This window comes from Ceratotherium simum, chromosome 33 (genome assembly GCF_057802395.1).
Source record: "Ceratotherium simum simum isolate JZ-2026a chromosome 33, ASM5780239v1, whole genome shotgun sequence".
NCBI lineage: Eukaryota > Metazoa > Chordata > Mammalia > Perissodactyla > Rhinocerotidae > Ceratotherium > Ceratotherium simum.
Window position 1 is genome coordinate 17088217 of NC_141932.1, and position 64228 is coordinate 17152444.

The following is a 64228-nucleotide window of genomic DNA, read 5'->3' on the forward strand; positions in this document are numbered from 1 at the left end:
AGGGACCTTATGCAAATGTCTGCCCTCCTGGGATGCGGGCCAGGACCCTCCCCTCATTAACTCCGGGACCAGGTGCTGGGCAGAGTACCCCTTCCACCCCAGAGTCTCCTTCCTCCCCTCCCCCCAGACATCTGTTCCCTCCCCATCCAGCTCCGCAGATCCCCCTCACCCATGTCTGCCCTTAGAATGGGATCTCCCTCCACCTGGTCCCTTCCCTGGACCAAGGGCCCCTATTTTGCTTTTGTCTCTCTCCCTCCATTTCCCTTGGATAATAATAATAGTAATCAGCACGTACTGAGCACATCCTCTGTGCCAGTCTTTGTACTAAACACTTTCCACTGTTATCTCATCAAATTCTCCCAAACACCCCATGATCCTCTATGTGCATTTGCTGTATTTTTTTTTAAAGAATACTCAGTTCTGCCATATAGAAAACAAGAAAGCTACACAAATATGGAGACAGATAGATGAAACAAAGGGTGGATATTAAGGCACAACTCATGAGGCCTGTTAGCCGGTTAAGAACGTGAGCTGAACATAGATGGGAAGGATGGAAGGATCGAGTAGCTCCAAGTATCCATGAGTCCTTAAGATGCTCCCCGTGGGTGACTCCCGCTGTGTTCCACAAGTCCAGTGCCCAAGTCACGCAGGTAAGAGCCGCAGCCGTCAAGCCAGCTACAGTCGTGGCCGGGCGCGCGGCCCTGGGTGCCTTCCGGGTGCAGAATCCCCTGGCCCACCCTCCATTCTGGGGGTGGAAACCACACCATGGTGACAGATGGGACGGGGAGCCACGCGTAGCCCAGAACTCAGGTGGCGGGGACCTTTGATCTCCCGTGCCCGATCCGTTCTAACCTGCCCCATCTCTTTCGCTTCTTGTGCTTGTTTTTAACGGATTCAATAAACTACGGGATTTTTGCACTTTAATTAGGCAGGTGAGCTCTTCTGCTCCGGGGTCCCTGGGCGTGCTGCTCTGTCACCTGCTAGGAGGCTCCCACAGCATCTCACCAATTTCCCACGGCGACAGATCCCACTTTGTCCATTGTGTGGCTGAGCAAACTGAGGACAGAGGCAGGGTCACGTGCCCGAGATCAGAGGCGTCTGAGTGCAGAGACCTCTGCACGCGCCTGCATCGCACGGGGATGGTGGTGCCCACTCCTCACAGCAGCCCTCCACGTGCCAAGTATGACTTCTCTCCATTTGATGGGCTTGGGGAGGTGACGTCACTTGGCCAAGGTCTCACATCCCCACCTCCCACTGCTCCTGAGCTGCCTGTAACATTTTTTCCTCTCCCCCTTTTTCTTTGTGAGGAAGATCAGCCCTGAGCTAACATCCATGCCAATCCTTTTTTTTTTTTTTTTTTTTTGCTGAGGAAGACTGGTCCTGAGCTAACATCCGTGCCCATCTTCCTCCACTTTATGTGGGACGCCGCCACAGCATGGCCTGACAAGCGGTGCATTAGTGTGTGCCCGGGATCCGAACCCGAGCCGCCAGCAGCGGAGCGCGTGCACTTAACCGCTATGCCACGGGGCCAGCCCCTTTTCCCTCCCTTTCTAACTGTAATTCTCTCTGAATCTCAGTTCTTTCTCTGGGTTTCTGTCTTTGTCTGTCTGTCTCTGCCTCTCTCTCCCCAAATCTGTCTCTCTCTGTCTCTGTCTGTCTCCTAGAGGGCTCTCTCTCATCTCTGAGCTTCCCCAGTCCATCCCTCCTTCCTCCCCCTAAGTCTTTCCATCCCTCTCTCCAATCCCTCTTCCTCTGCCTCAGTAAGTCTTCTAGCTGCCCTCACGGTCTCTGCTGTCTCCTCTCTGCCCCAGGCCCCTTCATCTGGGGTCCGCCAAGCCACCCCTCCTTCCCCAGGGAGTCCTCAGCTGCAGGAGCCGTGCGTCCATCCCCAGAGGTGGCTCCATCCCTAATTCCATGCACACTAGGGATCCAGAGAACTTGTCCTCTGGCAGCTCCAATTCCCTGGGGGCTCTGGCAAGAGAGACTGGGAACTTTTACTTAAGGGGACAGCACCCTACCCCCCCAAGCAGGCCCTGGTCCTCAGGGGCCAGGCTCCGTGCCTTCTGGACCCCTGGCATCTCTCTCCTGCCCGCCCTGGCCAGCTGAATCACCCTGTGCTCTCTCTCTCTCTCATTTCTTTCTCCATGACATCAGAGGTCTCCTGGGTCCTGCAAGGGGTGGGAGGGGCAGCTGGAGAAGAGCATCACCTGCGCCCCTTCCCCTCTGATCCCCCGAGGACACTCTGGCCACAGGATGGTGTCCACGTGACAGACAGCATTTATTCCAGACTCCAGTGTCCACAGATGATGGGGTGGGGGCGGGGGCGGGGATCCAGTGTCAGACTACGCAGCAGGACGTCAGGTGGGGGGACCAGCAATGGAGGCAGGAGGTAAAAATAGCCCCGGCCAGCCGACCCTTGGAGCCTCGTCCCGGGCTGGGCCCTGGGCTTCAGTCCAGGGGCTATTCTGGGGCCTGGGAGAGTCACACTCCCTGGAGGAAGGTTCCCCTCCCACCCACCCGACCCCCCTCCCTCTCAGCAGCAGTGGAGCCAGCGCGCGGTAGGTCCCTGCCCAGCCTGCAGAGGAAGGAAGGGAGGGCCCAAGAAGGAAGGCCAGGCAGGCGGGGCAGGCGGGGGCGTGAGCAGGGCTGGTTCTCTGATGCCCGTGGCTAACTCCAGGTCAGGTCCAGGGACTGCCTCACGGAGGTTCTCAGGCTTAGCACTGGGGGAAGACGGAGAGGTCAGCCTGTGCCACCACCAGCAGGTCCCCTCTCCCCAGGTGCCCAGGCCCTCACCCACCTCATCTCCAAAGCCACCACTGCTGCGCCTGGCTCCCCCAGAGGCGCCTCTCATGAGAAGGCCCGTCTGCTCCGGCCGCTCAGACCCTGAGTGGCTCAGCTCTGGCTCCCCAGGCGGCCTGGGGAGAGGACGCAGCCTGTTGGAAGGGGTCCTGGCGGGGAAGGAACTGGGGATGGGGTTGTGTTGGATGGGGACGGACCTCCAGGATGCATGGGAATGGGCTGGGGATGAGGAGGGGTGGTAACGGCATTGGGGTTAGGGATGGGGTGGGGCTAGGGTAGAAGACGCTGTTGGAGTTGGAGGTGGTAACATAGATGGGGTTGGTTTTGAGGATGCGTCTGGGGGTGGCTATGGATTGGAGTTGAGGGTGGTTGGGGCTGGAGATGAGGTTAGATGGGGGCCGGTTTGGAGTTAGGAACAGGAATGAGATGGGGTTGGAGGGGCCTCGGGATGGGGATGTGTTGAAGCTGGGTTTGGTGCTGGTTATGGGTCGGAGTTGGGGATGGGGCTGGGGAGAGGTTGGAGTTCAGGGTGAGGTTAGGGGTGTGGTCGGGGTTGGAGATGGGGATGGTTACGTTGGGGTTGGGGACGGGGATATGGTCGGGTTGGAGAGGAGGTTAGACGGGGACGGGTTTGAGGATGGTTATGGATTGAGGCTGGGGTTGGGGGACGGGATATGGTCGGGTTGGAGAGGAGGTTAGAAGGCGACGGGTTTGAGGATGGTTATGGATTGAGGTTGGGGTTGGGGACAGGGGTAGGGTCGGGTTGGAGAGGAGGTTAGAAGGGGACGGGTTTGAGGATGGTTATGGATTGAGGTTGGGGTTGGGGATGGGGGTAGGGTTGGGGATGAGGATGAGATCGGGGCTGAGTTGGGCTTGGGGGTGGCTTGTGGGATGGTTATGGGCTGGGCGGGGCTGAAGTGGGATGAGGATTGGGGGGGGTCATGGATTAGTCTGAGGTTGGAAACGAGACTGCATTTCCTTTGGTGATGGGGTTGGGTTGGGGAAGTGGTTGGGCTTGGGGTTGACAATAAGGTGCAGCTGAGGTTGGTCACAGGCTGGGTTTGGGGTTGAGGTTGGTCAGAGTCGGACACAGGGATGGGCTTGGTTACAGAGGTCAAGTCCGAGGTCGCAGGCCACTCACGGAGCCCCCTTCTCCCCCCGCTGGCAGCAGCCGGAGCGGCCCTTGCGTCTCATGCAGTAGAAGGCAGCAACGACGAGAAGCAGGAGGCCCACGCTGACGGCCACGGCCATGACGGCCACTCCGGCCTGGGCGGTCTGGGGGGCCACTGCAGGGACAGGACGGAGGAGGAGGAGGAGGTCAGCCAGCGGCGCTCTGTGTGCCCCACGCCCCGCTCCCGACCCCCACCGTGGTTACTCACCAGCACCAAAATGGAAGACGTGCCGAGCGTTCCCGTGGGCGTTGGAGGCCTCACAGGAGACGCCGTCTCGGCTCAGGGCACTGGTCACCTTCAGGGTCAGGGAGCTGCTCACCCAGCCCTGCCCTCCGGGGGCCGGCTCTGCTGGCTGTGGAGGCTCGGGTCAGGCCGGGCCCATGGGATCAAGGGCTGGGGGTGAGGGCAGAGGTGAAGATGTCCAGTCCCCCAGGAAGTGGGGGGACACAGTGCTCAGATCAGTGAGGGAGCACGGTCCCCCGAGGGGTGTGGGTCTCTCCCACAGGGTTCAGGGTGGAGATGGGGGGTCCCTTACACTGCCGCCCAACTGGCTCCAGCTGAGTTTGGGCTCTGGGTAGCCGCGGGCAAAGCAGATCAGCCTGACTTCGTCTCCTTCCCTCCAGCTGCCCTCTCCCTGGGGCTGAGTCTCCTCTGGCCTCACCTCTGGTCGCCCTGTGGGCAGTGGCGTGAAAATAGAGTGAGGGAGACAGAAAGAGGAGAGAGAGAGTGGAGAGGAATAGAGGGGGAGACAGAGGGACCAGCCATGGACCGTCCCCCTGTCCTGGCCACCCCCCATGCCCCTCCAAGCCTGCCCTGCCCCCGAACCTTGGACGAGCAGCTTGAAGCTCCGGGTGCGGCTGAGGAGGGGGACCCTGGGCATGGAGGCCTCACACAAGTAGGTGCCAGCAGAATCAAAGGTGATTTTGCTGAGTGAGAGCGTGGGGCCATCCCCCAGCGGAATGGAGTCCTGGGGGCGGAGAGAAAGTGAAGGCCAGGCTGGCCATGAGAGAAGGGTAGGGGGCGACAGAAGGGAGGGCATCCCAGGGCTGAGGGCTCCTGTCTCCCACCTTGGTCCAGCGTAGGGCAGGGGTGGGCAGGCCTTGGACGGAGCAGTTCACGGCGGCGCTGCTATTCAGGAATACGAGAAGCTCCTCGCCAGTGCTGAGCTCGAGGGGGTCCAGATCTGGAGCGGGGAACAGACTGTCACCTTCCTCGGACCCTCACCCACCCGGTTAGGGGCTCCCCAGGGCTGCTGGGGGTGCAGACGTGAATGGATGATTGCAAGCAGAGGATGCCGAGGTCTCCTCCTCGCTCTCCATCTCCACAGACCCTCCACTCTCCCATCCAGGCCAAATCTGGACCCCAAATCTAAGAGCCTAACCCCGAAACACACGCCCACCTCGACCACTTTTCCCCAGAGCTGGCATCCGGGCCCAAGGTTAATGGATGACCTTGGGGGTGTGAGGTGTTCCTTCTCTGACTTACCACCCAAACCAGGGCCCCCTCCTCCCTGCTCTCCACCCTTTCATCAAGCCTTTATCTGCTCTGCCCCCCAAATGGGTCCTCCCACTGCTCTCCATCTCTGAGCCCGGGGTGTGGCTGCCTTCACCACTGCAGTCACCTCCTCGCTGGTCTCCCTGAGGGGCAGGACTCTGGTCCCCTCCAGTCCAGCCTCTGCTGAGCACCCAGAGGGATGCTTTTAATTTTATTTATTTTTTTCCCCCAAAGCCCAAGTAGATAGTTGTATGTCATAGCTGCACATCCTTCTAGTTGCTGTACGTGGGACGCGGCCTCAGCATGGCCGGAGAAGCGGTGCGTCGGTGCGCGCCCGGGATCGAACCCCAGCCACCAGTAGCGGAGCATGCGCACTTAACTGCTAAGCCACGGGGCCGGCCACGGGGCCGGCCCTGAGAGGGATGCTTTTAAAACACACACTGATCAGCCCTTCCCTCTGCTTAAAATCCTGCAGTGGTTCCCAGGACCCTTGGCATAAAGCCAAACTCTTTGCCAAAGCCAAAATATCCTGCCCGGTCTGGCCCCTGCCTACTTCTTCAACCTCATCTCCCACCCCACCCTCCTTGTCCCCTGAGCTCCAGCTACCCCATTCTCTTGCTGTTTTTCTCTCATGTGCCACGTCGGGTCCTGCCTCAGGGCCTTTGCACTTGCTGCTCCTCTGCCTGGAAAGCCCTTCGCCTGGCTCTTTGTGTTTCTGATTCCATTCTGTGGTTTCCTACTCAAATCTCCCCTTCCCTGAGAGGCCTCTCTGACCCCTAGGGCAGATGCTCAGATTTCCCCTTCAGCACTGAAGGATTTACGCCCCCAGCTGTTGAGAAGGATTTCAGCTGTCAGCCCTCAGCTGTTGGCCCTCTCCGGGAACTGCCTCAGCTGCCAGAGCCCCTCGCTCAAGGTCATGCCCCCTTCCTCAGGCAGCCCAACCTCCAATGACTGGGTGAGGTGGGGAGATCCCAGCTTTCTAGTGCCCTTGGAGCTGACGGAGGCCTTCTGCAGACTGTGGCCCAACTTGTCTCCACCCCATCCTGCTTCCTTCACCTCCCCGCCCCCCAGGGCTGAGGATCCCAAGGCACTCCCCATAAACTTCCTGCCTGCAGACCAAGGAGTCCGAGTCTGCCTCCCCGGTCTAAAATAACCCCCGCTCGCCCGCCCGGCCATCTCCCTATCCTCTGCCTTAGTCCCTGTCGACGCAGGATCGCTCCTCAGAGGGTCTTGTGTAGCATCTGTCTCGCCTACTGGACAGGGAGCTCTGTGAAGGCGGGGACTGGGCTGTCTGGTTCACAGATGTGTCCCCAACATCAGGCACAGGGTCAGCCAGGAAGGGAGGTGTAAGGAGCACTGAGGAGGAACACAGCCTTTACGCAGCGAGGCAGCGTCTTAGCAAACTGGGACCGAAGAGGTTGGTTAGAAACGGATGGGAGAGAGGCTAGGGAGTTATCACAGGAATGAGGAGAGGAGCTTGGGGTGCGACGAGGAGAACGTATAGTGAGGAGAAGGATCAGCCGAAGGTGAGGCGGGCCAGGTGGGCCTTGAAGGCTGTGGTTAGGCTTTCTCTGGAGGGCACTGGGGAGCCATGGAAGGTTCTGAGCAGGGGGAGGTCAGCTTTCTGCGCTGGAAAGAGCTCTCTGGCTGGGAGGGTGGAGGGGGCTGGGGCAGGGACCAGCGGGAGGGGGGCATCTGAAGCACAGACGTGGCTGTGGGGAACGAGGGTGTGGCTGGTGCCCGGGCCCCTCCGTTCTCCCAGGGGTCTCACAGGCCACGCGCAGCTCCAGCGTTTGCGAGAGCTCGGCGTCCTCGGCGGCGTCGTAGTCTTCCACCCTGCAGCCGTAGGTCCCGCTCTGGGCCCGCTGCACCCCCTCCAGGGTCAAGTTGCCCTGGAGATCTGTTTTCAGCACGTCCTCCTGCTCGGCCTGGGTGACCAGGGATGAGGTTCCCACTCAGGAGCCGCTCTGGTCCCGGGGGGTCATGCTAGGTCGGGGGCCACCCAGTTAGCGTCACACGAAGTCACAGCCCACTCCAGGGAGGGGCAGAGGCCCTGCTCGGCCCGGGGTCACCCAAGTCAGGACCCTCTCAAGGCAGGGGTCAGAGGTCACGTGAGCTCCCGGGTCACCAGTCAGCTAAGCCAGGCGCCCCCAGATGAAAGGTTAGAAGCTGGGGCAGGTCAGCACCTCCCAGAGGTCAGGGCCCAGGGCTCCAGAGGAATAATGGCTGGGTCACCTGGAGGCGGAAGAAGGTGTACTCCGGGCTGGGGCTGCCGTCCCCCCGGCAGAACAGCTGGACAGAGTCACCCTCGCGGACCCAGCCCTCCGTGGTGGCTGGACTGCCCACCCAGAACTGCACGTGCTCCGTGGGATCTAAGAGAAAGGGCGGGGGCGGGTCAGGGCAGACTCACCATCAGGGTCCAGGGTAGGTCAGGTCAAGGGTAAAAGGCGGGGCCGGATTAAGGGAGAGAGGCCAGCGCCACCGACCACGGTCGGTCAAAGGGGAGAGGTCACATCTTTCAAGGTTCAGGTTCACTCTTATTCTGAGATCAGGGACCAGAGGGCAGGATTGAGATAAACTGAGAGTACAGGTCAAGGGTCAGAGATCAGTGTGGGTGACAGGCCAGTGTGAGATTTGGGGACCCAATTCAGTGTGAGAGGGTGGGATGTTTCATGATGTTTAGTCATGAAACTCCATGGGGTTCAGGGTGCTACGGGGGTCAGACATAGGATGGGGCTTGTGCTACTATTTGAGGTCAGAGGTCAGAGGTCAGACACATTTCAGCGTGAGGGCCAGAGGGGAGGGCCGGGCCTCAGGGAGGCGTGGAGTGGGGGGCGGGGAGGTCAGGGCCGGCGGGGACTCACAGTGCAGGGTGAGGCGGAAGACAGGGCTGTCCAGGCGGCCCTGCCGGCCGGCGGGCAGGCGGTGGCTCACGGAGCAGTGGAAGCTGGCGTCCCGGTCGGCCTTGCGGAGCCGCAGGTAGAGGGTGCTGGTGAGGGACAGCAGGCCCGAGGCCTCCCGCACGGTACGGGTGGTCATGTAGCCCTCTGGGGGAGACGGAGGAGGCCGTCAGGGGCCGGGCCACCAGCCCACCCCGCCCCCCGTCTGGCCAGGCTCCTGCGCCGCTCACCTGAGTTCACCTCCAGGGGCACCTCCAGGAGCTGCCCGTTCCGATACCACGTGATCTGGGGGGCCGGGTTCCCGTTGGGGCTGTTGCAGGTGGCGATCTGAGGCGAAACGGGCGTGGCCCTGGGCTCTGAGCCAGGACTCTGAAATCTGGGTCCCTGCCTCCCTCAGAAGTTCTCCCCACTCAGATACAGGAGTCTGGGCTCCCAGCCCTCTGCTCCCCAAGGACCCAGATGTCCACACCTCCGGGCCCCTCCTCAGACGGAGAAACCCAGGCCCCCAGCGCCCTCCTCCCCAGGATGCAGGAGTCCAGGCCCCTCCAACCTTAGGCTCCCAGATTCTAGGCCCCCCAGGCCTCTCCTCCCCCAGGATAGAGGAGTCCAGGCCCCCAGCCCCTCCTCCCCCAGGATGCAGCAGTCCAGGCCCCCAGCCCCCTCCAGCCTTAGGATCCAGGATCCTGGGCCCCGCAGCCCCCTCCTCCCCAGGATGCAGGAGTCCAGGCCCCTCCAACCTTAGGATCCAGGCTTATGGGCCCCCCAGCTCCCGCCTTCCCCAAGACCCTGGAATCAAGGCCCATCCCAAGGTACCTCCTGGGCAGAGTCATCCATCACAGATAGAATCCCTTTGTTGGGGGAAACCTCGGTGGCCTCTGGTTTTGCTGTCGGGGAGACGTTACTGTCAGGAGCCCCTTCCCCGGGCTGTCTCCTGCCCGCCCCTTCCAGGGGTGCCCTTGGACACTCACCGAACACTCGGAGCTGGGTGGTGGCCTCGGCGGTGTCCGCTGCCCCCGCCTGCACCACGCACACATAGTCCCGCTCGTCGCCCACCTGGGCGTCGGCCAGCACCAGGCGCCCCTGGGAGTCCAGCTGGTATGGGGGGCTGCGGCCCCGGGAGTCGTGCATCCTGACCTGGAGCTCAGAGCCCTGCAGCTCGGCCGAGGCCAGGCGGTGGCGGGCCCCGGAGCGGTCGGCCTGCCGGCGGGGAGGGCCTCAGCTCGGAGCTGCCCAGCCCACCCTCCTCCGTGTCTCTGTCTCTCTCATGCTCCTTTCTTTCTGCTGCTCTGTGGGTCTGTCTCTTTTCCTCTTGTTACCTGTCTCTGGTCCCTCTGTCCCCCTCTCCACACCCTCCTATCCCTGTGCCCTATCTGTTGTCATCTCCCTCTCTCTCCATCTCACTCTGTCCCCATCTCTCTTCCTCTCTCTCCGCCTCCCTCTCCCACCCTGTCTCTCTCTGCCTCTTATTTTCTCTTCTTCTCTGTCTCTCTCTTTAGTCCCGACCCCTGGGTCTCTTGCTTTCTTGGTGTCTGTCTCTGAATGTTCTCTCTGAAGAGCCAGCCCTCTGAAGAGGGAATTCTTCATTCTAGTCTCAGCTGTGCCCGGACACCAGGGAACCCTGGAGAGTCCCTTCCCTTTGCTGGGCCTCAGTTTCCCCATCTGTCAAATGGAAAGGCAGATTGCAGAGCTCTTAGGGTCCTTCAGGCTCTGACGAGGGAATAGATGTTTGTGGCCCCGCTGCACCCTGCTCCCAGGGCCCCTTCCACCACCCCCGGCCCCAGCCCGCAGCACTCACCAGGAACCATTCCAGCGCAAAATGGTCGTGCATCCCCAACGCGGTGCAGTTCAGGGTGGCTGACTTCCCTCGCATTACCTCCACCAGGGAGGGCACAGACCCATGCACCTCAGCCTCCACACCTGCGGGAGGGCAACTGAGCTCTCACTGCCACCAATAGGGACAGCCCTCCAGATAGAGCCCCGCCTTCCCCAGGACCCGGGGGTCCGGGCCCCCAGCCTCCTCCTCCCTCAGACCCGGGGGTCCGGGCCCCCAGCCTCCTCCTCCCTCAGACCCGGGGGTCCGGGCCCTCAGCCTCCTCCTCCCTCAGACCCGGGGGTCCGGGCCCCCAGCCTCCTCCTCCCTCAGACCCGGGGGTCCGGGCCCCCAGCCCCTCCTCCCTCAGGCTCAGCTCCTGTCTCCCTCCATCTCTCATCTCTGCATCTCTGGCTTCAGCTCCCATCAGCAGTTCTCTCCATTGCTCCCTTCACTTGCAGAACTAAGGGCTCCTCCCTTGGGCCACACAGGGCCTGGTGGCCTCCATTCCATCCTCCTGGGGTAAAATTGCACCTGTCCTTGCTTTCCCCAGTAGACCAAACACCCTTCCAGGGCAGGGCCAGGGCCGGCTCATCCGTTTGCCTCCAGCACCCTGGGCAGGGCCTGGCAGGGTGACGTAGGATAAATGTCTCTCTCGTCCATCCTGGGTGCCATCTCTGTGTGTGTGTCTCTCACCCTGCGTGTGGGTCTCCATCTCTTAGTCCCACACTCTCTGCCTCTCTCTGTGTCTCTCTCAGCCCATCACTCTCAGTCTCCATCTCTCTGGGCCCCTGGGTCTCCCCCTCATGAGTTAGGGGCTGGGCTGGGGTGTGGGCTGCGGCTGGGCCTGGAGCTGAGGTGGGATGAGTGTGTGGGGGTGGTGAGGGGGGACAGGGCTGGGCAGGTTTCAGGAATGTGGGAGGGACAGGCTGGCTCAGACCTGCCCGACCTGGCGCCAGAGCCCCCTACCCGCCCCGTTGGCCCTTCTGCCTCTTTGATAGAGGAGGGAAGGGGGTAAGGTGCGTCACCCCAGAACAGGATAGGGTGGAGGCCCCAGATACTGTGTCCTGAAGGAGAAGGGAGCTGGAAGCCTAGGCTCCTGGGTCCTGGGGGAATTGGCGGCTGGGCCTGACTCGGTCCCAGGATCCTGGCAGATAGAGCTGTTCTCATGGAGAAACCACGCTCTCTCACCCTCTGGGCATCAGCTCTCAGTTCTCAGAAGCTCCCTTCCCTTCCCCGCCCAGCCTGGCCCAGCCCTTCCCCTGGGGAGCCACTATTTGCCATGCTTGTACCAGGGGCCTGGATTCCCAGGCACCCACCTCTGGCCCAGGCTTGTCCCAGGGGAGGGGGCGTGGGGCCAGGCTGGTGCCTGGGGCTGAGTCTGAGCAGCAGGCGGCAAAGACACACGGAGAGATCTCCCCTCTCTTCCCCAGTCTCTCTCATCTCTCCGGCCCCCTGCTGCCAGCCCCTCAGGGCTCCTCCCCTCCCACCACCTCGCAGGTGTGTGGGTTTATCTGGGGCCCCAGGAAGGGCGCACTGTCACTCGGAAACACTTTGTTCCACTGCCACTGCCCAGGGCCAGCGCTCCAGCCCTTTCCTGAGGGAGGCAGGTTCCTCAGAGTCTGGGCTCTGCATCTAGATGGGGTAAACCCTCAAATGCAGGGGACGCTCTGGCTTCTGGCCTGAGGGTCCCTGATCCTCTCAAAATTTGAGAATCTTCCATGGGGGGAGCCCCGAGGTTTCGGTCTCCTGTGTCCTGGGGGAAGCCACTCCAGTCCCTGGAGGCCTGGACCCCTGGGTCTGAGGGAGGAGGGGCCGGGGGCCTGGATTCTGGGGTCTGAGGGAGGAGGGGCTGGGGCTCGCACTCCTGGGTCCCGAGTGGGGAGCGGGCTCTGACTTCTCAGGTGGTCTCTAATCCACTGCTGTGGTATCCCCAGCAACTCTGCCTGGCTGTCCACAGGTCTCTCACGGGGAGGGGTGCCCCGGACGTTCCCATATCCCTCCTCCCTGGGCTCCCCAGGATTGGCTTCCTGGGGGCGGTGAGAACCCCCTCCCCCTTCCCTTCCCGGGGTCCCCAGGGGCCGCCCCCAGTCGCGCCCCGCTCTCCGTACCTGCGTGCGCCCCCAGCAGGAGCACGAGCGCCAGCAGCCGCGGGGCCCCGCGCGCCCCGACCCGCGCGTCCGGGGGCTCCATGTTCCCGGCGGTGGCGGCGGCGGCGGCGGCGACTCAGCCCGGGCTGCGGCTCGGCGGCCCCGGCGGCCCCGGGCGGGGAGAGAGGAGGCCCCGCCCCCGGCAGCCCCGCCCCGCCCCGCCCGCCCGGCCCCCCTCGTCACCCCAAACCCGGGCGCCCGGCCAGGACCTCCCACTGCCCGGAGCCGACCTCCCAGCGCTCCGCCTGGAGCGGGCTCCCTCTGCCCTCGAGCCCTGGACTGGCAGCTCAGGCTGACCAGCGCCCGCGGCGGGTGGCCTGACCAACCAGTCCGGCCAGTGTCCCGAGCTGAGACCTTCTCCCCCTCATTCTGACCAGGGGCCTTGGAGACTCCTTCCCACTATGGCCAGTGGCTTGTCCTTGCCTGGTTGATTTTACCCAGCTGAACCCTGTCTAACCAGTGACCTGCACTGGCCTCTCCCAGTACAACCAGTGGCCCCCAGCCTGATCAGTGGTGTGAATGAGCCTCCTGCAGAATAACCAGTGAACCCCAGTCTAATCAGTGGCTTGGGTTGGGCTTTCCCAGTCCGCCCAGTAACTGTGAGCCTGCCCAGTGGTCTAGAATAGCTTCTCCCAGTTTGCCCTGTGAGGCCCTCCCCTATGGCCAGTGCTCTGGGCTCCTTTCCTGTCTGACCAGTAGCCTGGAACCCACCAGTTCAATCTCTTATATCTAATAGTCTTCAAACCCCAGCTCTGCCCAGGCCTTTGTGATGATGGGGGTGCTGCGGGGTGCTCTTTCCTTGGCTCTGCTCTGTAGGGCCCTCCCTCTCTTCCCCTCAACCAGAGAATCCCAGGAATGCCACCCCCTTCCTCTTTCCCTCCCCCCTTCGCTCCCTCCCAACTTTGGGGGAGGGGAGGAAAATCCGGCTGGCAGAAGCAGGTGAGTGGGGGAGGGGAGAAGGCCTGGGTACCTGAGAGGACGGGGAGGGGCTTGGCCATGGGTCAGAAGAAAAGGTCACAGGTCAGACTGGGAGTCAGAGGTCAGACTGCCTGAGGCTTCTCACAAGCCGGGTCCGACTAGGACAAAATCCCCAGACTGCCGGCCAGGGGCTTGCTGGGGGAGGGAGATGTCACTGGTTACTGGAGAGAAGCTAGCCCTGGACACCGGTCAGAATGAGGGGTAGCTGATCCTGCTGGGAGAGTTTCCCCAGGCCTCTGATCAGACTTGGGGGTCACTGGTAAGACTGGGCCTTGCCCATCAGACACAGAGGGAAGGTTTAGATTATAGGTCAGCCTGGAAGTTATTGGTCAGACTTGTCAAATCAATTTATCCATCGGTGATACAGGAGAGCAACTATTACACTGGGGGAGGTGATCTTTGAGTATTAGCCGCACCATCCCCTCTTCCAGGACGCCCTCCCTGCGTCCCTAGGCTGGGCCAGGCACCCCTCTGGGCTCCACCACCCCAGCCCAACCCAGAGATGACTCTGGGTCATCTCTAACTGGGAACAGATCTCCCTCCCCCTGTCACAGGACACACGATCCCAGCTCACTCTGGGACAACGGCAGTCGCACTCCTACACAGCCCCACACGCTCCCTGGAACAAGCCGCCACACTGCGACCCCAGACACCCACCCCCCAGCTCTTCCGTGCCTACTGATTGGGCCGGACCCTGGCAGGCGCCCTCTTCTCAGCCACCCGCCTTCCACCTTCCTCAAGAACCCAACCAGCTGAGGTTCTAGTTGGGAGAGGACCATACGGAGTGTGGGTGAAGGAGTGAAGTCATAGATATCAGCCACGGTCCCTCACAGACCTGCAGAAACTAGTCCCGTAACATCCTCTGCCCTTGTCCCCTGCAGTTTATTCCTAGGAAACAGGCAGAGGGATCCTGTTCAAATGTGACTCAACTCACATCGCTCTTCTGCTCAGAATCCTCCCACGGCTCCTCTCACTCAGAAATCCTGAGTGAAAAAGCGAAATCCTCTTCACGGCTCACAAGGTCCTCCATGTGGTCCTCGTCACCGCCCTGACCCCATCTTCCTCTCTTCCCCTTCGAGAGCTCTGCTGTTGCCACGTTGGTCTCTTTGCTTCCAGGCTGTTCCTCCCATGCCAGGCCTGTTCCAGCCTCCAGGCCTTTGCACTTCCTCTCCCCTCTGCTGGGAATCTCCCTCCCTCCCTTGCTTCAAACGTCTACCCCAACATCACATCATCAGAGCTTTCCTTGACCATCCCAGCCACGCCTCATTTCCCTTATCTTACTACGTTTTTCCTCTGCAGCACTTAGCACTGCCACAGATCTATTTTTTATTGTTTGTCTGGCACAGAAGCTAAGCTCTGTGGTTTTGTTCACTGTATCTCCAGTGCCTAGAACAGTGCTTGTCATGGGAGGAGCTGAGTAAAAAGGAAATGAATGAACTCTCCAATTCCATCCTTGCTGTCTCCTGTGTATATCCTCGTACGTTTCCATTAACAAGCCTCCTCTTTCCCCCGCTGCATCCCATTGTTTTACGTACAGCGTGTGACGGTTCACTTTAAAGCTAGTTCACAGCGTGTGGGATATGGGGCTCGTGACACATCTCGAGGGGACTGGCTGTTTCCCAATGGTTCCAGACTTGCATCTGGAAAATGTAACCGTTGAGACTTTGTGTTGTCTTGGGGGGCGGTGTGAATGCATTTTTGGTTTTACCAGCTAGTTGTGCAGGGCGAGTTTAGATAAGAACTTTTGGGGGAAAAGAATGTAGTATAGGACAAAGATATGTACTGATGTTGAGCATTCAAAGGGGAGGACAGGAGCGGCCTTTTTTGCGGGGGAGGGTAAGCTAGCATCCACGCGCCTTTCCCACATTTAGAAACATCCCTGGTGTCTGAAAGCCTGCTGCCCTCTGTTGAAGCCAACAAGGACAGATGTTTGCTTTCCTGCCTCTGTTGGAGCTAAGGTGACCTACGCTTGGCCAATTCTGCTATACTTTGGAACTGGGAGCTAATAATCCCAAAGAAGCAAGAACTGGCTAATCTGTTCCCACTATAGCAGCCAGGATGGATTCTATTTTCCCAAGATGGCAGCTACAAGATCTCTCATTCCACAGGCTCTTCTGCAATCTGATTGTGACACTCTTTCCCCCAAGAGGTGGGGTCTATGTCTCCTCCTCTTAAATCTGTGCGGTTTTGTGACTCGCATGTAACCAACGTGGCAGAAGTGACACTGCATGACTCCCCAGATTAGGTAGAAAAATCCATGTAGCTTCTGTCTGGGTCATGGGAATTCTCTCCAAAAAGACTTCAGCCACCATCTAAGCAGTCTGACTACCTTGAGGCAGCCACACCGTGGGGAAGCCCAAACCAGCAAGTGTGGAGACCCTACGGAGAGGTCTGCAGAGGGACACCTGTCCTGCCCCCAGCTGCCCAGCTCCAAGGACCACTTGATCACACCATTTGATTGCACCCTGAGCCAGAACCACCCAACTGAGCCCTTCCCCAAATCCTGGCCCCCAGCAACCACGAGGGATATTAACATGATTGCTGTTGTTCCCCAATAAGTCTTGGTGGGATTTGTTGGAGCAACAGCTAGCAGACACAGCCTATTTCTGGGGTAGCCGAGGCAGCAAGACAACGAGTGTCCAGTGGTCATCGGAGCACCAGCGTATCCTCATCAGACCGGTTCTGTGGCGTGATCGTGGCTGGGCTGTGGTTGGAGGCTGGCTGCCAGCGCTCTTGATCACTTTCCAATCCTGGTTCTCTAATCACTCCTGGGATTTTATGAGCGATCCTAAACCTTCTCAATCAATTTCCTTTTTGCCCCAGGGGCGGCTTCTGTTGCTTGGAACTAAATCTGTGATGCATGCTTCCATGCTCCATTTACCTTTCCTTATCTCTTCAGTCTCAGCCTGCACGTCCCCTCCTCCGGGAAGCCCTCCCTGACCTCTCAGCCTGGGTCAACTGCCCGCTCTGCGCTCCAGCAGCCCCCTGGGGTCCCCCATCCCAGCTCTGCCCACTCTGGATTGTCACTGTCTGGGCACAGGTCTGTCTCCTGCACTGGACTGTGAGCCCCACGAGGGCAGTGATCACTACCAAATGCCTAGCGTTGCCCAGCCCAGGGCACAGGGGGCCTAAGGGATGCCAACTGGTTTAAATCAAGTGGAGGGAGGCTTGGGTCCCTCTGGGATTAGCGAGGAGGTGGGGAGACACTTTCTCGCTTGATTTTGACTGGAAGTCACCATCACTCTGGGAGAAGATCCCAGAGAGGAATGGAGGAGAGAGAGAGGGACGAGAGCAGAGTATGGCAAGACTGGGCACCTAACCCTCAAGGAAATGTGGGGACTCTTTGACCGGGGGACTTAGAACTTGGATACCCGGGTCTGGGTCCAAGAATATTTTTGCCATGATGGGGAGAGGTTGTTGGACGCCTGATTCTCTGAGAGCTTGGGACTCTGGACTCCTAAGCCCAGAAGGTGGGACTTTTGGATCTGAGAGAGGAGGCGTCTGGGGGCCTGGACTCTGGATCCGAAGGAGCTGGGTCCCCACTCTTGGCTCTCTGACCCCCAGGCCTCTGGGTTAATCAGGTCTCCGGGATGCCCATTCCCGATGCCAAGCTGCCCCCTGGTGGCCACTGTCCCCTTTCTCCACACACCAGAGGACAGACCAGGCTTGGCAGTTTATTTCTGCTCCACAAACCCCTTCCAGCCCCTGGGGCTCCCTTTAGCAGCACATCTTGGTGCCCTGCGAGGCGGAAAGAGAGGTGGTTTAGATACTATCACATCCAAGTGGGTGGGGCAGGCAGGGCCAGGCCAAGGGAGGGAACCTGGGCTGGGCGGGGGACTCACCTGGCCTCCGGGCCTGGGCAGCGATCACGGGCCCCACAGGGGCAGCTGAAGGGGTGACTTTCCCTTTAGGAGTCTCTGCAAGGGGGAGAGTTTGAGGGGGACTCTGGATTTCCTAGGACCAGTGTTTCCCTTCCGCCCCTACCCCCTCTTCCCTCAGACCCAGAGTCCTGGACTCGGCTGCCCTCTCTACTTACTCTGTGGCTCCCTCCCCGGCCTGGGGGCTGGAGGTACTTTCCCACAGGGCCGAGGCCACAGTCCTAAATCTTGGCAAGGCAAGAGGAGCCCGGAGTCTGGGGAGGGCCAGAGGTGCCTGGAGAGGAGGAGATTAAGAAATTTCACAGCTGAGCTGCAGCTGTGCTTCACTTCACAGGCTCAGAGAGGGGTAACACAGTGGTGCCTGGGGCGTAGGGGAAAGACGTCCAGTATGATAGGGTCTTGTCCCCAGTCCATGCTGTTTTTTCCCTAACACTTCTGGCTTGAGTAGGAAGAAGTTTTAATTTGTTGGTCCATCCATTCATCCATCCATCTGTCCATTCATGCATTTACCCATCCATCCACCCATCTACTCATCCATCCATCTGTTAATCCATCCACCCACCCACCCATCCATCCATTCATCCATCCATCCATCCACCCCTCCATCCATCCACCCATCCATCCATGCATCCACGCATCCATCCATCCATCCATCCATCCATCCACCCATCCATCCACCCATCCATCCATCCATCCACCCATCCATCCACTCACCCATCCACCCACCCACCCATCCACCCACCCACCCACCCATCCATCCACCCACCCATCCATCCATGCATCCACGCATCCATCCATCCATCCATCCACCCACCCATCCACCCATCCATCCATCCATCCATCCATTCATCCATCCATCCATCCACCCATCCATCCATCCATCCATCCACCCATCCATCCATGCATCCACGCATCCATCCATCCATCCATCCATCCATCCATCCATCCATCCAACCAACCATCTGTTCATCCATCCATCTGTTCATCTATACATCCACCCACCCATCCATCCATCCATCCATCCATCCACCCATCCATCCATGCACCCATTCATTCACTCATTCATTCATCCCACAAACATTTCCTGAGCATCTACAGTGTGTCAGGCACTCTTCTGAGCTGTGAAGAGACAGCCATGAACTAGACAGAAAAAAATCTCTGTCCTCAAGGAGCTGACAGTCTACTGAGCAAGAGGCTTACCATAAGCAATCAGTGCATGAACAAGGAAATCCCCCAGAGAGCGTTAGGTGTCTTCAGAGAACTGAAATAGAGCCTGGGGAGAGTGGAGGGTGACCAGACTTGAGCGGGGCTGGGGAAGGCCTCTTGGAGGAGGGGACAATTGAGCAGAAGCCTGAGTGCTAGAAGGAAGTGGGCAGTGGCCCTGCGGTGGATGGTGGGAAAGTTAAAAAACAGTTAAGCTGTGAAAAGCCACAACCGCTTGCTGGCCTGTTAGAGAACAGCACGGGGCCCATCGCTACTGGAAAGGAGTTGTGGGGTGGAGGAGGACAGAGAGGCAGGAAGGGGTCAGGTCCCCAGGCCCTGTGGAGAGGACATTGGCTCTAATTCTTGGAGTCCTGGGGTTTCAGGGGCTTCTGAGAGGTGAGCGAGGGGATCTGACTCAGGTTACAGACACCCAATCTTGCTGACTTCATCAAAACCCCATGGGGACCCACCAAGTTTGTCCCCATTCTCCGCATAGAGACACTGACGGTGGGAGAGGTCCCCAGTGGCCTCAGCAAGGTGCCAGCATCCTTCTGAAGGACAGTGATGCCCCCCAGAGGTGGGTTTCTCAGTTGGAGAATAGTAGCATGAGGAGCATTCCCAGCTAGGGGAGCACCATATGCAAATCACGCCCACAGTGATATTGACCAGAGACACAGCCCCATTCACCCAGTGCCCACAGCAGCCCCGCATGGCAGGGACTGGCATCACAGAGGGAGTGGAGGATGGAGCCAGGGGCCTGGGTTCCAGTCCTAACTCTGTCACCTTTGAGCCGGGTGACCTTCAACTCTTTGAGCCTCAGTGTACCCCTCTGTATAAGGGTCATAACAGTACCTACTTCATTGGGTTGTCACAACAATTACACAAATATGCTAAAAAGCAGTACCGGGCATAGAGCACATATGGGACAGTCGCTGTGCTGGGAGACCCAGGGCTGCCTCTTCCGCAGCATGTTTTGAAGAATGAAGGAGGGGGAGACGACTGACAGGGTTTGGGGAGAAGAGGAAAGGGTAGGCCAGGCGGGGGGCACAGCCTGGGTAAAGGTGCGGCCATCCTGCCAGAGGTGCCCCATCAGCCTGCCATCTGGCTGTGTCCCCCTCATTGTCCTCACGGAGCCAGCTGAGTGCTTCCTAATGTTTCCATTTGCTTTTGGCTGCAGGTTGGGATCTGTTTTTAGCTTCCCCAGCTGGTGTCACCGCCACCCGCCTCCCACTGGCTCTCTTGTTTGCTGTGGTCGAATAATGTCCCCGGACTTCCTGAGCTGTTTGTTTGAAGGCTGCCCGGTATCGATTGAACCTTGTGTGTACTCAGCCTGGCTTGCTCACAGAGCTCTGCCCCTCCCCAGCAAGCCAGGGGCTCAGAAAATGCTAGAGTGGGGGGTGGGGGGAGAAGAAAGCAGGGCCAGGGCTCACTTAGAAAATAAGCAGATCATTTTGGGGTCTTTAAGGCCCCTCCCAACACGGGCTTCTCCTCTTTCAGGCTGTGTGGGTGTGGGTAGGTACAGTCACCTTTCTGAGCTTCGTTCCTCTGGAAAATGAGGAGAGAAACATTTTCAACATCACGGGACTGTTAGGAAGGCTCAGTTCAATTTATTCATTCAATGTCTATTTCTTGCGCACCTACTATGTGTCAGGCACTGTTCTAGACTCTGGAGATATAACAGAGAATAAGGCAAAGTCCTAACCTTCAGGAGGGTCACAACCTCCTGAGGGTGATAGAAAACAAAGAAGATTGTACACACTGCCAGGTGGTGACAAGGACTAGGAAAATGCAGCGGGGCAGGGCCTTGAAGGCAGGAGGCTCTTTTCAATGGGGTGGTCAGGGAAGGCCTCCCGGAGGAGAGGATGAGACAGCGAGTCTGGAGAAAGGAGATCCAGGCTGAGGGAACAGCTCATGCAAAGGCCGTGGGGTAGGACACGCCTGGGATGCTGGCGGGAGAGGCAGAAAGTCAGTGAGGGGGAATGAGTTAAGGAAGAGAACAAGAGAAGAGGCCACAGAGGTAGTGGATGCCAGATTGCACACCTCGTAAGTGGGTGCAGATGATGAGTGCAGGGCCTGGACCCCCTGAGCGCCCAGCCAGACTAGGGACTCCGGGGCTGAATGAGACCTGAGCCGCCCACCTCAAACCAGCCCCTCACTCACCACCTTCGGCTGGCCTTCATCTCTGGGTCTCCTGGGGGACAGATCTAGCCGAGGGGGCAGCGGGGGAGCTAAGGAGGCCACCTAAGGGAGACAGGGGGTGGGGTAGGGGGCTGTGAGCTGCCGTTTTCTTCTCACCTACTGTCCTCCTGCCTGGAGGCCCAGCATTCAGGCACTGTTCTAGACCCTGGAGATGTGATGGAGAATAAGACAAGTCCCAGCCCTCAGGAGGTTCCACCTGGAGAAAGGCATCCCCCAGACCCTTGGGGAGACAGAAGTGCAGGCCCCCAGGACCCCAGAATCCCGTCACCAGCCCCTCCTCCCTCAGACTCAAGAGTCCAGGCTCCCAACCCCTCCTCCCTCAGACCCAGGAGTCCATCCCCCGGCCCCTCTTCCCTCAGACCCAGGGGTCCCGGCCTCCAGCCCCTCCTCCCTCAGGCCCAGGAATTCCAGGTCCAGCTCCTGCCTGGCCCTGCTTACCTGTTCCAGCTCCTCCTCCCCATCTTCCTGGTCACTGCCGTCCCTCGGGTCCTCAGCAGCGGCCCTGGCTTCCTCCGGCTTCCCTGGGAATTGGTGGATGCTCACAGCCTCCCGGCCCTTGATCTCGCTGCGGCAGAAGGGGCAAGTCTGGCTGTCCGAGTGCTGGGGGAGGTGGGAAGGGAAGGTCAGGGTTTCCCTGTTCTCTACCATGTCCCCTGGGACTACAAGTGATCACAACAGAGTGATCCCCAACAGACAGACAGAGGGAGGGAAATGGAGGGAGAGAGAAGAGGAGTCATGAAGAGAGGGAGATGGGGAGAGAGATGTTGAATGGGAAGCGGGGGTGGACCAGCACCGAGGCCAGGAGGGGCGCACAAATGGGAAGCCCAGGGGAGCCGGGTGTCATGGGGGTCTCAGGCTATCCATAGTGATGCCATGGGCTAGGAACGCCTGAGGCACCCACCTGGGCCCATGTTACTTGTGGCGAGTCTCCCAGACATTCCTCTCCCACCAGGGCCAATGTCGTGGCTGGACCGGTGGATGGATAGATGGATGGACAGATGGTTGGATGGATGGATGGATGAACAGATGGTTGGATGGATGGATGAATGAGTGGATGAATGGGTGGATAGATGGGTGCATGGATGGATGGATGGATGTGTGGATGGATGGGTGGATGGATGGATGGACGGATGGACGGATGGAAGGATGGATGGATGGATGAATGGGCGGATGGATGGGCGGATGGATGGGCGGGTGGATGAGCGGGTGGATGGGCGGGTGGATGGACGGATGGGTGGATGGGTGGATGGATGAATGGGTGGATGAATGGGTGGATGGATGGGTGGATGGATGGGTGGGTGGATGGGTGGGTGGATGGGTGTGGAAGGGTGGATGGATGGGTGGATCGATGGGTGGGTAGGTGGACCAGTTGTTATGACTGCAGGACGCACTGGAGCAAAACCATCAGGGAACTTTGAGGAACAAGATTATTACTCCCGGGTCCTGGAGGGTACATGGCCCGCCTGCCTGGGTCACACAGTGGGGTCTCAGGTAGAGAGCGGGAGGGAAAGCGGACATGGGGCTCTGCCTTTATCAGGGGCCGAGTAGGGTGCTTAGGGTTTTGTGGGTTCACTCTTTATTGGGGGGGAATTTAAAACATAAGAGTGAGAATTAGGGTTCAGGAAGGGAAAAGTGGGTCACTGAAGAGGTCCGTTATCTAGGTCACCCAGGGGGAACTTCACGGGTGTGGGTGGCCTGGTTCCTTATCTGCGTGTTTCGCTAGGAGCCCTGTCAGACAGCTGGCAATATGTTTATTCAAGATGGACATCTTTGAAATCGATGCCTCGCCAATCAAAAACTCAATGTCAAACATTTACTTTACAATTAAACACCTCCATGTCAGGCATCCACACTACACGGGGCAGCAGCCCCCTTTCCCAGGGGCCTTTGCTGAGGGCTTCATGGGCGTGGAGCCTCACTACGCCCTTGGGAGGTTGTCACCATCAGCACCATTCTCCAAGAAGGCGGTGAAGGCTCAGAGAGGTGAAGCCACTGACCCCAGATGGCCCAGCGAGGGGAGGAAGGAGCGCTTGCCACTCGTATGTAGCTGAAGAAGGAGAAGCAGAGGTGACAGATGCAGAGCGAGATGGAGACAGAGGCACAGACACCGGCAGGCGAGCTCCTGGCCCTCACTCTTGAGTGACCCCGAGCAAGTCTCTACTCTCTCTGGGCCTCAGTTTCCCCATCTGATCGATGAGGCATATGGGAGCTCCTTTTGGGCTTTCACTGTCGAGAGAGGGAGCACCGGGCAGGAAGGCAGGGCCAGGTCAGACCCACCTGCCAGGCGGCCAGGCAGCGGCTACATAGCAGATGCCCACATGGCTTGATCTTCACGTCTTTGTTGCTCTCGGCACAGATCTTACAGAGCTCGAACGTGGAGTCCATGGCCCAGTACAGCTGCAGCTGCTCCTGGCCGGCAAGAAGATGGGGAGGATGGGAACGGGGGGTGTCAGCCACAGGGATACCAGTCGGGCCCAGGAAGAAAGTCCCAAACCTTTGCGCCAGCCCCGAACCCTCTCCCAAGTTCAAGGCCTGTGTGTCCAGCTGCCTCCTCCACCAACCCCTTGTTGTGAGACTTGCTCTCTGGGGCGGAATAACTCACGGCTGCCAGATTTAGCCACCGGAAATACAGGATGCTGTTAAATTTGATTTTCGGATAAACAATGAATAAATTTTTAGGTATAAGTATATCCCAAAGACGGTGTGGGATATACTTACACTAAAAAAGTTTATTTGTTGAGTCTCTCTCACCCATGGGGTGGCTGTGGGGACTAACAGCTGGCATGAGGGCCGTCACTGGAGGATGTTCAAGCGCATTAGTTGTTCTGATGATCTCAGCGGTATTGTTTCCTGATTTAATCCCCACGAAAACCGCTGAGTAGGAGGCAAGAGGGGCCGTATTTTCCAGAGGAGGTACAGAGGCTCGGAGAGGACACGTGATGTACCCCAGGCCCCATGGCCACCAAGTGGGCACAGAACCCGAGGCCTCTGAAGTGGGGGGTGGGCAGTGAGCAGGGACGGGGGACACGGCTGGGCCTCACCTCCGACACTTGGATGCGCTGATGGGGTTCCATCTGGCAGAGTTCTGTTAGGTTTGGATTGTGGTTCTTCCCATCAGGGTAGAGGTAGCTGGGGGAGGGAAGAGAGGGTGCCAAGGGGTCATCCAGCACCCCCACCGCAGACTGACGAGGACCCCCCACATCGCCACGGAGCTGAGCTCCTGGGATGATCACCTGTCCCAAATCCACTTCGGGCCTGGGGATATTTTCCCTTCCTTCTCCTCCAACTGGGATTCCCCAGGACAGGGCCACATCCTCTCAGACCCAGGGCATGGCCGTGTCCCCTCAGACCCCACAGAAGGGTGCACTAAACCTAAGTGACTCCAGCTCTGGAAACACAGATCCGATGAATAAGAACCAGGAAACTGATCAAACCTCAGGCTGAGCCTCCCAGAACATCGCCGTCCTGGAGTCTTCCGGCCTGAGCACCGGGCATCTTAGAATCACAGACTGTTGGAGGGACCAAATCCTAGAGTCTTGGACTGGCAGAGCTAGAAGGACCCTCCTAGACAGTACACACTACTTCTCGCTTCACAGATGGTGACCAAGGCTCAATATGGGGAAGGCGACTGCCCAGGGCCACACAGCGAGGCCTGGAGGGACACAGAGCCAGGGCTGTGGGCAAGGTCTGAGCCCCGGGCTCCAGGGCAGCCGAGAAGGCTCTGCAAACCCCGGGTCTCCCATCCAGGTCATAATGGCACCCCCAGACCAATGGCGGGGTCACAAGTCCCTCAAGGCTGGTGGCTCTGCCTGGTCAGCCAGCTCGAGCAGCTCAGGAGCCCTGGCCTGAGCCCCAACACAGCTCTTCCACAGACACGCTGTGTGACATGGGTTGGGCAGCTCTACCTCTCTGGCCTCAATTTTCCCTTCTGTAAAATGGACATAACCGTGTCTGAGGCCAAGATCGGTGGTGAGGATTAAAGAAGACAGTGCTCATAAAATGTGCAGTAGGCGCCCTCCACACACATACGCCCAGTAAGAGGGAATGGCTGAGATCAACTTCAGACGACCTTGGTGTCCCCTCCCCTCTCTCAGGATCTTGATCTTCCCACATATAAAATGGGTGTGTGTGTGTGTGTCTGTGTGTACGTGTGTAGGGCAGGTGGATTAAACCAGACTGATGGTGTTTACACTCGTGTTAACTCTGGAATCCTCTTCTCCAATGACCTCGGACCTGGAACTCAGGACATTTCAGTGGGTAAGGGTCCGTATTCTGAGCCTGACTGCCTGGCTTCGAATTCCAGCTGGTTAGCTCAGAAGCTGTGTGACCTGAGCAGGTGTCTCCGTCTCTCTGTGCCTCAACTATCAAATATGGACAGAATAGTCCCCTCATTCAACAGATCTTCATTTTTTGTGGATTCCCTATTTGCAAATTTGCCTACTCGCTAAAATTTATCTGTAACCCAAAATCAATATTCGTGGCATTTTCTTGGTCACTCACGGATATGCACATAGAGGCAAAAAATGTGAGTCGCCCGCTGGGCACGTTCCAGCTGAGGTCGAACCAGGCAACACTTGGCTTTCTCGTTCCAGTTCCGCACTGGAAACTAGTGCCCTTTCGCAATCTACGTAGTGCCATGTTTTTCACATTCTTATGCTTTTTGTCAGTGATTTAGTTGTTTAAAATGCCCCCCAGCACAGTGCTGCAGGGCTGTCTAGTGTCCTCGGCACAAGGAGGCTGTGTGGCCTCCTGGAGAAAGTGCGTGTGCTACAGAAGCTTTGTTCAGACACGAGTCACAGCACGCCGGCCGTGAGCTCAGTGTGCACGAATCACCAATGTATATTAAATAGGCGTCTTTACACAGAAACACACGTCAAGGTTACTATGTAGTGATCGGCTGGCGAAATGTGACCAGGGGCTTGCAGGAACACCTGGCAGTGACGGCTCAGTGGTCGCTAATTCAGTGTTTACGGTGACTTTATAGGACACAGCTATCAGGAACAATGAGAATCGACTATCTATTTATCTCTCTCTCTCTCTCTCTCTCTCTCTCTATCTATCTATCATCTATCTATCTATCGATCATCTTTCTATCTACCTATCATCTATCTATTATCAGTCTATCCCTCTATCTACCTATCTTTCTATCTATCTACCTATCATCTATCTATCCATCTATCATCTACCTACCTATCTATCATCTATCTATCTATCCATCTACCTGTCTACCTATCTATCATCTATCTATCTATCTATCTATCTATCTATCTATCTATCTATCTATCTATCCATCTATCATCTATCTACCTGACTATCATCTGTCTAGCCATCTATCTACCTATCATCTATCTATCCATCATCTACCTGTCTATCATCTATCTATCAATCTATCTATCTATCTACCTACCTATCATCTATATATCCATCTATCACTTATCTACCTATTTATCATCTATCTATCTATCCATCCATCTCATTTCGTATCATATAGCTATGACTCGTAAGAAGTCTGTAATTAAAGGTCCAGGTGAGAGTGGGGACCCTCACCTGCCTTTTTTCCCCTCCGCTCCTACCCAAGGCTCCTTCTGAAAGAGGGGCCCCGGAGCAGCTGAGGTTACGGTTGGAAACACCAGTCTAGCCGTTTGCCCACTTATCTTTCTGCTTTAACGGTCTAGACTCTAGCACAGGATATGGATATCTAGAAGCAAAAGCTCTTGAGCACAGTTCCAGGGAATGGAGGCATCGGGGTTGTGCCCAGCTCTGCACACACTTCTCCCTGGGGCTGCTGGCCCATGTGGCAGCTTTGTGGGAACTAGAAAAGGCGACACCCTCCCACCCCCGACCCTTGTCTGCCAGCTGCTGGAACACTGTGGTATTGCAAATTTGTGATGTCCGCTCTGTGAGCTGTGCGCCCTCGCGTGGTGATCTTGGGCAGTGCTCAACACGCACGATCCTTGGAGGTGTGTTCTGGTGTCCCCCTCCCCCTGCCAGGATGGGGACTCACAAGCCTTCCTTTCGTCCTTCCAGGAGGGCCTTGAACAGGGGTTGGTTGGGAGGGATGGTCTGCAGGATGCTGCCATCTGAGCTCACGTATCCGATGGCCCACTGCCCCAGGCGAGTGCAGCTGGGCCGGAAGATGTAGCTGGAGGAAGAGGCAGGTAGGACGGGGTGAGGGAGGGGTCACCGCTGTGCATTCTGGGGCCTCTCAGCCCCTCGCCCTCTTGAGGATCCAGGTGTGTAAGTCCTCACCCCCTTATAACCCAGCTTAACCCAGGCTTTAGACCCCTGTCTGCCACTATAAAGGATATCTATTGTTTTTATCTGACTGGCTCCTCTCTTCCTTCTTCACTGGGGTTTAGACAAGGCTGATGCTGGCTTGCATTTCAGGATTCCTGACCACAGTGATGGGAGTCAGCCCTGGGACTTTTGCTGGAAATATCAGGAGCAAGTTATCCCATTTCCACAGAGGTTGCTAAGCTGGTAGAATGTACAGCTAGGGTTTCTAGAAATCATTTGCTACCATGAAGAGAGACCACGTCCGAGAACAAAGCTAACACAGAGAAAAGCAGAGATAGAGGATGCACAGGAACCGATTCCTGACAGTAGCATTGGAGCAGCTGGATCCCGCCATGCCTGAAACCCCTTACCTGGTCTTTTCAATTATAGGAGTTAATTCATCCCTTTTTCTTTCCGTTTAAACCAGTTTGTAGTGTAACTGGAAGCGTGCTAACACACTTGCTGGGGTCCTGCATCTCAGCCCTGCAAAGACTCATGAATCTGACCTTCTATTCCCTTAACCTCTTTGTGTTCCAGGTAGCTCAGCCCCTCAATTCTCAGCCCTCTGGGGAGACCCAACAGCTCAAAAATTCTGGCTTAAAATAAATTAAAGACTCAGGTGTCTCGTTTCCCAGTCTCCTACCCCAGGAGGTATGGGGTCATATTCAAAATATTTAACAGATGGTACAGCATGGGCTCTGACCTATCAGAAATGGACCTTATCCTGGGGCAGGGTCTTCAGGCCCCCTGCCAGACCAGGTATTGTCCCTTTAGCTGCTGGACTGTGGGGGGTCCAGGAGGTCCCAGGAGAAGAGGTGGGACGCAGGGGCACTCAGCATCCTCCCTGAGTTCCTGACTCTCTGGGGTCCCAGGGACCTCAGTCCTTCAGTCTTTACTCTCTGAGGGGTGTCTGGGCTTCCACCCCAGCCCAGGACCCAGACCCCTGAACCCCGGCAGTCTCCCTCTCCTGAGGCCTGGTCCTCTTACCTGCCTGGCTTGTCTCTGCAGGCCTGCAGGCGCGCTCGGACCTCGTCATACGTGAGGAAGGCCATGTAGCCCGGGTGGTTGACAGCCAGGAGCTGCCAGTTCTTGAGGAGTGTCGGCCACGGCTGGGGTGGGGCCGGGCTCAGGTCAAGGAGGGGCCAGGGAGAGCAGCCCATACCCCTCATGCCTCCCCAGGGCCGAGAACCCAGCTACCTGGCTCACACCTATAGTGGGCCTCAGGGGTATCTCCTTTACACAGAAGACTCCAGACCCTTCCTTCCCCAGGACCCAGGAGTCCGGGCCCCCAGTCCCTCCTCCCTCAGACCCAGGGGTCCGGGCCCCAGCCCCTCCTCCCTCAGACCCAGGAGTCCGGGCCCCCAGCCCCTCCTCCCTCAGACCCAGGAGTCCGGGCCCCCAGCCCCTCCTCCCTCAGACCCAGGAGTCCGGGCCCCCAGCCCCTCCTCCCTCAGACCCAGGGGTCTGGGCCCCAGCCCCTCCTCCCTCAGACCCAGGAGTCCAGACCCCCAGCCTCCCCTTCCCCCAGGACGGGAGTCTGGATTTCCAGCCTTGGCCTTCGCTTACCTGAAAGAGCCTGGTGAAGACATCAAACTCGAAGATGGACACGTGGCCACTGCAGGTGAGGTCGATGGTGGAGCGCAAGGCCAGGGCAGTGGCGCCTGACTCCACAGGGTGGCAGGTAGACAAGAGGGACTCAAACTCGGCCCAGGGCAGCACACACCTGGGTGGAGGGGGGTGGGGGGGATGCAGTTGAGGCCTTTGGGAGCCTAGGATGGGAAGACCTCTAGGAAGGAGGCAACAGGGGTGGGACTTTTAGGTCTGAGGGAGGAGGGGCCGGGCCAGGACCCCCGGGTCTGAGGGAGGAGGGACGGGGCCTGGACTCCTGGATCTGAGGTTGGAGGGGCTGGTGGCCTGGACCCCCCGGGTCTGAGGGCAGAAGGGCTGGGGACCTGGGCTCCCGGGTCTGAGGGAGGAGGGGCGGGGCCCGGACTCCCGGGTCTGAGGGAGGAGGGGTTGGGGGCCTGGACCCCGGATCTGACCAGGAGGAGCAGGGCCGGGACTCCCGGCTCCCCGGGCGGGGGCAGGAGGAGGCTCCGGGCGCTGAGGGCCCGGGGACGGGTGCGCACTCACCGGGCCCCGCAGCGCTCCCTCCAGAAGGCGTGGGCCGGCGCCTTGATGAGCTGGTACGTGTGTCCGCAGTACTTTCCCTGGGGGAAGAGCGCGCCCAGCTCCGCGTGCATGTGGCTGAAGATGAGGGCCAGCTTGGCCAGCTGTCGCCTGCGGGGAGGGACTCTGAGGACCTGGCTGGACTTGGGGCTCACAGTGACTCCCCCACCCTGTGGGGAATACCGATAGGGACAGGGCCCCAGACTCTCCCTAACGTCTCAGCGCAGGGTACAAGTCGATTCCAACCCTGCTTGTTGCAATCCTGACGCCTCTCCACTCAGAACCTCAGTTTCTTCATCTGTGAAGGAAGGAGGTGCTGCCCAATAGCCAGGTCGTCCTCCAGGAGACAAAGCCCAGCCTCGGCCTGTAGCCCAGGAGGGCTGGAGGAGAAGCCTTGCCTAGCGGGATGTGGGGACCCCTAGAGCTGAGGGCATCAAGGGTGGTCTGCAGGCAGCTCATGCTCAGAGCCTTCGTCTTGGTTTTTGCAGCGCTGGTGGCGGACCCCTGAACTTTCTCCTGCCGCCTGCCTCCCTGAGGTACCGGATGGGCGAGCAGCAGAGGGCAGCTCTGACACTTTGTGTGATTTTTGGCAAGTTCTTTTTTTTTCCCCCCTAAGTCTCAGTCTCCTTAGCTGTGAAATGGGCCTAAGTACCCCCTGCCTCATAGGGAGAGCGATGAGGATTCTTACACGCCTTACGAGCATGTAAAATGCCTAGCACATGGGCGTACATCAGCGCTCAGTGCATGTCAGTTATTATTACTGTTCTTATTATTTTATAGTAATAGCCTCCTTGGGCCAGGTCCCTTCGAGAGGGCCACCGCGGACAGCTTCTAAGCAGCCTCCCTCCATAGAGTCTAATCTGTAGCCACCATCCACACGTGATGGGCATCCAAACTGAGATGGGCAAATGTGAATACACACCAGCTGTCAGAAACTTGGTGCAAAAGAAAAAAAAAAGTAAACTATCTCATTAATCATTGCTTTATATGGATTACAAGTTGAGATGATATTTTGGATGTAGTGAGTTCAAGAAGATGTTATTAAAACTCATTTCACCTTTTTTTTTTTTTTTTAAAGATTTTATTTATTTATTTTTTTCCCCTTAAAGCCCCAGGAGGTAGTTGTATGTCATAGCTGCACATCCTTCTAGTTGCTGTATGTGGGACGCGGCCTCAGCATGGCCGGAGAAGCAGTGCGTCGGTGCGCGCCCGGGATGCGAACCCGGGCCGCCAGCAGCGGAGCGCGCGCACTTAACCGCTAGGCCACGGGGCCGGCCCTCATTTCACCTTTTTAAAAAAGACTTTTTGGGGGCTGGCCCAGTGGCATAGCGGTTAAGTGTGCGCGCTCCGCTGCGGCGGCCCAGGTTTCGCAGGTTCGGATCCCGGGCGCACACGATGCACCGCTTGTCAGGCCATGCTGTGGCGGCGTCCCACATAAAGTAGAGGAAGGTGGGCACGGATGTTAGCCCAGGGCCAATCTGCCTCAGCAAAAAGAGGAGGATTGGCAACAGATGTTAGCTCAGGGCTGATGTTCCTCACCAGAAAAAATAAAAAACTTTTTGTAATATGTATACTAGAAAATGAAAAACTACCTATGTGGCTTGCAATAGATTTTAGTGGAGGGTGATGGTCTAGAATCTCCTTTGAATAGTTGTGAGGACCCCAGTGACTCTAGAACAGCCACTAACACACTCAGTCCCTAAGCTTCTTAGTTTCTAGAACACACTGAATCTAGAACAGTGGAGTTTTACCAGCTAAGAAGCTTCTGGAAATTTACTTGGCACAGTGATGAGGGCAGGGAGGCTGGATTGTGAGGGACAATCCCCTCTAGCAAGATTTGCCCATATCCCAGTCCACTTTTGAAAGTCTCATCAGACATTCGTGAGGGGGGGAATCCATTTATAATGATCTGAACCTAGAGCCCAATTCCGTTTTAGATAAGCATTTTTCGCACATTGTAAATGTGTCCTGAATTTTACAAAAATTCAATGATCCTATATATCAAGGGAAGACTATTAGATTCAGCAACATCGTGATTCAACCTATAGGTGCAAGCGTCTGACTGCTCAGTTCTGCCTTCCAGAATAATTGTGATTGTGCCTTGCCATTTTCATTCAAAGTATAGATAATTTTATTACGAAGAACATTCTTTTTATCACTCCCTTATAATATGGTTTGGGCAATATAGTGATTTTTTAAAAATTATGAGTAGGTAGGTTATTTACCCTATGCATTTTATTTCAGGATGAATTTAAGGAGATGCTACAAAATATTTGCTATAAAGAAAGCATGTGTGGGGCCGGCCCGGTGGCGCAGCAGTTAAGTGCGTGCGCTCCGGATTGGCGGCCCGGGGTTTGCAGGTTCGGATCCTGGGTGCGCACCGACGCACCGCTTGTCAAGCCATGCTGTGGTGGCGTCCCATATAAAGTAGAGGAAGATGGGCACGGATGTTAGCCCAGGGCCAGTCTTCCTCAGCAAAAAGAGGAGGATTGTCATTGGATGTTAGCTCAGGGCTGATCTTCCTCACAAAAAAAAAAAAAAAAAAGGGGGCATGGGGCGTGGCAGGGTTGGGAGCCGCTGGTCCAGACCTTGTTCTGGGCTCGGGCCTCACCCTCATCTGCCCTGTCACGCGGCAGCCCTTTCCCCTGAGTTCAGAACCAGAGCGCAGTCAGCACACAGCCCTGCGTCCTGAGCCAGCTGCTCGCAGGAGCTAAAGACAGGAGGGGCCTGTGAGTCCCCCAGGAGGGGCAGTGACGGGGATGTCAACCACCCTCCTGCGCAGGAAGCCCCAAGGGGTCCCCTGTTAGCTGGACGTGTGTCTAACCCTCTGGAAGGGCGGGGCAGGGGGAAGCCGGCTGCTGGGTGGCCAGAAAGGGGGTTTGAAATGGGGGCTGAGAGCATAGGTGTCCAAGGAAGGGAAAAACTGGGTGTCTAGTTTTCCAGCTTCCCTCAGGGTCAAAGGGAGGAGGGGTTGGGAGCCTGGACTCTGGGTCTGAGGGAGGAGGGGCTGGGAGTCTGGACTCTGAGTCTGAGGGAGGAGGGGCTGGGAGCCTGGACTCTGGGTCTGAGGGAAGAGGGGGTGGGGTCCTGGACTCCTAGGTCTTGGGGAGGCGGGGGCTGGGCACTGGACCCCTAGGTCTGAGGGAGGAGGGGCTGGGGTCTGGACTCTGAGTCTGAGGGAGGAGGGGCTGGGAGCCTCGACTCTGGGTCTGAGGGAAGAGGGGGTGGGGTCCTGGACTCCTGGGTCTTGGGGAGGAGGGGGCTGGGCACTGGACCCCTAGGTCTGAGGGAGGAGGGGCTGGGGATCAGGACTCTGGGTCTGAGGGAGGAGGGGGTGGAGGATGGACTCCTGAGTCTGTGGGAGGAGGGGCGGGGGGGCCCGGACTCCTGGGTCTGAGGGAGGAGGGGCCGGGGGCCTGGACTCTTTGGTCTCAGGGAGGAGGGGGCTGGGGGCTTGGACTCCTGGGTCTGAGGGAGGAGGGTCTGGGGGCCTGGACTCCTGGGTCTGAGGGAGGAGGGACTGGGGGCCTGGACTCCTTGGTCTCAGGGAGGAGGGGGCTGGGGGCTTGGACTCCTGGGTCTGAGGGAGGAGGCGCTGGAGGCCCGGACCCCTGGGTCTGAAGGAGGAGGGGCTGGGGGCTCGGACTCCTGGGTCTGAGGGAGGAGGGGCCGGGGGCCCGGACCCCTGGGTCTGAGAGGGAGGAGGGTCTGCGGGCTGACTTGCCCTCGCTGGTGGTCCCACCTTGTCCCGGGCAGGGCGTCCGCTCACCTGAGTCTGGAGCCCTCCCGGAAGAGCTCGTCGTTGGCGCTCCTCCCGCCCCGGGGTGGCAGCAGTTCCGCCACCTGCCTGCTCTTGGCCTCCAGGTTGGCCAGGTAGACGACGAGGAAGTCCCCCGCGCCCCCGGGACGCTCGGGGCCGCCTCCGCCGGCCGCCCTCCGGGCCTGGGCCACGTCCCGCAGTAGCTGCGCGGTGCGGGGCAGCAGGTCCCTCAGAGAGGGGGGGCTCGAGGAGAGCCGGGGGTCCCCGCACCGCTCTTCCAGGCGCTGCAGCAGCCTCACCGCCCGGCCGAGCGCGCGGGGCTCTTCCCGCTGCCGACCCCGCAGGGCCGCCGCCGCTGCCATGGTCCCTCGGCGCCCTGGGAGGGAGAGCGGGAGCCGCGGGAAAGGCCCGGACGGCCCCGCCCAGCCCGGGGACGGGGCGGGAGAGGTGAGGGCGGGCCCCGGAGAAAGGGAGGGGACAGCAGGTAGCTGTGTCTCCAAAGGGGGCGGGGGCTGGGGGCTCTGGGACCTGGGTTCCCTCGAAATGGGGTTCAAAAGTCTGATCCCCAAAGGAGAGTCAGATGGAATGGCTTCGGTGGGTGGCGACAGGTGGGGACTCCAGAGTGGGTGGGAATTGCAGGTGGGATGCCTGGGCCCCTTCTGGGTGGGGCTGAGAACTGGGTCCCAAGGTTGCAGTGGAGGAAGTGTTGGGGAGACCTGGGACTTTTATTGGGGGCTGGGGCAGAGCTTGGAGCTTAGCCATCCAGACTCTGCAGGGAGGTGGGGCTGGGGCGCAGCACGGCCGCGTCACGGCTCAAGGTCTGCATCTTTGGTGTGGCGCAGAATTATAGGAGAGCTGAACTTCCAAGCAGCGAAGGTCAGGGAGATAGTGCGGTCCCTTTGTCCCCAAGAAGGAAGGCACAGAGTGACCAGACCCCTGGGTCCCCTAGAAGCAAGAGTTGGGGAGGAGAATGCGTAAGGGAGCAGGAATTTGGCGACAGCATTCTGGGTCCCCACGGCAGGGGCCTGCGGGCAATCAGGCCAGAGTTGAGACACCCAGATTTCCAAAGGGGCTGAGCCCCTGGGTCCCCAGGGGATGAGGCTGCAAGATGGGGTTCAGGAATGCGGGGGTCGAGGCACGGCTCGGGGGCGCAGGGCTGGAGGGCCGTGGTTTTCTCTCCAACCTGCGAAACCTGCAGCGTCAGCCCAGCCCGAGCTGCGCGCTGGGCAGCCACCCGGGGCGCTGTGGCCAGGCGGTCCCTCCGCCCCGCGGCATCCAGGCCCCGCCCCACGACAGCCGGGCCCCGCCCCTGGATGTCCCGGCCACGCCCCCACGACAGCCAGGCCCCGCCCCGGGATGTCCCGGCCACGCCCCACGGCATTCAGGCCCCGCCTCCGGGCGTCCTGGCGGCTCCCCAGGAGACCCGGCCAAGTCCGGTTCACTCATGAGCACATACCTAGAGAATTTTGAATCAGAGAGTAATAGGAATAGCTAACGTTTATTGAACACTCACCCTCTGTCAGGACCTGTGTGTCAGGCTTTACATTTTCTCCCCGAATTCTCAAAAACTCTTTGAGGTGGAGGGAGGGGGAGAGAGTTTAGGATCAGAGCTTTCCTCCCGTTGAACCTCCCTCCCCTTCAGCCCCCAACCTCCATCTCTCAGAACCTAGAATCCTTAACTTGTGGAATCTTCGATATTGCAACCCACACGAAGTGGAGACCACATCTTTGCAGTCCGGATGGCGGGGTCTGCCTCTCAGCTCCTTGCTTTCCTTGCCTCTCAGTTTCCTCCTCTGGAAAATAAGATGAAAACCCATTGGCCTGGCAAAAATTCAAATTTTTGACTAAGTCAAGTGTTGACGAGGAGCTGATGGAAGTGTGAACGGGCAAATTGTGTTGGAGAGCAATTTGGCAGCATCCATCAAATCTTTGACGGGGCAAGCCCACTGCCGCCTCCATCCTTCAGAGCTGTGGCTTGTAGACACTTCCACTCACACGGGGACTTGATACACCCGAAACAGTTTCACGGGGGTGCCCCTTGCCCCGACTATATGCATGCACTCTAATATCTTCTATTCAATACTATTTTATTAAAGGGAAATCGTGTTTGCAACCCACTAAATTGATTTCACAACCCACTAATGGATCTTGGGGCAGTTGGAAAAATACTCCGAGAGACATGTTGAGCCTTGCCGGAAATGGAGAAAACTGGAAACAAGGTAAGTGTCCATTACCAGGAGAAGGGATGAATAAATTGTGGTATGCTCTCACAAAAGAACGCCCACGCTGTGGTTCAAATGAATGAACTGGGCCCTCATACCAACAGCGTGAATCGTAAAAACATCACGATGAGCGCGCTGGGCTGAATGGTGCCCACGTTCACATCCACTGGCACCTGTGAATGTGACCTTATTTAGAAATAGTTTTGTAGGGCTGGCCCCGTGGCTTAGCGGTTAAGTGCGCGCACTCCGCTACCGGCGGCCCGGGTTAGGATCCTGGGCGCGCACCGACGCACCGCTTCTCCGGCCATGCTGAGGCCGCGTCCCACATACAGCAACTAGAGGGATGTGCAGCTATGACATACAACTATCTACTGGGGCTTTGGGGGGGGGGGAAGAAATAGTTTTGTAGGTGTAACCAAGTTAAGATGAGGTCATACTGAGTTAGGGTGGACCCTAAATTCAATATAACTGGAAATTTGGACACAGACGCAGGTACACCCACAGAGAGAAGGCCGTGTGATGGGGGAGGCAGAGATTGGAACGACGCATCTCTAAGCTGAGGATTCCTGGCAAACCCCAGAAGCTGGAAGAGGCGAGAAAGGATCCTCCCCTGGAACATTCCGAGAGAGCATAGCCCTGCCGACACCTTGATTTTGGGCTCCTAGTCTCCAGAATTGTGAGAGAATAAATGTCCGCTGTTTACAGCCACTCAGTTTGCCGTCCTTTGTTACAGCAGCCACAAGAAAGCAACACAATGAGTTACAAAGGCAAGTGCAGAAGATTACTACAGCACAAAGTCATTTATACCAAGTTTGAAAACCTGCAAAACCAATGCTCTCTCTTATTTGGGGGTGCGACTGTATAGGATAATAGTATGCAAACACGGGTGGTCACGCTGAGCATTAAATGCAGGATGTGGAGAAGGAAAAGGATGGACTCTGAGAAGGATACACTGGGACTTCAACAATGTCATTAATGCTGGAATTTTAAAAATCGGGATCAAATATGGCAAACTGGTTAAGAGTTCCTATAGTCGTGTACAAAAGAAGTGGATGATCTGGAAAGATACTCAACCTCATCACCAGGTAGGGAAATGAACATCAAAACCACAACGAGACCCCACTTCACACCTACTAGGATGGCTAGAATCAAAAAGACAGACAATAACAAGTGTCGCAGAGGCTGTGGAGAAACTGGAACCCTCATACACTGCGAGTGGGAATGTGAATGGTGCAGTCGCTTTGGAAAACAGTCTCGCAGTTCCTCAAAATGTTAAACATTGTGTTTACCATGTGACCCAGCAATTCCACTCCTATGTGTATGTATCCCAGAGAATTGAAAACATATCTCCACGCAAAAATTTGTGGAAACAACTTAACCGTCCATCAACTGATGAACGGATAAATTCAACACAGTATACCCAGACAGTGGAATATTATTCAGCTATGAAAAGGAATGAAGAACTGACCCAGGCTACAACGTGGACGAACCTCAAAAACTTGTGCTAAGTGAAAGAAGCCAGTCACAAGAGACCACACGGTATATGATTCAATTCATATAAAATATCCAGAATAGGAAAATCTATAGAGACAGGAAGTATATCAGGGGTTGACTAGCGCTGAAGGGAGTTAGAGGAAAAAGGCAGTGACTGCTAACGGGTACAGGATTTCTTTTTGGGGTGAAGGACTATTTTAAAATTGATTGTGATGATGATTGCACTTTGAATTTACTAAAACTATTGAATTATACACTTTAAATAATTGAATTGTAAGGTATATGCATTATATCTCAATAAAGCAGTTTTTTAAAAAAGAGGAGGCTGGACCCCATGGTGACCACAAGAGGGCGCTCTAAGCACAGGCTTACCTCCTCCCTCGGGAACACAGCTCCTCAGGCCCTGTCCCAGACTCTGGCCACACCTCCGAGGCTCTGACCACGCCCCAAGGGTCTGACCACACCCCAGGATATGGCCTGCCCCTCATCCCAGCCACGCCTCTGAAACTCTGGGTACACCCCCAGGACCCCTGGCCACACTCCGAGGCCTTAACCACACCCTACATCCCTGGTCACACCCCACGGCATCGTCTGCAGCAGCAAATTCTCCCTTCCGACTTCTCAGACTCTGACCGCAGATGCATGCACAGACAGACACCCTTAGAAACACAGAGCCTTAAAACCATAGAATTTTAGACCATGCCTTTTACTTTGTAATCATTTTTTTCTTTTTTGTAATCGTTCTAAACTTACAGAAAAGTTGCAAGAAAAGGATGAAGAATTTGTGGATACCCTTCACACAGATTCACCAGTTGTGAACAATTTGCCTCCTTATGCACGCTCTCTGTCTTCCCACCACCCCCACCACCATTTGACAGTAAGTTTCGGACATGCTCCTTTGCTTCTAAACACTTTGGTGTGTATTTCCACATAAAAGGACATTCTTTACACAGTCACAGGGTAGGTATGAAAATCAGGACGTGTAGCAGTGACAGAACACAAACGGCGCCGTCTGTATTCAAATCACTAGCTGTGCCCAAACTGCCCCGTATAGCAAAACATTTTTCCACTCCAGGATCCAATCTCCTTCAGTCTGGTACCATTGCTCAGCCTTTCTTTGTGTCTCATGAAGCTGACATTTTTAAACATTCCAGGCCGGTCCTTTTGTAAGATGTCCCTCTAGATTTGGGTTTGTCTGAGATTTCCTTGTGCTTGGATTCTGGTGACAGGAATATCATAGAAGCGATGTCGTGTCCTTCTCAGTGCATTGGATCAGGAGGCACACGATGGTGGTGGTCCCATCATTGCTGACGAATTCTGTCACTTGGTTCAGGTCCGTCATGGAATCCCGGACTCAGAGTCTCACCAGGTCAGTTTCTTCCCTTTCTGGGCCTCAGTCTCCCTTTCTGTAAAACGGGTGTGTGGCTTTCATGAGGGTCCATGAGCACTCCTAACCAGGGGATGTGTTCTGTCTAGTTCCCACGCTCTTAAAATCATTTGTTTTTGGAAGGGCACCAGCGTGTAAGATTTGGCTGATTTCACACATGCACCTGGAAGAGACCTTCTCTGACTGAGTGTCTGGGTTTACCCAGCACGGTGATTATAAGTGAAACTTTGCAGCAGGGGCTGGGCCCCCGAGAGAGGCATTGAGAGAATGACTTCTGGCTTCAGAGTGCCAGGACTGTCACAGATGAGGAGGCCAGTCTTGGTGGCGGTGGGGGAAGGACGCATGTTTAATCTGTGAGGGCCAGGGGGATGCAGACCCTGTATTTGGGCCTCCTCCCCCCTCCTCGGAGTCTGCCTCTCTCCAGGGGAAGGGGGATGGGTGGGGAAGTGCACGAGCCCAGTCCTAAGGTCAGGAGACTGAGAGGGGATTTCCACGTGTGGAGAAGCCAGATCCTTTGTTTTAGAGAAGTAACATACCAAGGGCAGGGCTGAGTTCAGTTCTTGAAGCTGGGGGTAGTTTCTCACACACAAAGGGGCATGTCACCCACGCCCTGGACCCACAGGTACAGGGAGACCCCCAACCCACACTCCGGGCTGATAATGGGCCAGGCCCTCTGCTCAGCGCCTGGCACCCACACTCTCATTAAATCCTCATCAACCCGGAGAGGCGGGTATTATTCCCATTTTACAGATGAGGAAACTGAGGCTCTGGGGGGTGATGTCACTTTGCACAAGGATCACATAGCCATTTGGTAGCAGAGCCCTGATGTGACAGATACACTTGTGGTCCCTCAATAATCATCCTCACCTCTTACTTTTGTAGCACAACCTCAGAATTTGAGCTGGGTACGTGCTACCCAGATACAACTACATTTTCCAGCCCCCCTTGTGATAGGTGTGGTCGCCTGACTAAATTCTAGCCAATAGAATGTGATGTGTAGGACATCTGGGTTGTAGCCTTAAAGGGCAGGGGCATACATTTGACTTTCTTTTTGTCTTCTTCCCGATGGTTGGAATGTGGAAGTGATGGTGGGAGCTGGAGCAGCCATTTTGGCCCACATGGTGGAAGTGTGAGGTGAAGGCAGCAGAGCAACAAGGTAGAAGGAGCCTGGGTCTCTGACATTCTCAAGTTACTGTTCTGGCCCTGGGCGTTAACTGGACCTCTACATGAGAGAAAAATAGCCCTCCATCTTATGTAAGCCACTATATTTTTTAGTTTTTGTTGCAACAGCAGAATAAAAAGTCTAGCTAATACATACATCCAGGTTAAGACTTCATTATCCCATTTTTCCATCAGCACAAAGAATAGGTCCCATCATCTCTACTTTTTTTTTTTCTCCTGTCCTCAAAACCAATTCTCAGATGATAAGAACAGCAATTCCCATTTATCGAGTTCTTTCTCGGCACCGTGCCCTGTTATAAGCGCTGTACACCATTCATGTTTAATTCTCACAACCTGGCAAGGTGGGTGCTATCATTGTGCCCTCATTTTTTTTTTGGTGAGGAAGATTAACCCTGAGCTAACATCTGTTGCCAATCCTCCTCTTTCTGCTGAGGAAGATTGGCCCTGGGCTAACATCAGTGCCCATCTTCCTCTACTTTATATGTGGGATGCCGCCACAGCATGGTTTGACAAGCAGTGCGTAGATTGGCGCCTGGGGTCCAAACCTGTGAACGCCGGGCAGACAAAGCAGAGGGCGCGAACTTAACCGCTATGCCACTGGGTCGGCCCCAGGGCCTGTGCTCTTAATGACATACCCGCCTGTTATCTTATACCCTTTCTGGTAGCACACACGTGCGTACATGCACACACTTAACATAATAGACACAACTGCACACAACTTTCCTGCGAGGTAAGAGGGCTCGGCGATTACGAGCATGGCCTCTGGAGGCGGCAGACCTGGGCGTGTACGGACTTGCTGCCTCTGAGGCTCAGTTTTCTCATCTAGAATACGGGCACCGTCACGCTCAATAAAAGGCTGCTAATATTTACATTTCTGTTCACACCCTCAGGTCACACAGACGCAGCCACAAAGAATCGCAGACCCCCTAACGCAAGAGGGAGTAGTGAGGCTCACTCATTCCCCCATCACTTCTCGGGGGTCTGCTCCGTGCCAGGCAGTGTGCTGGCTGCTGTGGGGAGGGCAGCAGCAGCGAGGGGGCCGTGCCCTCCCAGAGCTCACGGTCTGCTGGAGAGACAGCATCGCACGCGGCCTCACACATGTGGCGGGATTTTCACATGGGAAGTTCTCACACACAGCTGCTTGTGGGGCTCAACAGTCACCACCCTCTGTAGAGGGTTGAATGGTGGCCCCCTACAGAGACATGTCCCCACCCCAACCCCCGGAACCTGCGGATGTAGCCTTGTTTGGAAAAAGGGTCTTTGCAGGTGTAGTTAAGGTAAGGATCTCGAGATGAGCTCATCCTGGATTATCGGGGGGGGGGGGCGTCCTAAACCCCATGACAGTTGTCCTTATAAGAGACAGAAGAGGAGAAGAAATGGACACACAAAGGAGAAGGTGTTATAAAGACAGAGGCAGAGATTGGAGTGATACAGCCACAGCCGAGAGCCACCAGAAGCTGGAAGAGGCAGAGAAGGATTGTCCCCTGGAGCCTTCGGAGGGAGTGTGGCCCTGCCCACGCCTTGATTGTGGACTTCTGGCCTCCAGAACTGGAGAGAATAAATTTCTGCTTTAAGCTGCCCAGTTTGTGGCCGTTTGTGATGGCAGCCCTCGGAAACCAGCATACCCTCCAAATCAGGCAGCTACCGGGACGCCCTGGCCCACAGGCAGGGTCGGAAACACTGGTAGACGGTCACACACACGCACAAAGACACATGGCCACGTAAGTGAGGGGGGCCGGCAAATACAGGTCACCCAGTCAGAGATCACAGGAGTTGCATGCGCGTGGAAGCGTGCCCGTGTGCACACACACACACCTAGACCCCCAGCCATTCATGGAACCAACAGCGTCTCCCAGGAAGGCGTTAAGGCAGTTGGCCCCCCCACACACAACACGTTATGGAGTGGTGGCAGCATAAATGATCACAATCGCCAAGACATATGAGCCCCAGAGGCCCAGGGAGGCTCCCACAGATGCAAAAAACAGCGCTTACCATCACTCAGAAACACACAAACACGTGGTCACTCATGAAGGCCAATAGGATGGGACCAAGGCCGCCAGCTGCTCCCGCAGGACACCCTTTCGTCACGGCTGGAGGCAGTGGGCACGGACAGGGGTCCCAGTCCTACCTCGGGGGTTCCAGCTTATCCTTGCTCTGCCCCACTACATCCATTGTCCCTTCCCGATGCTCAGGTCCCTGTGACACATCTCTTTTCCATATTCCTACCTCCTAGTAAAGTTGCTTTTCTGATGGAAGCCTGGGGTGGGCAGAATAAAGGCTCCCACAGACATCCACATCCTGATCCCTGGAATGTGTGAATGTCCCTTTATATGGCAAAAGGGACCTTGCAGATGTGAAGAAGTTAAGCATCTTGAGATGGGGGCATGATGCTGGATTATCCGGGTGGGCCCCGTGGAATCTCAGGGTCCTTCTAAGAGGGAGGCGGGGGATCAGAGTAGGAGATGTGCAGACGGAAGAGGTTGGGGTGTTGATACAAGGAAGGGGCCACGAGACAAGGAATGCAGGCAGCCGCTAGAAGCCGGAAAATCCAAGGGAACAGATTCTCCCCCAGAGCTTCCATAAGGGACCAGCCCTGCTGACACCTTGAACTGGGCCCAGTGAAACTGATTTTGGATTTCTGACCTCCAGAACCGTAACAGAATAACACGTGTTGCTTTAAGCCATTGAATTTGTAGGGCTTGGTTACAGTGGCAACAGGAAAGGAATGCAACTCCCTGATTGATACATGAGAGTCAAAACACAGACATTGTATGTCAGGGGGGCCCTGGAGCCGCTGAGTAAAATGTGACAGGCCAAGCGAGGCAGTCACATAGACACAATCACGGTGACTGCAGGTGTCCATGTTAGGAACACTCACAAATGTCACACACACAGAGACCCAGACACAATCGCAGCCACACATCAGTCCACAGGGAGCCACACACCCCAGAACGCCTCAGAAACACACACGCCCAGGGTCACTGTGGAATCCAACAGGGTCCCCTGGGGAGATGTCACACACCACGTCATCCCCAGAAACAACGGTGCGGTGACGCAACGGAACATTGACCACCGAACACACGGGAAGTCCCAGGGTCACCCACACGTCATCGTCGGTCTGAGACCCTCAGGTCACTCGTGGAGCCAGCTGGGTATGGAGTACAGGTGTGAGCACACACACACACACTTCCTCCAGACCTCCTCACGAAAGAGGCCCAGCCAAGCCAGGGTATGGTACAAAAATAGTTTATTACAAAAGAAATCCAACCAAAATGCCTAATAATTTACATTGTTATCAGTGCCCAGCTACAGCCCGTCTCTCCCTCCTCATCGGTCGTGGCAGAAGGCCGAGGGGAGCGGCTGATCCCTGGTTCCATCAGCTCTGGGAGAGAAGGAAACGGACGTTTGGGGAGAATTCCTGACAGGAGACAAGTGCCTGAGAATAAGAGGAGTAAGTCCTGGGCGGGGGGGCCGACATGGGAGCCTATCTGTTCAGAAGAGGGCCTTACGGGGGTGTGTGTGTGCCTCTGTGCAAATCCTGGTCCCGAAATTGGGGGGGGGGCAGAGTAAGGTCTTCACAGTTTCCAGGAGGGTTGACCCCACAGGGCAGGGAGGTCCCTCCTCACGAGTTCGAGATCTGCCCCCCCATCCCTCTCAGCTGCCTCCTGGAGCTGGGGAGGGCGGCACCGGCCGGCCAGGGGCTCGGAGGACCCCAGCAAAGGGCAGGAAGGCAGGTGGAGATGAGGGGGAAAGGAAGAAACTGGGGGGAGCCATGGGGAATCCTGGGGGCTCCTTGGGGGGAGACTGGGAGGGTGAGGAGGATGGAGATGCAGAGAGAAGACCTGTGGAAGGAAAAGAGAGAAGAGGATGAGGGCGGGGAGGGGCCCGATCCTGGCAGAAGGGGGCGGGGCCCAACTCCGGGGTTCTGAGGGAGGGGACAGGGGCCAGGGGCGGGGATGGGCTCTGAGGGAAGACGGGGCTGGGGGGCGGGAGGCTGGGAGCCGGCTTCTCACCATTGGAGCTGAGGCGGCTGCTGCTTTCCGGGGATGTGGTGGCACTCCGGTCGGGCGAGGGTTCGGGCTGTGATGCGGGCGCAGGCCGCGTGGCTTTCCCCCTCAGGATGTCGATGACCTGCAGGAAGAAGGGGGTCACCAGAGGCCCCTCGGGCCCACACCGCCCTCCCTCTCTCCTGCTCATGGGGTCTGTCGGTGAGCACCGCCTCCTTCTCAGCGTGCGAAGATGGGGAAGTCACTTCCTGTCTGTGGGCATCAGTTTCTCCTCCTGTCTAGAACGCACGCATCCCTGGGCTCCCCCCTCCCCTCCCCGCACGGGCACAGACACGCGCGCACACGCCTGCGCCCTTGCACACACAGGCCCCCGCGCGCGCGCACGGCACACTCACCCGGCGGCTGCGCGCCACCATGAGTGGCGTGTCGTTGTGACAGTTCTTGAGGCCGCTGTCGGCGCCGCTGCGGACCAGCGTGCGCACCAGCGGGAGGAGCCCGCGGCCGGACGCCGAGTGCAGCGCCGAGCTGCCCGAGTACATCTGCGCGTTCACGTTGGCGCCGTGCTGCGGGGCGAGAGCGCGGGTCAGGGCCGCCGCCCCGGGCCGGACGGGGCAAGGTCCGGGGGATGGGGGTGGAGGGGGCAGGAGGGGTGGGGTGATCGAAGGGTGGAAGCTGGAGCCAAGGGCGGGCCAGAGCGGGATTGGGCGGGCGTCGCTGAATCAACCGGACCTGGACTCCGAGGCCCTGGCCGAAGTAGGGGCAGTCAGAGAAGGGGGGGGGGGTCCAGGGTCGAGTCGGGGCGGAAGAACAGCGCCGGGACAGGGTCCAAGCCGGAAGCAGGATCAGCCAGGCTATCGCGGGGCGGGACCTGGGCCGTTTGGGGGTCGGCGGAGGAATGGGAGAGGGCCTGGGACAAGTTCGAAGCCTGGGGCATAAGTCATAGGGTTGAGAGAAGGGGAGCCAGAGCTGGAAGGCGGGGTCAGCGCCAGGGACAGGGGGGAGAGCCGGTTGGTGCCAGAGGAAAGGGTGGGCGAGAGGCCAGGGGCGGGGGTCGCACCCACCTGCAGCAGCAGCTGCACCATACTGAGACTGTTGTTCTCCACGGCGTGGATGAGCGGGGAGCGGCCGCTCTTAATGTCCTGCGGCAGGAGGGAGGGGCTCTGAGTGTCTCTAAGCTCTGCCAGAACAGCCGGCGGCCCGCATCCCGAGCGCTGGGGCCGGCGTCCCAATCCCGCTGGACGCTCCAAGCCCCACCCCGCCCACTCGCCCTCCCGCAGGCCCCGCCCCCGGCCCGCGCGCGCTCACCACCGCGTCGATGTCCGCGCCGCGCTCCAGCAAGAGCAGCACGGCTTCTTGGCACTCGGTGTTCACGGCCACGTGCAGGGCAGTGAGCCCTGAGGGGAGGGAGCGCGGTCAGACCTGCGCCTGGGGCGCTGCAGCCCCAGAAGGCTCCGGTCCTGCCGGACAGCCCCACCCTGCGCCCGCGCAGATGCTCACCGTCGTAATTGCGGGCCTCCAGGTCCACCGTGCCTGGGGCCGCGCTGTCCAGCAGGGCCCGCAGGCAGGTCGGGCTGCGGTGCTCGCACGCCAGGTGGGCTGCCGTCTGGCCGTGGCGGTCCAGGGCCATGGGGCTGGCACCGGCCATCACCAGGAGCCGGACCACCGACGGCAATGTGGTGATCACGGCCAGGTGGAGGGGTGTCTGTGGAACAGAGACCGTGAAGGACCCGCGCCCTGCCCTGTGGCCCGGTCCTGCGTCCCTCGAAAATTCCAGGTCCTGACCCCCAGCTGCAGTCCAACTCAGAAACCAGGAATTTGGACCGCCTCCTCCCTCAGACTCGAGAGCCCCTCCTGCGCTAGGACCCAGAAGGGGGGAGCCCCTAGCCCCTCCTCCCCCAGACCCAGGAGTCCAGGCCCCAAACCCTCCTCCCTCAGACCCAGGAGTCCAGGCCCCCCTCCCCTCCTCCCTCAGACCCAGGAGTCCAGGCCCCAAACCCTCCTCCCTCAGACCCAGGAGTCCAGGCCCCCCTCCCCTCCCTCAGACCCAGGAGTCCAGACCCTAACCCTCCTCCCTCAGACCCAGGAGTCCAGGCCCCCTCCCTCCTCCCTCAGACCCAGGAGTCCAGACCCCAAACCCTCCTCCCCAGACCCAGGAGTCCGGGCCCCAAACCCTCCTCCCTCAGACCCAGGAGTCCAGGCCCCCCTCCCCTCCCTCCGACCCAGGAGTCCAGACCCTAACCCCCCTCCCCCCGCCCCAGGAGTCCAGGCCCCCTCCCTCCCCTCACACCCAGGAGCCCAGCCCCCAACCCCTCCTCCCCCAGACCCAGGAGTCCGGGCCCCAAACCCTCCTCCCCCAGACCCAGGAGTCCAGGCCCCAAACCCTCCTCCTCAGACCCAGGAGTCCAGGCCCCAAACCCTCCTCCCTCAGACCCAGGAGTCCAGGCCCCAAACCCTCCTCCCTCAGACCCAGGAGTCCAGGCCCCAAACCCTCCTCCCTCAGACCCAGGAGTCCAGGCCCCCCCCCCCTCCCCCCCCAGACCCAGGGGTCCAGGCCCCAAACCCTCCCCCCTCAGACCCAGGAGTCCAGGCCCCAGACCCTCCTCCCTCAGACCCAGGAGTCCGGGCCCCCAGACCCTCCTCCCTCAGACCCAGGAGTCCAGACCCTAACCCTCCTCCCTCAGACCCAGGAGTCCGGGCCCCAAACCCTCCTCCCTCAGACCCAGGAGTCCAGGCCCCAAACCCTCCTCCCTCAGACCCAGGAGTCCAGGCCCCAAACCCTCCTCCCTCAGACCCAGGAGTCCAGGCCCCAGTCCCCTCCTCCCCCAGACCCAGGAGTCCAGGCCCCAGTCCCCTCCTCCCCCAGACCCAGGAGTCCAGGCCCCCCTCCCCTCCCCCGTCAGACCCAGGAGTCCAGACCCCAACCCCTCCTCCCTCAGACCCAGGAGTCCAGGCCCCAAACCCTCCTCCCTCAGACCCAGGAGTCCGGGCCCCAGTCCCCTCCTCCCTCAGACCCAGGAGTCCAGGCCCCAGTCCCCTCCTCCCTCAGACCCAGGAGTCCAGGCCCCAAACCCTCCTCCCTCAGACCCAGGAGTCCAGGCCCCAAACCCTCCTCCCTCAGACCCAGGAGTCCAGGCCCCAGTCCCCTCCTCCCCCAGACCCAGGAGTCCAGGCCCCCCTCCCCTCCCCCCTCAGACCCAGGAGTCCAGACCCCAACCCCTCCTCCCTCAGACCCAGGAGTCCAGGCCCCAAACCCTCCTCCCTCAGACCCAGGAGTCCGGGCCCCAGTCCCCTCCTCCCTCAGACCCAGGAGTCCGGGCCCCAAACCCTCCTCCCTCAGACCCAGGAGTCCAGACCCCAACCCCTCCTCCCTCAGACCCAGGAGTCCGGGCCCCCCTCCCCTCCTCCCTCAGACCCAGGAGTCCGGGCCCCCAGCCCCTCCCCCCTCAGACCCAGGAGTCCAGACCCCAACCCCTCCTCCCTCAGACCCAGGAGTCCAGACCCTAACCCCTCCTCCCTCAGACCCAGGAGTCCGGGCCCCAAACCCTCCTCCCTCAGACCCAGGAGTCCAGACCCCAACCCCTCCTCCCTCAGACCCAGGAGTCCAGGCCCCAGTCCCCTCCTCCCTCAGACCCAGGAGTCCAGGCCCCAAACCCTCCTCCCTCAGACCCAGGAGTCCAGGCCCCAAACCCTCCTCCCTCAGACCCAGGAGTCCGGGCCCCCAGCCCCTCCTCCCACAGACCCAGGAGTCCAGACCCCAACCCCTCCTCCCTCAGACCCAGGAGTCCGGGCCCCCAGCCCCTCCTCCCACAGACCCAGGAGTCCAGACCCCAACCCCTCCTCCCTCAGACCCAGGAGTCCAGACCCTAACCCCTCCTCCCTCAGACCCAGGAGTCCGGGCCCCAGCCCCTCCTCCCACAGACCCAGGAGTCCGGCCCCCAGGCCGCAGCCTCACCTGCCGTAGGTTGTTGTAGATGTCCAGCTCCCGGCCCCCGTGCTGGAAGAGGTTGACGAGCCGATGCACAGCTGGCAGATTGGCCTGCACCACGGCGATGTGGAGTGGCCTGGGGGTGGGGGTAACAGCATTAGGGGCTGGTCACCTCTCACCCACTCTCTTAGCAGCACTGACTCTAGTATGTGCCAGATACTTTGGAAGGATCTCCAGGATCCAACCACTTCTCCCCACCCCCACTCCTTCCATCCTGATCCAGCTACCATCATCTCCCTCCTCGACTGTCCCCTCTTCACTGGCCCCCTGCCTCCACCCGTGCCCTACAGTCTGTGCGCCAGAAGGACCCTTCAAGGCCCAAGTCCTCCCCATGGCCCACAGGCCCTAGGGGACCTTGCCTCCCCCTCTTCCATCTCTTTTGACCTCACCTCTGGTCACTTTCCTCCCTCTACTCTAGCCACCGGCCTCCTTGCTGTTCCTCCTAGGGCCTTTGCACTGGCTGTTCCCTCTGCCTGGAACAGCCTTCCCCCATATGGCTTCGGGGCTCGCTCCCCTCATTCCGGCTCTGCGAAAGTGGCACGGCACTCCCCTCCCCCTCCCCTGCTTTATTTTCCTCCACATCATCACCTGACCTACAGTTGACTTGCTTCCTGTCTGAATCTCCCCTGCCAGAACCTCAGGGCGTCTTGTCTGCCTGGTCACTGCCCAGTGTCTGGACAGAGCTGCTGCTGAGTGGGCACTCCGCAAATATACGCTGAATAAACGACACCACCTGCAAGACCCCCGGCCATCCTTGAAGCGGGTGGCCACATTCCCACCCCTCTCTGGGCCAGATTCTCATCTGTGGAGTGAGTGGGCATGAACTAGATGCCCTCAAGGTCTCCATCCGCTGTGACTACATCACATTCAGCCTCCAACCCCAGAGCCTCATGGGCTGGGTACCTACATGGAGGAAGTTTTGCCTAAAAGGGAGGTGTGCTAAACTGGAAGGGGAGTCATTGTTCTGGACAACGCAGATCCCCGCTTCCAGACTGAAGGACTCATTCCCCCAGCTTCTGGGAATGCTGCGAGCTCTCAGCTCTCTCTGGGAATTACCCTCCGCTGAAAAGAGCTGCCTGTCCAGGTCAGTCACCTCCAGTGACTGGTGAGTGCTGGCATCAGAGGCCCAGCCTTCTGGCCCCAACCCTGAAGGCCACTCCAACTTCAGTGTTCTCTGTGCGACAGCTGAGGTCCTGGTGGACGCCACCCAGCACCCCAACTTCTCCCTCTGCCTGGTCCTGCTTCCTCCGTCCCCACAGGCATTGATCCCAAAGCACTCTGCGGTAAACTTGCTGCCTGCTTCCCGGAGCCCCCAACCTGGAGGAACCATTTAGAGATGAGGGCCATGTGGGATGACTGTGCGGGGTCAGGGGACCTTAGCACCGAGCACAAGGCTGACTGCATGGACGCAGGCCGCACAACCTTTCCTTCCAGTCCATTACGACAGCAAACATTCGCACCCACCCGTCTGCTCCCTAACCCGGGCCTTGCTAAGGCAGGGTCTCCCAATCCTGGAATGTGCATCAGAATGCACATTTTAAACCAGCTCCCTGGTGCTTCGGATAGAGGCAGAGAAATCCTGCAGCCCGGGGGGCTTTGGGGGCTTTGCAGGCCAGGGTTGCAAACTGGGTGGCAATCCTGGCTAGCTGTGTGCGCTAGGGCAAAGCCACGCGGCCCTTGGGAGCCTGGGTTTTCTCCTCTGCAAAGCAGAGCGCACAGTAACGCCCACCTCCCCGGGGGAGGTTATGCAGGCGAAACGCTGAATCCGGACCCTGATCCGTGAAAATCAAATTTAAAAAGAAAATGTTGGGGGAGGGGCAGGATCTGGGCCAGGGGCCCCTGGGAAGCGCTCCCTTCCTTCTCTGCGTCTCCCAGGACGCCCGGCCTGGGTCCCTCTCTCAGGGCGAGTGGGGTTAAGCGAGGGCAAAGGGAGCGATGATTTCAGAGAAACCGTCCAGGCCTGAGTTCCCATAAACGCGCGGGCCGCAGGGGGTGGGGCGGGGCTGGAGGAAGTGGGGACGGGAGGGGCGGCCCAGCCCTCGGACTTCCAGTAACAGGTCTGCTGGGCGGGGCTCCGCTTCCTGCTCCCGGGGGAGGGAAGCCTGTCCCGCCGGGGATCTACCCCGGCCACCCCCGGCACCCCAACTTCCATCCTCCAGTGGGGCGGGGGAGGAGGGAGCCCAGCTCCAAAAGACCTAGCTTCCCTGGGGGTCCTCCAGCCCGGGGGCTCTTCTGGAACTCCAGGGATCAGATTCCAGCTGGCTCCCTCTCCCCCATATCCCGGCATCCACCCCCAAGATCTCTCGGTACCCTGGAATAGTGCCCTAACTCTTTGAGGATAGCGACTTCTCCAGTCTCGCTAAGTTCTAGATCGCCAAGCTGCCCTGCACCCTGTTCCTGATTCCCTGGGGGGGGGGGGGTCAAGGAAGACAGTACCCCAGCCTCTGCGCTCTGGGACTCAGAACATGTCCCCCTTTCTCTTGGAGACCCCGATTTCCAGCTCCCCAGTGCCTGACTCCTTGGAGGTCCAGATGCCCTGAGATTCTTGCTCCCCTGAGTCTCTAGAAGTCCAGCCTCCCACCCAAGCTTTGCCGCGCTGGGGACTTAGCGTGTCCCCCTCCCCCGCCCCCAGGCTGCGCCAGCTGCCCATTCCGGTAAAGTCTCGGCCCCCAGCGGAAGGGGTTAAGGTTAGAGGGAGCGCCAGGAGGGGGAGGCTGCGAGTGAGTGACGGGTGCTGACGTGGGGGAGGCCGAGCAGCTGGGCTGCGGTCAAGTTCTGCGGGAAGGGATTTCCCCCACAGGCAGCTGAGGCAGAAGTGTTTGCTTTGGGGGAGAAGGGGGAGAGGGGGGAGCGCGGGGGAGGGCGGGTGGGGCGCGGGGCTGGAGGCTGGTGTGCCAGGTCGCCTTCTGCACCCTGCTTTCACAGGCTGCAAACAGCTCACCCCTGGGGGCAGAGACAAACGAAATCGATTTCACAGATGACCCGGGAGGGACACAGAGGGGGAGGGAACTCGCTTGATCGAGCCCTTTATGTATCTCAGGCACTTTCTCCGGCTTGGGCTCACACTGGCGGCCCATAACCACGCGGGGAACCTCTGTTCGAACACCACCCACCCCCATGTATTGAGCACCCACTCTGTTCTATGCACCATACGTATGTACATTATTGCACTGAATCCTCATTGTGCTGGGTGCTATCCTGAGCCTTGATTTCCAGATAGGGAAACTGAGGGTTAGGGACGTGTAGTCACCCAGCGGGCCGGTGGTGGAGGCCTCCCTTGCCCTGTAGAAATAGGCCTGTTCATCCCATCCCTACCTATGGTTCCCAGTCCCCAATTCCCAGATAGGCGCTTTATAGAAATCATCTCATTTCTGTCTCACAGAGACCCTTGCCCACTAGTTCCTGTTTTTACAGGGGGAAACTGAGGCAGAGAGGGATGAGAAAATAGCCAGCTGAGAAACTATTTCTATTTCTATTTCTAGACTAGAAAACACCAAAGCGGATCTCATGTAATAAGGATGAGTATTGTTTTGTTCTGGGCAATTATTTTTTCAAGTTTATATGTGTGTTTATGCACTGGGTTTAATATAAAGTAGCAATAATAATATTAATTAATACTTATTGAGCACTTAGAATCTACTGGGCTCAGGCTAGGAGCTTAACATTATAACTCATATGATCAATCAGTCAATGAAATGTCTTTCTCATTTGGGGATTGTGATAAAATATGTGAAGCCCCCTGCTCTGAAAACAGTCCTAGGAGGTACGTGCTCTCAGGGGCCCCGTGTTTCAGAAGCGGAAACTGAGGCTCAGAGAGGGAAAGGGCCTTGCTTCAAGTCACACAGCAGGCGGTGGAGACAAGATTCTAACTGGGGTGGAGGGAACTCGACAGCCCAAGCTGAGTGCCCCTGTGTGGCGGTGGGTGAGGTGGGTGGAGGACTGGCTTCCCCACCCCCCATCAGCGGGGGACTGTTACTCACGTGTCTCCGTCCTCATCTGCACGGGTTGCCATGGCGATGTCAGCCGACAGGGGATGTTCCATGGGGCACACCATGGGGTACAGGGGCGTAGGCAGGTTCAGCAGAGGAAAGGGGGAGCCCATGGTCGGGGTGGGGTACAGGGGCAGTATAGGTCCTGGGCAGAGAAAGAACATGAGTGAGGCCAAGCCCGCAGACCCTCAGCCCAGCCCCGACCTGTGGGCCTTCACCCCTGCTGGTGTCACCTGCACTTTTTCCAGGTCACTTTTGCATCTCCTACTGGGTCCTCAAGGCCCAAAACAATCTCCCCTTCCACGTCCCTCCTCTGGGCTCCAGCAGCTTCCCCCCTACCCTGTCCCCCAGCCCTCGTCACTCTCATTGTGACTTATCTTTCATGTGTCTGACCCCCACCTCCTACTAGGCAGAGACCCCCATCATCACCCAGCAGGGGGACCCCAGGGCCTGTTTGCTAAGGGAATTTGTGGCTCCGAGAGGTAAGAATGGATGAAGCACTGGGTATAGGGCGTGGGGTGCATGCGTAGAGAGTTTGGGGTGAAGGGTGGGTGAGGAGGTGAGCAGGGGTGCCAGGAGCCTGTTCAGATCAAAGTGTTGGACAGGACCATGGCAACCGTCAAATCTGTATGGGCGCATCACACAGATGGGAAAACTGAGGCCTGGCTTCTCACCCAGGGAATGGGAGAGAGAGGAGGCCGCCTGATGCACAGCTCGAGGCTCTCCAACTGCTCTGCGCTGATGGGGTGGAAGGTGCAGAAACTGGGCAAAGGTCTGCAGGCACTGGGCGGGCTCTCTGCAGCTTTGGGGGTCACTCGGGGATGGTGAGGTACGCACAGCTGTGGAAGGGGATGCCCCTTCCTCGAGATCACAGATGGAGTCAGGATGGGGAGAATGGTGTTTGGCCTTCTCTGTCATCTCCTGATCCTTGGGGACCCCCCATTCCTGAACCCCCAAGTTTCCAGGTCCCTGTATCGGCCTTCTGCCCAGCGACCCCTGAATCCTTCATCCTGGCCTAAATCCTTGAGTCCCAGAATACCCCAGTCCTGCCCCCCATTCCCAGAATCCTCAGTCCCCAAACCCCCTCGGGCCACCTGACTTTTTGATCTCAGATGAGACCCTGTCCCCTTGTGACCACACATAACCGGATCTCTGTCCCACTGGATCTCTGTCCCACTGGCTCCTCAAGACTCCCAGTACCTGGGTCTGTTTCCTTCAATCCTGTGATGCCTGGATATTGGGGTGCTCAGAACTCCAACTCTGTTCTAATTCCCACTGTTCTCTGATATCTTGGTTCCTGAGATCTTCACACCCTGGGGTCCCTATTAGCTGTCTCCTTAGAACCCCTGTCTCTGTTCCTCTGACCCCCTCTGACCCCACATATCTGGATAGCAAGAACCCCAGTTTCTTGGGCCCAAGTACCAACTTCGTATAACCCTAGATATATGGGTTCTTAAGAGCTTATAATTCCGTGTTCCTGGGACCACAGGATCTGCTCCCTTGATTCTCTGAGATCCCAGATCTGTACTGCAGGGCACTGTACCCTGGGTCCCCATGTCTGTAGCATTCAGACGCTGGGCTCTGTCCCCAGGGCCCCCTAACACCCACTGCCTAGGACCCTCATATTTGCAGTCCCAAGACACTGCTCCCCGGTGCTCCCATATCTGTGTCCTGGGACCTCAGGCTCTGCCCCCAGCTCCCCAGCAACTCCATATGTGTGTCCTTGGGACCCTGGATTCTGTGCCCCTGTCCCTCAGCTCCATGGGACCCATATGTGTGTCTGAGCTCTGCCCCGCGCTCTGTGACCCTGTGCCCCGTCTGGCTCCCACCCGGCCCTGACCCGCGGGAGCCACTCACCAGGGTAGTAAACCGCCTCAGGCCGGGCCAGGCCGTGGGGGGGCGCGGGGACCGCCGGCATGTCGGAGCCGCCGCGCAGGGGATCCGGGGGGACGAGCGGGCCCGTGGCGGCGCGGGGGGCGGCGGGCTCAGGGGAGGGCGCGCGGAGCGGGCGCTTGCGGAGCGGCAGCGCGGCGCCCGGGGGGCCGGCGGCCTTGGGCCGGGTGCGCAGGTCTACGGGCCCCTCGTCCATGGCCCCCGCGGGGCATCGGGGCATGGGGCCGCCGGGGACGGCGGCCGAGCGGGCGGCCGGAGCGCGGCTCGGCTCGGCGGCACGGGAGGGTGGTTGCGCCGGGCGCCGGGACTTCCCCTGCCGCCGGCTGAACTGAAGGGACTTTTGTCGGCCGGGGCGGTGCCGGCCGCCCGCCTCCCCGCCCCCGGCCCCCCCGGGGCCACCCGTCCGCCCCAGGGGTTTCCTGGACCCGCCGCCGCTCCGCCGCCCCGCGCTGCCTCCGCCGTGCGCCCCGCCCGCGCCGCGCCCCGCGCCCGCCCCTCCCGCCCCGCGCGCCCAGGGCGCCCGGCCTCTGCGGGGGGCGGGGGCGGGGTGGGAAGGAGGCGGGGTCGGGGGTGGGGGTCCCACCCCTGCGGTGCGGCCTGTCTCCGTCGCCGTCTCCGTGTGTGTCTTTCTGTCTCTCTCTACCGCTGCGCCTCTAACTCTGTCTCTGACCCTCCTGTCCCGATAGGTGTCTCTCCGAGCCTCTGTCTCTGTGTCTCTCTTCTCCCTCTGTCTCTATTGTCTCTGTGTCTCTCCCCATCTCTCTGTCTCGAGTGCTGTCTGCCTCGCAGCCTCTGCCCCAGGGAGGCACTTCCATGAGGCCCCGGGGTCGCTGGGACGCGGGGTCGAGTCCCGACTCCCACTTCCTGGCCGGGTGACCTTGGCAGGGCACTTCCCTTCTCTGAGCCGCTTCCTCCAGTGCGAGGGCGAGGAGTGCCCTGGGAGGCGCCCTGGCACCATCCCTCTGCCTGCCCTGCCCCCACCTCTGCCTCTCCATGTGCCTCCCCGGCCGCGGCCTGAACTTCGCTGGGGTGGGGGGCGATGGCGAGTGCGCAGAGGAGCCCTGAGTGTGTCTCCCCGCGTGGGGTCCCTGCACCCGGCCCGAGCACCGGGCACCGGGTGGGTGCTCTGGGAATCCTGGACGCACGGAGAGAAAGAGACGTGGCGACACAGCCACACAGATCGTGAGACACCAAGCAAAAGAGAGACAGAGAGATAGCAAGAGACGCAAAGACGCAAGATCAGAACCGGAGCGACCCAAGTCCGGGCCTGGGGGGCGCAGTGATGCTCCCCCTCCCTTCCCCCTCCCATCCCCCTCCCATCGCGGGCAGGGTTGGTGGTTGGGGAACAGGCCGGGCGGGTTGGGGGGCATGACTCAGAGGCAGGCTGGAGCCAGGGGGTGGATGGAGGGGCGGAGGCTGGCCTGCTCCCGGCCCCTCCCCTCGCGCCCTTCTCCCCGCCCCGGGGAGGGGCCTGGCGCGCGGGGCTTTCCCGGATTTCCCTGGAGGCGGGGCCGTCGCCGGGGTTGAGCCCCGGTCACTGAGTTACGGGAGGCGGAGGGGGAGGCTTTGGGGACCTCGGGGGACAGGGAATGGGGGCTGCACCCCGGGTCTGTGCAGGCGGCACGCAGGGGCTCCCTGGTTCTCTCTCTGTGTCGCCCCCTGTCTCTGTGACTCTGTCCCTCCATCCCTGGCCTCCCTCTCGAGGGCTCCGGCCCCGGCCCCGTCTCTTTGTCTCCCGCTCTCTGTCTCTGTCCCTGTCTCCCTGGCACCGTTGAGACCCTGAAAGTGGGTGTGAGAGCCAGGTGCCCAGGAAGGGACTTTGTCCTGGCTTCGGGCCCCACCCCAGTGGATCGTTAACCCGGCACGTGAGGAGCAGCCACGGGCAGAGAAAGGCCTCAGCCCTTCTCCGGCTCTCCTGTCTGCCTCTCTCCCCCGCAGCCCCCGTAATGGGGGAGCACCCGGGGCAAGACCTGGGTTCAAATCCCGCCCCCACCCCTTGCTCCCTGTGGACCTCAGGCGGGTCCTCTCTGTCTGGGGACTCAGTTTGTTCTTCTGGCAAATGTGGCTGATGTCAACCCCCTCGTCCCAGGGCTGTGGAGAAGAGGTGAAGGAATCCAGTGGGAGTCCGGGTGCTGCTGTCGCCCCACCCAGCCTCACCGCTGGGGACTCTGACCACAGGACGGGGGGCTGTAGAGCACCCCGCAGCGCAGAGAGGGAAGCTGAGCCTCAGGGGGCTTGTCGGGCGGTGGCCCTGGGAGGTTAGGGTGGAAGGACACCCAAGGTCCCCCCTCTCCCATCTCCCTGTGGCGGGTGGAGCAATGGCCCTGGGCCTGGGCAGGACTGGGGAGGGGGTGTCTGCGCTTGGCCCAGGGGGCTCAGAAAGGCTGAGAGAGGGGGCGCCGGCGGCTGGGAGTCGGAGGATGGATGAGGGATGGAAGTCTGAGGGAGGAGGACCTGAAAGAGGAAGGCAGGTCTGCGAGAGAAGTAGATGGTCTGAGGGAGGGGACAGGGTCTGAGGGAGGAAGTGAATGTCTGATAGAGGAGGTGAGGGTCTGAGGAGGGGAGAGGGTCTGAGGGAGGAGATGAGGGTCTGAGGGAGGAGGTGAGGGTCTGAGGGAGGAAGTGAGGGTCTGAGGGAGGGACAGGGTCTGAGGGAGGAAGTGAATGTCTGATAGAGGAGGTGAGGGTCTGAGGAGGGAGAGGGTCTGAGGGAGGAGATGAGGGTCTGAGGGAGGAGGTGAGGGTCTGAGGGAGGAAGTGAGGGTCTGAGGGAGATGAGAGGGTCTGAGGGAGGAAGTGAATGTCTGATAGAGGAGGTGAGGGTCTGAGGAGGGGAGAGGGTCTGAGGGAGGAGGTGAGGGTCTGAGGGAGGAGAGAGAGTCTGAGGGAGGGGAAGGGTCTGAGGGAGATGAGAGGGTCTGAAGGAGGATGAGGGTGTGAGGGAGATGAGAGGGTCTGAAGGAGGATGAGGGTCTGAGGGAGATGAGAGGGTCTGAAGGAGGATGAGGGTCTGAGGGACATGAGAGGGTCTGAAGGAGGATGAGGGTCTGAGGGACATGAGAGGGTCTGAGGGAGATGAAAGGGTCTGAGGGAGGAGGTGAGGGTCTGAGGGAGGGAAGGGTCTGAGAGAGATTAGAGGGTCTGAGGGAGGAGAGAGAGTCTGAGGGAGGGGAAGGGTCTGAGGGAGATGAGGGTGTGAAGGAGGAGGTGAGGGTCTGAGGGAGGAGGTGAGGGTCTGAGGGAGGAGATGAGGGTCTGAGGGAGATGAGAGGGTCTGAGGGAGGAGGTGAGGGTCTGAGGTAGGAGGGGATGGGCTGAGGGAGGGGAAGGGTCTGGGGGACGTGAGAGTGTCTGAGGGAGATGAAAGGGTCTGAGAGAGGAGGTGAGGGTCTGAGGTAGGAGCCGAGGGTCTGAGGAAAGAGAGAGGGTCTGAGGGAGGAGGTGAGGGTCTGAGAGAGGGAAGAGGGTCTGAGGGAGGGGAGAGGATGTGGGGCAGGAGGTGAGGATCTGAGGGAGGAGCTGATGGTCTGAGTGAGGGGAGAGGGTCTGAGGGAGGAGGTGAGGGTCTGAGGGAGGGGAGAGGGTCTGAGGAAGGAGGTGAGGGTCTGAGGGAGGAGGTGAGGGTCAGAGGGAGGGAGAGGGTCTGAGGGAGGAGATGAGGGTCTGAGGGAGGAGGTGAGGGTCTGAGGGAGGAGGTGAGGGTCTGAGTGAGGGGAGAGGGTCTGAGGGAGGAGGTGAGGGTCTGAGGGAGGAGGTGAGGGTCAGAGGGAGGGGAGAGGGTCTGAGGGAGGAGGAGAGGGTCTGAGGGAGGAGGTGAGGGTCTGAGGGAGGAGGTGAGGGTCAGAGGGAGGGGAGAGGGTCTGAGGGAGGAGATGAGGGTCTGAGGGAGGAGGTGAGGGTCTGAGGGAGGAGGTGAGGGTCTGAGGGACGGGACAGGGTCTGAGGGAGGAGGAGAGGGTCTGAGGGAGGAGATGAGGGTCTGAGGGAGGAGGTGAGGGTCTGAGGGAGGAGGAGAGGGTCTAAGCGAGGGGAGAGGGTCTGAGGGAGGAGGTGAGGGTCTGAGGGAGGAGGTGAGTGTCGGAGGGAGGAGGTGGGGGTCTGAGGGAGGGGAGAGGGTCTGAGGGAGGAGATGAGGGTCTGAGGGAGGAGGTGAGGGTCTGAGGGAGGAGGTGAGTGTGTGAGGGGAAGAAGGTCTGAGGAAGTCTGAGAAGGACCAAGTGAAGAGAGCAGCTCTGAGGGAGGAGAAAGTTGGGGGAGAAGGAAGCGTCTGAGGGAAGAGGAGATTTGGAGAGTGTCTGAGGGTAGAGGCCAATTCTGAGGGAGGAGGCGACTTGAGGGAGAAGATCTGAGGTCTGAGGGAGGAGGAGCAGTTTGAGGGGGCCTCCTTGGGACTGAGGGAAGAGAGGCGTGCTTGGGGAACCAGCGGGGACTGAGGGAGGGAAGAGAGGGAGGCCTGGAGTCAGCCCCGCCCCGCAGCTGTCTCTAATTTCCCAGAATCTTCTGCTGCTCAGGAAAGTCCCAGCTCCCACAGCCGCCTCCCTTTAGTGTCGGGAATGGAGGATGTGGAACCAGGATGGCTGCCCCCTCCCTCCCCCCTGGCTCCCTGCACCCCAGGCAGGGAGGACTCGGGTCTCCCCTCTCTGGGCCTTGAGCTCTGGAGGCCCCCTGCCGGCAGGGGCAGCCCCTGGATGAGTCCCAGAAACTTCCCAGAGAAGGCCCGGAAGTCCTGCCTGGTGTCTAACCACTTTCCCTCAGGCAGGCCGCCCTTTGTACCTGTTCAGATCTTTTCCCTCCTCCTGCCCTTCCCGCCTTGTCCTCCAGGCCTGGGTACAGTCCTGCCTTCCACTTCCATGAGCTTTGTGACCTCCAGGCAGTTTCTTAACTTCATGGAGCCGCAGCTTCCTCATCTATAAATCAGACTAAATCAAGAAAATAATGCCTCCATCCTGAAGGGCCTGATGTATAGACAGTGCTCAGTGCATTGTAGCTGCTATTATTTTCTTTTCTTTTTTTTTTTTTTTGTGAGGAAGATCAGCCCTGAGCTAACATCCATGCTAATCCTCCTCTTTTTGCTGAGGAAGACCGGCTCTGAGCTAACATCTATTGCCAATCCTCCTCCTTTTTTTCCCCCAAAGCCCCAGTAGATAGTTGTATGTCATAGTTGCACATCCTTCTAGTTGCTGTATGTGGGACGCGGCCTCAGCATGGCCGGAGAAGCAGTGCGTCGGTGCGCGCCCGGGATCCGAACCCGGGCCGCCAGTAACGGAGCGCGCTCACTTAACCGCTAAGCAGCCCTGTAGCTGCTATTATTATTCCTATTATCACCCTAGGAATTATAATAATAATTATTATTGTTATCAATTAACCCAAATTTCCAACAGCAGGTCCCACATCATTGAGGAAATTAGGAGTCAGCGTGCTGGGCTTAGAGACGTGGGTTTGAGCCCTGGTTCTGCCATGTGTTAGCTGTGTGACCTTGGATAGGTGGGTCTCCCTTTCTGTGCCTTTGTTGTGACTTTAGAGTTGGGGATGGTAACAGCTCCTGCCTCGCAGGGTTGCTGAGCAGATTAAGTGAGAACAGGTGTGCAGAATGAATGAATGAAGGAATAAATGATGCCCATTCTTGTCTCCATATTGCCTGCCTTCACCCAGCAGGCCAGGCCTTCCTTGTCACTCTTTTCCACCCAGACGTGAGACAAGATGGGCCCTTTCACTCTGGGCCGAGCTCCCATTGGAAATTGGCCCACCTAATCCTCTTGACACCTTGTGAGGAACATTTAACTAAAATCCCCATTTTCCAGAGAAGGAAACAGACACAGAGCAATGAGGTCACTCCCCAGGGTCACATGACGAGGGACAGTGGGAGTCAAGATTTTAAGCCAGGTCTCTGTGACCCCGGCACCCTGTTGCTGCACCCGCTGACCTGGGAGGGGGGTCATTAGTCCCAGAAACCGCAGGCCTTCCCTCTTGGCTCAAATTCTAGACCCTTCCTCCCTGGGAAGGAATGGTTTAGATGGGGAAACTGAGGCATGGAGTGGCAAAGTCACATGGCCAAGGGCACCTTCAGGGATTAGCACGGTCTATACTCTTGCTCTCCTCAGGCGTAGGGAGGCTCGAGCCGATGGAGAGAAGGTCGTGTTACAGCAGGAAGAAATTGAGTTAGATTTAAGAGGGACTCAGGGAGAGCAAGTGAATTTTGCAGACGCAGGAAAACAGACTGGGAGCCTGCATGGGGCGGGACTTGCCCAAGGTCACGCAGCCCGTCTGGGCTCTGGGCTGGACGTCCAGCCTAGGTCTGCAGATGGCTCTGCTCCCCGAGGCTGCCCCGACCCCACCCCCAGGAGTGAAGGCAGGCCAGCTTCCTGGAGCACCGCCGGCACCTCCTGGCTCCTCCCCGCCCTGGAGCCTTGGCAGCGGCTGGAAGCCCTGGCACCAAGCGGGATCAGCACAGCTGGGGCCTAGGCCAAGACTTAATCTTCCCCTTTCTCCGTCTTGCTGGGTCTGCACGCACGACGCTGAGTCAGAGGATTGCAACATCCCCTCTTGGCAGGCTTCGGGACCGGACACCCTCTCCCGGTGCCCTGCCTTGATCAGACGGGCTGATTCGGCGGGAGGGGTCTGTGGATATCAGCATCTGCCTTGTGGGTGTCTGGGAAGGTCATGAGTAGGGCAGAGGGGCCCCAGCGAGGTGATGGTGGATAGCCAGGCAGTGCGTTGCTGGGCCCCAGAGTCCTCATCCCTAAATGGGGCTCACTGTCTAATTATTCGGGGTCAAATCCCAGCTCTGCCACTTCCCAGCTGTGTGACCCTGGGCAAGTGACTTACCCTCTCTGAGCCTCAGTTTCCTCATCTATAAAAGGGGGGCTAAAGCAGTGCCTGCCACATGGGATTGTTATGAGGGTCAAAGGACCCAGCACACACTGCACAGGCCAGGACAGAGCAAGTTCTCAGTAAATGGAAGATATTAGTTTTAAATGACTGCTACTATTAATATGGAGTATGGAAGTGGCTGCCGCAGAGGCATGCTGGTTGGATTCCCCTTCAAGAAACGACTTGTGGTCCAGCTGGGGATGGCTCAGAGCCTCCCACAGCTGTCTCCTTCAAGGTCCCTCTCAGATTGCCAGTTGGGGACACGGTCTCCCGGGCGGCCTCTAGCCATTGACCGAGCAGGCGGGGCAGAGGCTCTGGTCATTTCTGGCCACCGTGGGCTTCCTCTAATGGGCAGCCTTTGCTTCAGGGGCTCCTCCTTGGCTGGCATCATGACCTGATGGTTCCCCCTACCCGATCCTGCTCCCCCCTCCTCTCTCCCGTGAGGCCCCCATAAAGCTTTCGCCCTCCTGACTCTAAGTGTCTTCTTTCTGGAGGACCCAGCACGTGACAACGGGCTCTGGAGTCGGACAACCTGAGTCTGTGTTCTCTATCGCCTCTGCCTTTGTTGCTTTGGAGCCGCCTCTGATCTCTCCGGGCCTCAGTTTCCCCCTCTGAGTCATGGGAATAATAACAGGATAGCTGAGAGGACCCGGTGAGTCAGCCGTGAAGCCTCTGGCGCAGTTGCTTGGCACAGACACCTCGTCCGCATCTGTAAGGAGCCAGACGAATCTGGGTCTACCTGCCAGGTGGCTGGTTTCCGGCTGTGTGGCCGCGGCAGGAGCTTTGCCCTCGGTGCCTGGTCTGTAAGGTGGGGATGTGCCGCTCCTTCCCAGGGTAGGGCCCTGGCGAGGGCAGGTGTGGAAAGTCCCCCGGAAACCTGGCACACCAGGATGCTTAGGAGCCAGGTGTGTCCCCGCTGTGACAGCGGGGAGGGGCCCGGTCAGGGGTGGGAGGTGAGCAGAGATCTGACCGCTCGTGAGGCCCTGCTCTTGGGCTGACAAAGAAAGGGAAGTCCCAGGCTGGGAAACCGTGGTGTCCTCCTGTAGAAGTTCCCTGATTCTAGGACGCACCGCAGAGGTGTGAGGGGAAGCCCCCGGCCCTGCTCATTCAGTCAGCAAGGAGGAGAGAGAATGGACAGAAAGAAGGCTGGGGGTGGTGGGGGCGGGGGGCTGCCTCCCTCATCAGACTAGAGCCGCCAAGGGTGGGAAAAGGGCCTCCACCATCAGATTGGGAGGTCCCTGGGGTGGGAACACTTTCCCTCCGTGTGGGAGTTCCTTGCGGGTGTGAATGGCGCTCTTCCTCCTCCATCAGATCAGGATCTCCCTGAGAACAAGGGTGTGACTTCTCCACAGATTACATCTCTCTAAGAGTGGGCGATGCCTCTCCTCTCAGACTCGGAACTCCCCTGGGTGAATGGCTGGGGCATGCCTCTCATCAGACTAGGAGTTCCCTGAAGGCGAGGTGGCATGCTTCCCTCCTCTCTCTAGGACAGTGGTTCTCCATGGAGGGGGGCAGTTTTGCCCCCTCCCAGGGGACATTGGATGAATATTAGACAGAAGATTGTGGGCATGCCTCCACCATCAGACTAGAGCTCCCTGAGGGTGGGGTTGGGTCCTGCCCCCTCCATCAGACTAGCTTACTGAGTGGTGTAACTTGAATTGGTCATTGTGCTAGGAGCCGCGTGTGAGTGACATTGTCTTGTCCCTAGTATTAAACTACGAGTTATGAATTACCCAGCGGGGAGCTGGGGCCTGCCTCTCCCATCAGCCCAGCCACTCCTTGAGGTGGATAAACTAGAAGCTCCCCTTCCCAAGCCTCCCTTGCTCAGGGCAGAGCCCAGAGCCCAGCCGGGAGGACAGGACATCACCTTCCCTGAAAAGCCACCCTTTTCCCTGGAAGTCTGCACCTCCCTAGCCCGAGGCCACAGCCTCCTCTGCAGCCACCGGGGCCTCTAAATACAGATGCAAAAGTCCCCAGGTCTCCTGGGGAAGCCAAGGTCAAGCCAAGCCCTTCCTCATTTGAACAGGGGCCACCGTGGACTCACCTCCCCTGTCCCCAACCACCGTCCCCGTCGGGGCCACCCCTGCCCTCCCACACTTTCCCAGGAGAGTGAGGACTGGGAGGGTGTGTCCCCACCACCGCACCCCGTGGAATCAGGTCACCAGCTGAGAGCAAAGCCTTGCACGGCAGCGTCCCGGCTGTGCAACCCTGGGCAGGCCAGTTCCCACGTCTGAGAACCGTGGGGCTGGCGCCAGGTGCTGGTGTGGAGGGCCCAGCTGTGGGCTGGCTGGTGAGCGTCGGGAGAAACGGGGGCTCTTACTGTCTTGGGGTGGGGTGGGAGTGGGGGTGGGCTTGTGGCATCTGCTTTGGACATTACTCACCTCTGAACTTGTCACTTCGGCCTCCTGTGGTCACACGCAGTCACAGCACATTTGCTTGCTTCTGGGAAAATCAAATCATATTGCGTGCTTCCCATCCCAAATTTTCTCCCGGTGGGTTCTCGCCACCCCCTCCTGCCTCCATGCCAGGGCTCAGGAATTGTGTCCCCCGGAGGACCAAGTCCTCTGAGGAACAGAGGTGTGGAATTGAGGGAGTAAAAAATACATATTTTAAAATTAGGAAATAGAATGTGCAGAATTGCAAAAAATATAATGTTCCATTTCACGAACTATTGGAAGGGAACAGTTAGCTTAAGAAATCGTATTGTCGGTTCCTCAGAAGCCCTTTCATGCCTCTCGCCCTCCCCTCAAGCTAACCTGGGTTCTTTTACGTTTTATTGTTTTCTTTTCTGCTTTCCTACCTATGAATACATACGTGACCACTACAGTTTTGAATTTTTTTTTTTTTTTGCTGAGGAAGATTCACCCTGAGCTAACATCTGTGCCAATCTTCCCCTATTTTGTATGTGGGTCACCACCACAGCATGGCTCATGAGGGATGTAGGTCCGTGCCTGGGATCTGAACCCTTGAACCTGGGGCCGCTGAAGCGGTGTGTGCTGAACTTAACCACTACGCCATGGGGCCGCCCCCTCGAATTTTTAATAAAGGGAAGTTTATAGTGCAACCTCTTGTGCTCCTGAAGCTAAAACGAACTTCTTGTGCTCGATTTTAAGTCTCCGAGGCTCGTTCATATTCTCATGTCTATGGGAGTGCCCGCATTTTCATTGCTGTATACTATTCTCTTGCGTGGACATACCACAATTTATTCATCCATTCTCCTGTTGATGAGCATGTGAGCAGTCTCCAGTTTCCAACTCTTTTGACCAATGCTGTGTGCATCTCCTGGTTTTCTGCACACGTTTTTTTGCATTATCCAAGAGTGGAATGCTTGGGGCATTGGGCGTGCCTGTGTCCAGCTGTGAATATTATAGCCAAACAGTTTTTCCATGTGGGTTGCACCAATTTTGTCTCCCATCTCCAATGTCTCTGTGAGTTCTACTTGCCTTACAGCCTTGGCAGCCCTGGATCTGGCCAGACTTGTAACATATGAGTCATCCTGGTGTGCATGCATGTGTGTGTGTGTGCGCGCATGTGTGTGTGCGAATCTCATAGTGGTTCTCATGTGCAGTTCCCGGCTCAGTAACAAGGTTGAACACCTTTTCCTGTGTCCACTGTGCACTTGAATCCAAGCATGAAAGACTCTTTAGGACAAAAACATTCTAGAGCCCTAGAATCTTAGGGGCAAAGAATTCTAGAGTCCCAGACTTTCAGGAACAAGGCGTTCCAGAATCCCACGCCTCAGTCTCCTCCTTTATGAAATGGGGATTCTACAGATCTCTAAGTCACGGGGTCGGTGGCAGGCTTAAATAGCCTAGAATGGATCCTGGCCCATACTGAGCGCTCAGTAAGTGTGGTTTACCCCTAAAACAGGAATTTCATCCATTTTGTTCTTTTCTGTATCCTTGGCACCTAAAATGGGATAGAGGCTCAATCAATATTTATTGAATGAATGAATCCTGGAATCAAAGGATCAAGGGATCAAGGAAACTTGCAACTGTACAACTTTGGGGCAAAGCGTAACAGAATGGAAGAAATGAAGAATTAGCAGATCACAGGCTCTAAGGGAGTCGAGAATGAGAACAATGCGTCCTTGGCAAACCCAAGACCCACTGTCTTCAAGTTTTAGAAATGAGAATGCTCCACTGACCAAGGCGTCCGAGCTCAGGGTCAGAAGGGTCCCTCACTCTGCTTGTACTCCCATCCCCACGCGCTGCTCACTGCCACCCCTCATTCCCCTCGCCTCCCCGCAGCCTCCCGGCCTCCTCCCATCTCGGCCTCCCCGCACCGCGGATGGATCCTGAGGAAGCTGCTTCCGCCTGGGTCATCCTCAGCCAGAGAAAGTCCAGGATCCCCGCCACCAGGCACCACCTCCCTCCCACCTTATCTTCCACTGCTCTGCCCTCCCTCCCCA

At 58.4% G+C, this 64228-nt stretch overlaps 3 protein-coding genes across 6 annotated transcripts; all 3 read right to left on the reverse strand.

Annotated features, from left to right (window-relative positions):
• Positions 1 to 2522: 2522 nt before the first annotated feature.
• BCAM (basal cell adhesion molecule (Lutheran blood group)) lies at positions 2523 to 12429 on the reverse strand. Of its 3 annotated transcripts, none has more exons than XM_087421587.1 (15): positions 12287 to 12429; positions 10161 to 10282; positions 9334 to 9562; positions 9179 to 9249; positions 8596 to 8692; positions 8330 to 8512; positions 7701 to 7837; positions 7237 to 7393; positions 5039 to 5154; positions 4797 to 4938; positions 4507 to 4643; positions 4179 to 4323; positions 3941 to 4085; positions 2798 to 2915; positions 2523 to 2720 (listed from the first exon to the last, which is right to left on the reverse strand). In XM_087421587.1, the coding sequence occupies exons 1-15, from the start codon at positions 12366 to 12368 to the stop codon at positions 2715 to 2717; spliced, it is 1887 nt and encodes a 628-aa protein (XP_087277713.1). In that variant the 5' UTR covers positions 12369 to 12429; the 3' UTR covers positions 2523 to 2714. The 3 variants fall into 3 exon arrangements, with proteins under 3 accessions (XP_087277713.1, XP_087277711.1, XP_087277714.1); XM_087421585.1 differs by lacking the exon at positions 12287 to 12429 and adding an exon at positions 10710 to 11049; XM_087421588.1 differs by lacking the exons at positions 2523 to 2720; positions 2798 to 2915 and having other exon boundaries at positions 3937 to 4085.
• A 1809-nt stretch (positions 12430 to 14238) lies between these two features.
• Positions 14239 to 33165, reverse strand: CBLC (Cbl proto-oncogene C). Of its 2 annotated transcripts, XR_015549488.1 has the most exons (12): positions 32798 to 33165; positions 28993 to 29139; positions 28426 to 28582; positions 27847 to 27968; positions 26588 to 26725; positions 23625 to 23712; positions 22861 to 22992; positions 21022 to 21183; positions 20545 to 20625; positions 17340 to 17455; positions 17146 to 17220; positions 14239 to 17041 (listed from the first exon to the last, which is right to left on the reverse strand). XR_015549488.1 is itself a non-coding variant. In XM_087421589.1 (10 exons), exons 1-10 carry the CDS (start codon positions 33148 to 33150, stop codon positions 17336 to 17338), a joined length of 1500 nt encoding a protein of 499 aa, XP_087277715.1. In that variant the 5' UTR covers positions 33151 to 33152. The 2 variants fall into 2 exon arrangements, 1 of the variants encoding a protein (XP_087277715.1); XM_087421589.1 differs by lacking the exons at positions 14239 to 17041; positions 17146 to 17220 and having other exon boundaries at positions 17336 to 17455; positions 32798 to 33152.
• A 9138-nt stretch (positions 33166 to 42303) lies between these two features.
• On the reverse strand, positions 42304 to 53319 carry BCL3 (BCL3 transcription coactivator). The gene is made up of 9 exons (XM_014795059.2): positions 52912 to 53319; positions 51046 to 51199; positions 47033 to 47141; positions 44578 to 44782; positions 44386 to 44474; positions 44142 to 44219; positions 43476 to 43643; positions 43087 to 43204; positions 42304 to 42915 (listed from the first exon to the last, which is right to left on the reverse strand). Exons 1-9 carry the CDS (start codon positions 53165 to 53167, stop codon positions 42728 to 42730), a joined length of 1365 nt encoding a protein of 454 aa, XP_014650545.2. The 5' UTR covers positions 53168 to 53319; the 3' UTR covers positions 42304 to 42727.
• Positions 53320 to 64228: the final 10909 nt, after the last annotated feature.

Coding starts and splice junctions, on each gene's coding strand:
- BCAM (XM_087421585.1), bottom strand. CDS start 10,890: ATGGAGACCCACACGCAGGGTGAGAGACACACACACAGAGATGGCACC. Junction 9,250..9,333: donor CACCCAGCTCCGAGTGTTCG/GTGAGTGTCCAA, acceptor TCTCCCCGACAG/CAAAACCAGAGGCCACCGAG. Junction 8,693..9,178: donor TGGATGACTCTGCCCAGGAG/GTACCTTGGGAT, acceptor GTTTCGCCTCAG/ATCGCCACCTGCAACAGCCC.
- CBLC (XM_087421589.1), bottom strand. CDS start 33,150: ATGGCAGCGGCGGCGGCCCTGCGGGGTCGGCAGCGGGAAGAGCCCCGC. Junction 23,713..26,587: donor GAAGGACGAAAGGAAGGCTT/GTGAGTCCCCAT, acceptor TCCCTCCCCCAG/CTACCTCTACCCTGATGGGA. Junction 22,993..23,624: donor AGCGCATCCAAGTGTCGGAG/GTGAGGCCCAGC, acceptor CTTGCCGGCCAG/GAGCAGCTGCAGCTGTACTG.
- BCL3 (XM_014795059.2), bottom strand. CDS start 53,167: ATGCCCCGATGCCCCGCGGGGGCCATGGACGAGGGGCCCGTAGACCTG. Junction 44,220..44,385: donor GCGCGGACATCGACGCGGTG/GTGAGCGCGCGC, acceptor CTCCTGCCGCAG/GACATTAAGAGCGGCCGCTC. Junction 42,916..43,086: donor CAGCCGCCTCAGCTCCAATG/GTGAGAAGCCGG, acceptor TTCCTTCCACAG/GTCTTCTCTCTGCATCTCCA.